At 43.1% G+C, this 72,089-nt stretch overlaps 3 protein-coding genes across 4 annotated transcripts; 1 reads left to right on the top strand and 2 right to left on the bottom strand.

Annotated features, from left to right (window-relative positions):
* Nucleotides 1-27,816: 27,816 nt before the first annotated feature.
* Nucleotides 27,817-30,585, bottom strand: LOC139372666 (trophoblast glycoprotein-like). The gene is made up of 2 exons (XM_071112447.1): nucleotides 29,806-30,585; nucleotides 27,817-29,251 (listed from the first exon to the last, which is right to left on the bottom strand). Exons 1-2 carry the CDS (start codon nucleotides 30,066-30,068, stop codon nucleotides 28,363-28,365), a joined length of 1,152 nt encoding a protein of 383 aa, XP_070968548.1. The 5' UTR covers nucleotides 30,069-30,585; the 3' UTR covers nucleotides 27,817-28,362.
* Nucleotides 30,586-34,527: 3,942 nt separating this feature from the next.
* Nucleotides 34,528-52,736, bottom strand: LOC139373568 (transmembrane protein 222-like). Of its 2 annotated transcripts, XM_071114231.1 has the most exons (7): nucleotides 52,603-52,722; nucleotides 48,099-48,183; nucleotides 43,957-43,988; nucleotides 42,526-42,622; nucleotides 41,149-41,279; nucleotides 40,221-40,320; nucleotides 34,528-38,875 (listed from the first exon to the last, which is right to left on the bottom strand). In XM_071114231.1, the coding sequence occupies exons 1-6, from the start codon at nucleotides 52,716-52,718 to the stop codon at nucleotides 40,233-40,235; spliced, it is 549 nt and encodes a 182-aa protein (XP_070970332.1). In that variant the 5' UTR covers nucleotides 52,719-52,722; the 3' UTR covers nucleotides 34,528-38,875; nucleotides 40,221-40,232. The 2 variants fall into 2 exon arrangements, with proteins under 2 accessions (XP_070970332.1, XP_070970333.1); XM_071114232.1 differs by having other exon boundaries at nucleotides 34,528-40,320; nucleotides 52,603-52,736.
* Nucleotides 52,737-66,668: 13,932 nt separating this feature from the next.
* LOC139373567 (membrane progestin receptor alpha-B-like) lies at nucleotides 66,669-71,705 on the top strand. Its single transcript, XM_071114230.1, has 3 exons — nucleotides 66,669-66,893; nucleotides 68,526-68,780; nucleotides 69,335-71,705. The coding sequence occupies exons 1-3, from the start codon at nucleotides 66,886-66,888 to the stop codon at nucleotides 70,251-70,253; spliced, it is 1,182 nt and encodes a 393-aa protein (XP_070970331.1). The 5' UTR covers nucleotides 66,669-66,885; the 3' UTR covers nucleotides 70,254-71,705.
* Nucleotides 71,706-72,089: the final 384 nt, after the last annotated feature.

Genomic DNA, 72,089 nt, shown 5'->3' with positions numbered 1-72,089 from the left:
GTTTTCAAGCAGATTTAAGTCAAAACTGTAACTTAGCCACTCTTCGTCTTCTTGGTAAGTACCTCCAGTGTAGATGTGGCCTTGTGTTTTAGGTTATTGTCCTGGTAAAAGGTAAATTCATCTCCCAGTGTCTGGTAGAAAGCAGATTAAACCAGTTTTCAACTAGGATTTTGCCTGTGCTTAGCTCCATTCTGTTTATTTTTTATCCTGAAAAATTCCCCAGTCCTTAACGATCACAAGCATACCCATAACCAATGTTCCCTCAAATTTCTTCCGGCACTGAGCAAATTTCCGGTCAGCTGAGAGCAAACTTGAACATTGTTAATATTTGGGGGAACTTCCAGCGAGTGTTTACTGTGAACACTGAGGCTGTACCCGCTTTAAGTTACAGTTTTCACAGTGGCCAAGTAGGCTACTGTGGCTATTTGATCCAAATGTAGGCATACCAGAGTGGCCTACCTTCAAAAACAATGGAGTAAATGCATCCCCTAGCATTTTAACATAGAAATAGCTGTTCTATCAGTCAGCCTACAGTAGCAGCCAATGTTTGGTGTTCAATGTAGGCCTACATTCTATGAGACTTTTGAAAACAAAACATGCAGGGCTTTACATTAACCTGTTTATCCAAATGTCCTTCAGAGAAGGAGGTGACTGAAAATGCTGTTGTGAAAAAAAACACTTTACAAAATAAAATGCATTATCATTCTCAAACCATTATTACATATAATCATACAAATGATGCTACCCTCTGCCAATTAGCTACTTAGGTTATTCAAGCCTGTCTCAAAATACAACACTGCCTCTTTAAGACAAAAAAAAGCTCTTTACCTGACTTTCTTTTCTAAGATGTCTGGAAATGTACACCTTTTGTGCTCTTGTAGGAAGCAATCCCTCCCCTATTGCTGACTACAAATGATCTATAACTGGCCAATAACTTACTAGTAAAGGATATGAACAAAACGTGCACATGTGGCTACATGCAGCTCTCGCATGGATCTCAAAACAATCGCATCTACTCATGACCCCTCATGCAGTCCACTTCAAAGTAAATGGAACAGATCTATATATGGCAATGGTCTATTTGCATATAGGCATACTGCAGCTCTGATTGTTTATGCCGCACCGGTCTGTGTAGAGTAGGGGCAGAGTAGTGCTGCCAATGCATTAGAATCCTACTCCGATGCATTCTGTCTACAACAACATCTCTTGCATATTTCGTTTTGTTTCGGTATGTTACATTGAAAGTAGCTAATATTGCGTTGATTCAATCACAATTGCCACAGTAAATGGAAACGTTGACTTTGTTAACAAGAAAAATAGAAGAGTAGTGACTAACCTTTTCTGAGTCAAGATCACTTTCTCAATTAAAATGCAAGCCGAGATCTACGGCTCAGATTTGTTTTAGCATGACTTAAAAAACATAAGCCTATACAACATGAACCAATTAAAACAGTACTGTAGCAATGAGGTTTGTGCAGTAAGCTAAAGGCCCAATACATTATCACTGCGTATTAGCTTTGCTTGAATTGCCCTGCATGGCAGTCCTGGGGATCTGCTTGGCAGTCTAGCGGCTACTGCACGCCTGCAGTTTAGAGGGACCGTTGTCCATAACATGTTGCAGCCACCACCGTGCTTGAAAATATGGAGAGTGGTATTAATTAATGTGTTGTATTGGATTTGCCCCAAACATAACACATTGTATTCAGGTTAAAAAGTTGATTGCTTTGTCACATTTTTCGCAGTATTACTTTAGCGCCTTATTGCAAACAGGATGCGTGTTTCAAATATTTTTTTCTGTACAGCTTTCCTTCTTTTCACTTTGTGTAATGGTTTTCTTCCTGGGAAGGAGAGGAGGACCAAAATGCAGCGTGGTTATTTATGAACATCTTTAATGAAAGATGAAAACATGAACACTATACAAAATAAGAAACCGTGGAAAAACCGAACCAGTCCTAACTGGTGCAAAACACAGAGACAGGAACAATCCCCCACAAAATACCTAAAGAATATGGCTGCCTAAATATGGTTCCCAATCAGAGACAACGATAAACACCTGCCTCTGATTGAGAACCACTCCAGGCAACCATAGACTTACCTAGAACACTCAACTGAACACAACCCCATAGACTACAAAACCCCTAGACAAAACAAGACACAAAAATCACCCATGTCACACCCTGGCCTAACCAACATAATAAAGAAAACACAGAATACTAAGGCCAGGGCGTGACACTTTGTAATTTAGTTTAGTACTGTATTGTGGAGTAACTACGATGTTGTTGATCCATCCTCAGTTTTCTCCTGTCGCCGCCATTAAACTCTGTAACTGCTTTAAAGTCACCATTGGTCTCATGGTGAAATCCCTGAGCGGTTTCCTTCCTCTCCGGCAACTGAGTTAGGAAGGACACCTGTGTTGTTGTAGTGACTGGGTGTATTGATACACCATCCAAAGTGTAATTAATAACTTCACCATGCTCAAAGGGATAGCTAATATCTTTTCTTTTTACCCATCTACCAATACAGCAAGTGCCCTTATTTGTGAGTTGAAAGTATGTTTGAAATTCACTGTCCATGTATAGTTGAAGTCGGAAGTTAGGCTTAGGAAAATACATTTATCCTTACATTTAATTCAAGTAAAATTCCCTGTCTTAGGGCAGGTAGGATCACCACTTTATTTTAAGAACATGAAATGTCAGAATAATAGTAGAGCGATGACACGGCTGTTCAAAGGAGAGGACCAAGGTGCAGAGTGGTGAGCATACATTTTCTTTTAATCAAAATGATGCCAAACAAAACGTTAAACACTACAAACACAAACCATGAAGCTCAAAAAACAAAGTGCTCTAAGCAGAGTCAACCTCCCACAAACACAGAAGGGAAAAAGGGTACCTAAGTATGGTTCCCAATCAGAGACAACGATAGACAGCTGTCCCTGATTGAGAACCATACCCGGCGAACCACAAAGAAATAGAAAACATAGAACACAAAACATAGAATGCCCACCCCAACTCACACCCTGACCAAACCAAAATAGAGACAAAAAGGATCTCTAAGGTCAGGGTGTGACAAGATAATGATTTATTTCAACTCTTATTTCTTTCATCACATTCCCAGTGGGTCAGAAGTTTACATACACTCAATTAGTATTTGGTAGCACTGCCTTTAAATTGTTTAACTTGGGTCAAACATTTTGGGTAGCCTTCCACAAGCTTCCCACAATAAGTTGGGTGAATTTTGGCCCATTCCTCCTGACAGAGCCGGTGTAACTGAGTCAGGTTTGTAGGCCTCCTTGCTCGCACATGCCTTTTTAGTTCTGTCCACAAATGTTCTATGGGATTGAGGTCAGGGCTTTGTGATGGCCACTCCAATACCTTGACTTTGTTGTCCTTAAGCCATTTTGCCACAACTTTGGAAGTATGCTTGGGGTCATTGTCCATTTGGAAGACCCATTTGCGACCAAGCTTTAACTTCCTGACTGACTGGAAGCAACATCTGGAGATGTTGCTTCAGTATTGTGGACAATTTTTTGTGGACGTCTACAATTTATTTCTGAAGTCTTGACTGATTTCTTTTAAATTTCCCATGATGTCAAGCAAATAGGCACTGAGTTTGAGTAGGCCTTGAAATGCCTCCACAGGTACACCTCCAATTGACTCAAATTATGTCAGTTAGTCTATCAGAAGCTTCTAAAGCCATGACATCATTTTCTGTAATTCTCCAAACTGTTTAAAGGCACAGTCAACTTAGTGTATGTAAACTTCTGACCCACTGGAATGTGATACAGCGAATTATAAGTGAAATAATGAAAAATAATAATAATTCAAAAAATGACTTGTGTCATGCACAAAGTAGATGTCCTAACCGACTTGCCAAAACTATAGTTTGTTAAACAAGAAATTTGTTTTAATGACTCCAACCTAAGTGTATGTAAACTTCCGGCTTCAACTGTAACTTATTATGTGACTTGTTAATCACATTTTTTTACTCCTGAACTCATTTAGGCTTGCCATAACAAAGGGGTTAGGGTTTCACCTTTTCATTTTTAATTAATTTGTAAAAGTTTCGAAAAAACATAATTCAATTCAGGCTGTATGAATACTTTCTGAAGGTACATTGTCTGTGCTGCGAGAGGCAGGATTTCTTCCTCTAGATGATGAATTGTATAATGGCTTAGCGCTGGATTGCTCAGATCAATCGTTGGCTTGATTGTGTTTTAGCTCCAAACGACCAATTCATCTTCAGACTGTGTTCCTCCTTCCTGGAAAATGCCACATTTAAAAAGAGAAACCATGTTTCTTAGGGAGAACAAACGGGAACCAATCCTCCTCCTCCACCATAATGCTATCATTTTCAATCCTTCCATAGCAACACAATAGAAAGGATATGATCAGATCAAATGACACCAGACTCGACGGTCATGGTACGTAGGACAGAGAGCAAAAAGCCTGGTATGAATTGCAATGGCAGATCCTCTAGTCTGTAAGGAAACTGGCAGAGATGAAGAGAGACGGATGGCCGTGTGTGCGTGCATCAGTCCATGCTTGTGTGTGTGTGAGAGAGTTAGGAGGACAGAGAGGGAAAAACTGACTGTCTAAATAATAACTAGAACAGAACAGAACTTCTTACAAGCCACATGGACAGACAGGGGCCGTCACACAAATACACACGCGCGTACAAACACACACACACACGGACAGACACACATACACAGACGGACAGACACACACACACAGACGGACAGACACACACACTTAGCTGGGAGAGGGCTATGCCCACAACAGAGCCTGAAGCTGGTCACAGCTGTGCTATGCTACAGAGGCCGTGAGGAGAAGGGCTGGAGAAGGATTTATAAGAGTCTGCAGAAATGGTGGTGCATTTACAGTTGTTGTCACTTCTCAGATCGATGGTGATGTGTTTGTGACAACTTCAGAGGGAAGCCACATTAGCGTGGTTGCAGTATTTTACTTGACTCTTTCTCTCTCATTCAAATGACTGTTTTTGTTTTTACCAAATGCCTTTGTTTCTACTTCTATGAGAGCTCAATCCCCTAGTCAAACAATTTGTAGTGGATGGAAGTCTTGTGATACAAGAGGTGTTCAATCAATTTTGGGTAGATAGCACTATTATTATTACTCGTACTGACAGTTATGGCTGCTTCACCTGACAGTTGTCGCTGCTACACTGGCTCTGATGCTTGTCGGATGTGGCAGACTACAAAGGGAAACCCAGCCGCGAGCTGCCCAGTGACGCAAGCCTATGAGACGAGCTAAATGCCATTTATGCACGTTTCGAGGCAAGCAACATTGAAGCATGCATGAAAGCACCAGCTCTTCCGGATGACTGTGTGATCACACTCTCTGTAGCTGATGTGAGCAAAACCTTTAAACAGGTCAACATTCACAAATCCGCAGGGCCAGACGGATTACCAGGGCATGTACTCAAAGCATGCGCTGACCAACTGGCAAGTGTCTTCACTTACATTTTCAACTTCTCCCTGACAGAGTCTGTAATACCTACATGTTTCAAGCAGACCACCATAGTCCCTGTGCCCAAGAAAGTGAAGGTATCTTGCATAAATGATTACCGCCCCGTTGCACTCACGTCGGTAGCTTTGAAAGGCTGGTCATGGTTCACATCAACACCATCATGCCGGAAACCCTCGGCACACTCCAATTCGTATACCGCCCCAACAGATCCACAGATGACGCAATCTCACTCGCACTCCACACTGCCCTTTACCACCTGGACAAAAGGAACACCTGTGTGGGAATGCTGTTCATTGACTACAGCTCAGCGTTCAACACCACAGTGCCCACAAAGCTCATTAGTAAGCTAAGGACCCGATGACTTAACAGCTTCTAACCTCAAGCCATAAGACTGATGAACAATTAATCGCCTGGACCACCTGGACAATTTACATTGACAGGAGGTCTGAACACTTCAGGAACAACCAGAGCTTGTGTGTGTGCGTGCCTGTGCGTGCCTGTGCGTGCCTGTATAAGATTTTGTTTACACAGCCACCCTCACAACCCAAATTTGATTTTCTTTCTATATTAGTGTCCACACTCGGTTTTACATGTGACCAATATCAGATTTGCGCATTAACTAACACTGAAGAAGCACACAGTTGAAATTCTCATTTCCTGTCACAATTCCTTTACATTTTGGGGTGGTTGTCATGGTAATGACAGGTCATGTGCAAAAAAAACTATTTCAGAGCAAAAAAATCTGATTTGAGCATCCAGACAGAAGTTGCATATGGAGGGTCGGGTTTGTATCAGGATTCAGATCCACATATGGATGTGGTATAAATCTGAAGTTAAACAATCAGATTCCATGTGTTTTTTGTTGTTGTTGCTGTTTACACATTAGCGATAGATATCAGATATGCAAATAATTGGCAAAAAATGTGAATTGTTCTGCCTGTGTGTATGCAGCCTTTGTGTGTGCTGATACAGCAGGCCCTTCTGAAAGTGATGAGTGGGAGGCTGCCCTGCTTTAATGGGTATATTGCTTCAGCTGTACCAACTTCTCTCCCACCTCTCCCTGCTCTTCCAACCTCTGGCAAACACTACTAGCTGCCATTGATCAAGTGAGCACCAGAACAATAGACGGGTCAAACCCTCGGTGTTCTCTAGCTGTCTATTGTCTCAGAACTGACATGCTGGACAGGAGACACTAGTGTGCATGGTCCAAGATCTGTTTGTATGTATAGCCAACTCCTATTATTGTTGCACCAGGCTATATAGATACAGATACGGCTGGGTAAATATGATATGTCCATGGAGGGATGGTTAAATGGGTAGAGGGAGGAGGAGAGCCTGCTCTTCAATTTTAATCAATTGGTGGAACTATGGCCGTGGACATACTGTGATATATATGAGAGCCACCAAATTAACCAAAGTAAATTACGGGAATCTTACAGTAACATATTGTATGTTATTGGTATGATGATTCTAACTGATTGTGGTTCCGTCGAGGTGCTGGTCACGTAAGGGGGGGGGGGGGGGGGGGGGGTGATGGACTTCTTTTGCCGTTCGCTACAAAGGTGTCAGACTTGGTCCACTTCTGGGAGACAGAGAGAGAGAGAGAGAGAGAGAGACAGAGAGAGAGAGAGAGAGACAGAGACAGAGAGACAGAGAGAGTGCCCACCTTTGCCCGAATTCTAAAGGACATCGCTCTCAAACGTATCCCCAACACTTCACACAGGAGCAACAGATCAATAGACACCCCATCCAGACCAGCGAGACACCCTCCCAGATCTGCAGGACCCCCCCCTGGACCTACACATAGAGGACCCACGCCAAGAGGAATTACATCCAGACCACAGTACACCCAGACACATCCACACCCCCACCCCAACCAATCAACACCCCCCCACGTCAACCATGCCCACACCCCATTTAGGCCCCCTCAGATCAGACCTATGCCACTCCTGCCCACCCCATGCACCACACCCCCGCAAAGAGGGCCTCAACATGGAAGCCACACATGCGCCCAGGTAGTGAGCGGGCAAACAGTCCCAACCCCCACTCTCACACACGCCCAAGCCAATGGGATGTACCAGATGCTCAGCAGGCTCTGCTCACACTTACTGCCCTGAGGCCAAACCACGACCAACAACATTGGACACTCTATGGAACAAAAAGCCTTCACTATATTATCCTGGAATATCCAAGGCCTGAGGTCATCTGCCTTTGGCCTAAAGAGCAGAAACCCGGACTTCACCAAAGAAATCGGTAAATCGGTAATACAGACATTGTCATCCTGCAAGAAACCTGATATAGAGGAGACTGACCCAATGGTTGCCCTCTAGGTTACAGTCCCATCCACCAAACTACCAGGTGTGAAACAGGGAAGGGACTCAGGGGGTATGCTAATTTGGTATAGAGCAGACCTAACTCACTCCATTAAATTAATCAAAACAGGAACATTTTACATTTGGCTAGAAATTCAAAAGGAAATTATCCTAACAGAGAAAAATGTCCTCCTGTGTGCTACCTATATCCCCCCACTAGAATCCCCATATTTTAATGAAGACAGCTTCTCCATCCTGGAGGGGGAAATCAATCATTTCCAGGCCCAGGGACATGTACTAGTCTGTGGCGACCTAAATGCCAGAACCGGACAAGAACCTGACACCCTCAGCACACAGGGGGAAAAACACCTGCCTGGAGGTGACAGCATTCCCTCCCACATATGCCCCCCTAGGCACAACTATGACAACATAACCAACAAAAACGGGTCACAACTCCTGCAGCTCTGTCGCACGCTGGGTATGTACATACTTAACGGTAGGCTTCGAGGGGACTCCTATGGTAGGTACACCTATAGCTCATCTCTTGGCAGTAGTACTGTAGACTACTTTATCACTGACCTCAACCCAGAGTCTCTCAGAGCGTTCACAGTCAGCCCACTGACACCCCTATCAGACCACAGCAAAATCACAGTCTACTTAAACAGAGCAATAATCAATCATGAGGCATCAAAGCCAAAGGAACTGAGTAACATTAAGAAATGCTATAGATGGAAGGAATGCAGTTTGGAAACATACCAAAAAACAATTAGGCAACAACAAATTCAATCCCTTTTAGACAATTTCCTGGGTAAAACGTTCCGCTGTAATAGTGAAGGTGTAAACTTGGCAGTAGAAAATCTTAACAGTATATTTGACCTCTCAGCTTCCCTATCAAATCTAAAAATCTCAAATAGAAAACCGAAGAAAATTAACAATAATGACAAATGGTTTGATGAAGAATGCAAAAATCTAAGAAAGAAATTGAGAAACCTGTCCAACCAAAAACATAGAGACCCGGAAAACCGGAGTCTACGCCTTCACTATGGTGAATCACTAAAACAATACAGAAATACACTACGGAAAAAGAAGGAACAGCATGTCAGAAATCAGCTCAATGCAATTGAAGAATCCATAGACTCTAACCACTTCTGGGAAAATTGGAAAACACTAAACAAACAACAACAAGAAGAATTATCTATCCAAAATGGAGATGTATGGGTAAACCACTTCTCCAATCTTTTTGGCTCTATAACAAAGAATAAAGAGCAAAAACATATACATGATCAAATACAGATCTTAGAATCATCTATTAAAGATTACCAGAACCCACTGGATTCTCCAATTACATTGAATGAGTTACAGGACAAAATAAAAACCCTCCAACCCAAAAAGGCCTGTGGTGTTGATGGTATCCTCAATGAAATGATCAAATATACAGACAACAAATTCCAATTGGCTATACTAAAACACTTTAACATCATACTTAGCTCTGGCATCTTCCCCAATATTTAGAACCAAGGACTGATCACCCCAATCCACAAAAGTGGAGACAAATTTGACCCCAATAACTACCGTGGAATATGTGTCAACAGTAACCTTGGGAAAATCCTCTGCATTATTATTAACAGCAGACTCGTACATTTCCTCAATGAAAACAATGTACTGAGCAAATGTCAAATTGGCTTTTTACCAAATTACCGTACAACAGACCATGTATTCACCCTGCACACCCTAATTGACAACCAAACAAACCAAAACAAAGGCAAAGTCTTCTCATGCTTTGATGATTTCAAAAAAGCCTTCGACTCAATCTGGCATGAGGGTCTGCTATACAAACTGATGGAAAGTGGTGTTGGGGGTAAAACATACGACATTATAAAATCCATGTACACAAACAACAAGTTGCGGTTAAAATTGGCAAAAAACACACACATTTCTTCACACAGGGTCGTGGGGTTAGACAGGGATATAGCTTAAGCCCCACCCTCTTCAACATATATATAAACGAATTGGCGCGGGCACTAGAAAAGTCTGCAGCACACGGCCTCCCCCTGCTAGAATCCGAAGTCAAATGTCTGCTGTTTGCCGATGATCTGGTGCTTCTGTCACCAACCAAGGAGGGCCTACAGCAGCACCTAGATCTTATGCACAGATTCTGTCAGACCTGGGCCCTGACAGTAAATCTCAGTAAGACCAAAATAATGGTGTTCCAAAAAAGGTCCAGTCACCAGGACCACAAATACAAATTCCATCTAGACACTGTTGCCCTAGAGCACACAAAAAAACCATACATACCTTGGCCTAAACATCAGCGCCACAGGTAACTTCCACAAAGCTGTGAACGATCTGAGAGACAAGGGAAGAAGGGCATTCTATGCCATCAAAAGAAACATAAATTTCAACATACCAATTAGGATTTGGCAAAAAATACTTGAATCAGTCATAGAGCCCATTGCCCTTTATGGTTGTGAGGTCTGGGGTCCGCTCACCAACCAAGACTTCACAAAATGGGACAAACACCAAATTGAGAATCTGCACGCAGAATTCTGCAAAAATATCCTCCGTGTACAACGTAGAACACCAAATAATGCATGCAGAGCAGAATTAGGCCGATACCCACTAATTATCAAAATCCAGAAAAGAGCCGTTAAATTCTACAACCACCTAAAAGGAAGTGATTCACAAACCTTCCATAACAAAGCCATCACCTACAGAGACATGAACCTGGAGAAGAGTCCCTTAAGCAAGCTGGTCCTGGGGCTCTGTTCACAAACACAAACACACCCTACAGAGCCCCAGGACAACAGCACAATTAGACCCAACCAAATCATGAGAAAACAAAAAGATAATTACTTGACACATTGGAAAGAATTAACAAAAAAACAGAGCAAACTAGAATGCTATTTGGCCCTAAACAGAGAGTACACAGCAGCAGAATACCTGACCACTGTGACTGACCCAAAATTAAGGAAAGCTTTGACTATGTACAGACTCAGTGAGCATAGCCTTGCTATTGAGAAAGGCCGCCGTAGGCAGACATGGCTCTCAAGAGAAGACAGGCTATGTGCTCACTGCCCACAAAATGAGGTGGAAACTGAGCTGCACTTCCTAACCTCCTGCCCAATGTATGACCATATTAGAGAGACATATTTCCCTCAGATTACACAGATCCACAAAGAATTCGAAAACAAATCCACATTTGAAAAACTCCCATATCTACTGGGTGAAATTCCACAGTGTGCCATCACAGCAGCAAGATTTGTGACCTGTTGCCACAAGAAAAGGGCAACCAGTGAAGAACACACACCATTGTAAATACAACCCATATTTATGCTTATTTATTTTATCTTGTGTCCTTTAACCATTTGTACATTGTTAAAACACTGTATATATATATATATAATATGACATTTGTAATGTCTTTACTGTTTTGAAACCTCTGTATGTGTAATGTTTACTGTTAATTTTTGTTGTTTTTCACTTTATATATTCACTTTGTATGTTGTCTACCTCACTTGCTTTGGCAATTTTAACACATGTTTCCCATGCCAATAAAGCCCTTGAATTGAATTGAATTGAGAGAGAGAGACAGAGAGAGAGAGAGACAGAGAGAGCGAGACAGAGAGACAGAGAGAGAAAACTCTTTAACATCATCCTTAGCTCTGGCATCTTCCCCAATATTTGGAACCAAGGACTGATCACCCCAATCCACAAAAGTGGAGACAAATTTGACCCCAATAACTACCGTGGAATATGCGTCAACAGTAACCTTGGGAAAATCCTCTGCATTATCATTAACAGCAGACTCTTACATTTCCTCAATGAAAACAATGTACTGAGCAAATGTCAAATTGGCTTTTTACCAAATTACCGTACAACAGACCATGTATTCACCCTGCACACCCTAATTGACAACCAAACAAACCAAAACAAAGGCAAAGTCTTCTAATGCTTTGTTGATTTCAAAAAAGCCTTCGACTCAATTTGGCATGAGGGACTGCTATACAAACTGATGGAAAGTGGTGTTGGGGGTAAAACATACGACATTATAAAATCCATGTACACAAACAACAAGTGTGCGGTTAAAATTGGCAAAAAACACACACATTTCTTCACACAGGGTCGTGGGGTTAGACAGGGACGTAGCTTAAGCCCCACCCTCTTCAACATAAATATAAACGAATTGGCGCGGACACTAGAAAAGTCTGCAGCACCCGGCCTCACCCTACTAGAATCCGAAGTCAAATGTCTGCTGTTTGTTGATGATCTGGTGCTTCTGTCACCAACCAAGAAGGGCCTACAGCAGCACCTAGATCTTATGCACAGATTCTGTCAGACCTGGGCCCTGACAGTAAATCTCAGTAAGACCAAAATAATGGTGTTCCAAAAAAGGTCCAGTCACCAGGACCACAAATACAAATTCCATCTAGACACTGTTGCCCTAGAGCACACAAAAAACTATACATACCTTGGCCTAAACATCAGCGCCACAGGTAACTTCCACAAAGCTGTGAACGATCTGAGAGACAAGGCAAGAAGGGCATTCTATGCCATCAAAAGAAACATAAATTTCAACATACCAATTAGGATTTGGCTAAAAATACTTGAATCAGTCATAGAGCCCATTGCCCTTTATGGTTGTGAGGTCTGGGGTCCGCTCACCAACCAAGACTTCACAAAATGGGACAAACCCCAAATTGAGACTTTGCACGCAGAATTCTGCAAAAATATCCTCCGTGTACAACGTAGAACACCAAATAATGCATGCAGAGCAGAATTAGGCCGATACAAACTAATTATCAAAATCCAGAAAAGAGCCGTTAAATTCTATAACCACCTAAAAGGAAGCGATTCCCAAACCTTCCACAACAAAGCCATCACCTACAGAGACATGAACCTGGAGAAGAGTCCCCTAAGCAATCTGGTCCTGGGGCTCTGTTCACAAACACAAACACACCCTACAGAGCCCCAGGACAGCAACACAATTAGACCCAACCAAATCATGAGAAAACAAAAAGATAATTACTTGACACATTGGAAAGAATTAACAAAAAAACAGAGCAAACTAGAATGCTATTTGGCCCTACACGGAGAGTACACAGCGGCAGAATACCTGACCACTGTGACTGACCCAAAATTAAGGAAAGCTTTGACTATGTACAGACTCAGTGAGCATAGCCTTGCTATTGAGAAAGGTCGCCGTAGGCAGACATGGCTCTCAAGAGAAGACAGGCTATGTGCTCACTGCCCACAAAATGAGGTGGAAACTGAGCTGCACTTCCTAACCTCCTGCCCAATGTATGACCATATTAGAGAGACATATTTCCCTCAGATTACACAGATCCACAAAGAATTCGAAAACAAATCCAATTTTGAAAAACTCCCATATCTACTGGGTGAAATTCCACAGTGTGCCATCACAGCCGCAATATTTGTGACCTATTGCCACGAGAAAAGGGCAACCAGTGAAGAACACACACCATTGTAAATACAGTGCCTTGCGAAAGTATTCGGCCCCCTTGAACTTTGCGACCTTTTGCCACATTTCAGGCTTCAAACATAAAGATATAAAACTGTATTTTTTTGTGAAGAATCAACAACAAGTGGGACACAATCATGAAGTGGAACGACATTTATTGGATATTTCAAACTTTTTTAACAAATCAAAAACTGAAAAATTGGGCGTTCAAAATTATTCAGCTCCTTTACTTTCAGTGCAGCAAACTCTCTCCAGAAGTTCAGTGAGGATCTCTGAATGATCCAGTGTTGACCTAAATGACTAATGATGATAAATACAATCCACCTGTGTGTAATCAAGTCTCCGTATAAATGCACCTGCACTGTGATAGTCTCAGAGGTCCGTTAAAAGCACAGAGAGCATCATGAAGAACAAGGAACACACCAGGCAGGTCCGAGATACTGCTGTGAAGAAGTTTAAAGCCGGATTTGGATACAAAAAGATTTCCCAAGCTTTAAACATCCCAAGGAGCACTGTGCAAGCGATAATATTGAAATGGAAGGAGTATCAGACCACTGCAAATCTACCAAGACCTGGCCGTACCTCTAAACTTTCAGCTCATACAAGGAGAAGACTGATCAGAGATGCAGCCAAGAGGCCCATGATCACTCTGGATGAACTGCAGAGATCTACAGCTGAGGTGGGAGACTCTGTCCATAGGACAACAATCAGTCGTATATTGCACAAATTTGGCCTTTATGGAAGAGTGGCAAGAAGAAAGCCATTTCTTAAAGATATCCATAAAAAGTGTAGTTTAAAGTTTGCCACAAGCCACCTGGGAGACACACCAAACATGTGGAAGAAGGTGCTCTGGTCAGATGAAACCAAAATTGAACTTTTTGGCAACAATGCAAAACGTTATGTTTGGCGTAAAAGCAACACAGCTGAACACACCATCCCCACTGTCAAACATGGTGGTGGCAGCATCATGGTTTGGGCCTGCTTTTCTTCAGCAGGGACAAGGAAGATGGTTAAAATTGATGGGAAGATGGATTAAGCCAAATACAGGACCATTCTGGAAGAAAACCTGATGGAGTCTGCAAAAGACCTGAGACTGGGACGGAGATTTGTCTTCCAACAAGACAATGATCCAAAACATAAAGCAAAATCTACAATGGAATGGTTCAAAAATAAACATATCCAGGTGTTAGAATGGCCAAGTCAAAGTCCAGACCTGAATCCAATCGAGAACCTGTAATTTGAAATATCCAATAAATGTCGTTCCACTTCATGATTGTGTCCCACTTGTTGTTGATTCTTCACAAAAAAATACAGTTTTATATCTTTATGTTTGAAGCCTGAAATGTGGCAAAAGGTCGCAAAGTTCAAGGGGGCCTCATACTTTCGCAAGGCACTGTACAACCCATATTTATGCTTATTTATTTTATCTTGTGTCCTTTACCATATGTACATTGTTAAAACACTGTATATATATATATATATATATATATATATATATATATATATATATATAATATGACATTTGTAATGTCTTTATTGTTTTGAAACTTCTGTATGTGTAATGTTTACTGTTAATTTTTATTGTTTATTTCACTTTATATATTCACTTTATGTATTATCTACCTCACTTGCTTTGGCAATGTGACATGTTTCCCATGCCAATAAAGCCCTTGAATTGAATTGAATTGAATTGAGAGAGAGACGAAGAGACAGAGAGAGAGAGAGACAGAGACAGAGACAGAGAGACAGAGAGAGAGAAAGAGAGTCAGAGAGAGAGAAAGAGAGAGACAGAGACAGAGAAAGACGAAGAGACAGAGACAGAGCGACAGAGAGAGAGACAGAGACAGAGAGAGAGAGAGAGAATGAGAGACGGAGAGAGACGGAGAGAGACAGAGAGAGAGAGAGACAGAGAGAGACAGACAGAGAGACAGAGAGACAGAGAGACAGAGAGAGAAAGAAAGAGAGAATGCCAGACAGAGAGAGGGCCAGAAAGAGAGAGAAAGACAAAGACAGTCGCTCCTCCTTCTCCAGAGCTCCGTCTGTCTGTTTGCCATACCATAGCCTGCGGCCAAGTGGATGCCATTTTGTCTTTGTCATCATGCCGCTGACTGTTGTGGTCTTTTTTTTACATGTTCAATTTCTCACAGATGTGGGATTCACTTTTAAGCTATATTCTCTATCATGGTGATTAAACCCAGTGAATGGCGCCAAGATGTTCCCCAAATGAAAGGGCTCATATAAATGGCTAATTGCCTGAGAGGAAGGTTTTCAAAAGTAACTTAGAACCATCAAAATACTTCCCCCCTTCTTTCTCTCTCTATTTAATAGCCAAACTGCATAGCAGAGATTTGTGAATATAATAAAATAGGAAAGTTGCCTCTTCAAAAGCTGCCCAGTGGTCTTGCAAAACTTTTGTACCATTCAAGAAGTAAAAAAAAACAGTTTGTTGCTGGAATAGGAAAATAATAAATGAAAATTCAATTATAAACCAGGGATTGTCTCTCTGAAGCAGGAACTGTCCATGTGGGAGAGAGAGACAGCAGTTTTTGATTGCCACATTCAGTGTTGTAATTGTGGCAACCATCTCTATGTGGGGGATGTAAACATGATTTTTCATCATCATACAACACAAAACAATTTGTTTAATTTGTATATTGGTTATAACTAGCTAGCCTGTGTTCCTCTGGTGCAGAGGATGACATTGAGAGAGACAGGGTGTCATGTTCTGACCTTTATTTCCTTTGTTTTGTCTTTATTTAGTATGATCAGGGCGTGAGTTGGGGTGGGCAGTCTATGTGTGTTTTTCTATGTTGGGGTTTTGAGTTCAGCGTAGTATGGTTGTCAATCAGAGGCAGGTGTCGTTAGTTGTCTCTGATTGAGAATCATACTTAGGTAGCCTGGGTTCCCCTTTTGAGTGGTGGGGTGTTTGTTGCCACATGGTACTGTTTCGGTCATGTTTATTGTTTTGTATTTTCATAATGTTCAGTTTATATCTTAAAATAAACGTTAAGAACACTTATGACGCTGTGCATTGGTCCTCCAATCCTTCTCGCTTCTCCTCCTCAGAAGAGCAGGAGGAGGAATGGTGTTACACAGGGCCAGTTTATATTAAATATATTTCTCTCTTTCTCTCCATCTCTCTTCTCTCTCTCTCGCGCACACTCTCTAGCTATCTAACACTCTGTAGCTATCTCACACTCTGTAGCTATCTCACACTCTCTGTAGCTATCTCACACTCTCTGTAGCTATCTAACACTCTCTCTAGCTATCTAACACTCTCTATAGCTATCTAACACTCTCTCTAGCTATCTAACACTCTAGCCATCTAACACTCTCTCTAGCTATCTAACACTCTCTCTAGCTATCTAACACTCTCTAGCCATCTAACACTCTCTCTAGCTATCTAACACTCTCTCTAGCTATCTAACTCTCTCTAGCTATCTAACTCTCTCTAACTATCTAACACTCTCTAGCCATCTACCACACTCTCTAGCCATCTACCACACTCTCTAGCCATCTACCACACTCTCTAGCCATCTACCACACTCTCTAGCCATCTACCACACTCTCTAGCCATCTAACACTCGCTCTGGTTATCTAACACTAGCTATCTTAACTCTCTCTAGCTATCTTAACTCTCTCTAGCTATCTTAACTCTCTCTAGCTATCTAACACTCGCTAGCCATCTAACTCTCTCTAGCCATCTAACACTCGCTCTGGTTATCTAACACTAGCTATCTTAACTCTCTCTAGCCATCTAACACTCTCTAGCCATCTAACACTCTCTAGCTATCTAACACTCTCTAGCTATGTCACACTCTGTAGCTATCTAACACTCTCTCTAGCTATCTAACACTCTCTAGCCATCTAACACTTTCTCTAGCTATTGAACACTCTCTAGGCATCTAACACTCTCTAGGCATCTAACACTCTCTAGCTATCTTAACTCTCTCTAGCTATCTAACACTCTCTCTAGCTATCTAACACTCTCTAGCTATCTTAACTCTCTCTAGCCATCTAACACTCTCTAGCCATCTAACACACTCTAGCTATCTCACACTCTCTAGCTATCTAACTCTCTCTAGCTATCTTAACTCTCTCTAGCTATCTTAACTCTCTCTAGCTATCTTAACTCTCTCTAGCTATCTTAACTCTCTCTAGCTATCTAACACTCTCTAGCTATCTAACACTCGCTAGCCATCTACCACTCTCTAGCCATCTAACTCTCTCTAGCCATCTAACACTCGCTCTGGTTATCTAACACTAGCTATCTTAACTCTCTCTAGCCATCTAACACTCTCTAGCTATCTCAAACTCTCTAGCTATCTAACACTCTGTAGCTATCTAACACTCTGTAGCTATCTAACACTCTCTAGCCATCTACCACTCTCTCTAGCCATCTAACTCTCTCTAGCCATCTAACACTCTCTCTAGCTATCTAACACTCTCTCTAGCTATCTAACACTCTCTAGCTATCTTAACTCTCTCTAGCTATCTAACACTCTCTCTAGCTATCTAACACTCTCAAGCTATCTTAACTCTCTCTAGCTATCTAACACTCTCTAGCTATCTAACACTCGCTAGCCATCTACCACTCTCTAGCCATCTAACTCTCTCTAGCCATCTAACACTCGCTCTGGTTATCTAAAACTAGCTATCTTAACTCTCTCTAGCCATCTAACACTCTCTAGCCATCTAACACTCTCTAGCTATCTCACACTCTCTAGCTATCTAACACTCTCTCTAGCTATCTAACACTCTCTCTAGCTATCTAACACTCTCTAGCCATCTAACACTTTCTCTAGCTATCGAACACTCTATAGGCATCTAACACTCTCTAGGCATCTAACACTCTGTAGCTATCTAACACTCTGTAGCTATCTAACACTCTGTAGCTATCTAACACTCTGTAGCTATCTAACACTCTGTAGCTATCTAACACTCTCTAGCCATCTACCACTCTCTAGCCATCTACCACTCTCTAGCCATCTACCACTCTCTCTAGCCATCTAACACTCTCTCTAGCTATCTAACACTCTCTCTAGCTATCTAACACTCTGTAGCTATCTAACACTCTCTGTAGCTATCTCACACTCTCTGTAGCTATCTCACACTCTCTGTAGCTATCTCACACTCTCTGTAGCTATCTCACACTCTCTGTAGCTATCTAACACTCTCTCTAGCTATCTAACACTCTCTCTAGCTATCTAACACTCTCTAGCTATCTAACACTCTCTAGCCATCTAACACTCTCTCTAGCTATCTAACACTCTCTCTAGCTATCTAACTCTCTCTAGCTATCTACCACACTCTCTAGCCATCTACCACACTCTCTAGCCATCTACCACACTCTCTAGCCATCTACCAGACTCTCTAGCCATCTACCACACTCTCTAGCCATCTACCACACTCTCTAGCCATCTACCACACTCTCTAGCCATCTAACACTCGCTCTGGTTATCTAACACTAGCTATCTTAACTCTCTCTAGCTATCTTAACTCTCTCTAGCTATCTTAACTCTCTCTAGCTATCTAACACTCGCTAGCCATCTAACTCTCTCTAGCAATCTAACACTCGCTCTGGTTATCTAACACTAGCTATCTTAACTCTCTCTAGCCATCTAACACTCTCTCTAGCTATCTAACACTCTCTCTAGCTATCTAACACTCTCTAGCCATCTAACACTCTCTCTAGCTATCTAACACTCTCTCTAGCTATCTAACTCTCTCTAGCTATCTAACACTCTCTAGCCATCTACCACACTCTCTAGCCATCTACCACACTCTCTAGCCATCTACCACACTCTCTAGCCATCTACCACACTCTCTAGCCATCTACCACACTCTCTAGCCATCTACCACACTCTCTAGCCATCTACCACACTCTCTAGCCATCTAACACTCGCTCTGGTTATCTAACACTAGCTATCTTAACTCTCTCTAGCTATCTTAACTCTCTCTAGCTATCTAACACTCGCTAGCCATCTAACTCTCTCTAGCCATCTAACACTCGCTCTGGTTATCTAACACTAGCTATCTTAACTCTCTCTAGCCATCTAACACTCTCTAGCCATCTAACACTCTCTAGCTATCTCACACTCTGTAGCTATCTAACACTCTCTCTAGCTATCTAACACTCTCTAGCCATCTAACACTTTCTCTAGCTATTGAACACTCTCTAGGCATCTAACACTCTCTAGGCATCTAACTCTCTCTAGCTATCTTAACTCTCTCTAGCTATCTTAACTCTCTCTAGCTATCTAACACTCGCTAGCCATCTAACTCTCTCTAGCAATCTAACACTCGCTCTGGTTATCTAACACTAGCTATCTTAACTCTCTCTAGCCATCTAACACTCTCTCTAGCTATCTAACACTCTCTCTAGCTATCTAACACTCTCTCTAGCTATCTAACACTCTCTCTAGCTATCTAACACTCTCTCTAGCTATCTAACTCTCTCTAGCTATCTAACACTCTCTAGCCATCTACCACACTCTCTAGCCATCTACCACACTCTCTAGCCATCTACCACACTCTCTAGCCATCTACCACACTCTCTAGCCATCTACCACACTCTCTAGCCATCTACCACACTCTCTAGCCATCTACCACACTCTCTAGCCATCTAACACTCGCTCTGGTTATCTAACACTAGCTATCTTAACTCTCTCTAGCTATCTTAACTCTCTCTAGCTATCTTAACTCTCTCTAGCTATCTAACACTCGCTAGCCATCTAACTCTCTCTAGCCATCTAACTCTCTCTAGCCATCTAACACTCGCTCTGGTTATCTAACACTAGCTATCTTAACTCTCTCTAGCCATCTAACACTCTCTAGCCATCTAACACTCTCTAGCTATCTCACACTCTGTAGCTATCTAACACTCTCTCTAGCTATCTAACACTCTCTAGCCATCTAACACTTTCTCTAGCTATTGAACACTCTCTAGAAATCTAACACTCTCTAGGCATCTAACACTCTCTAGCTATCTTAACTCTCTCTAGCTATCTAACACTCTCTCTAGCTATCTAACACTCTCTAGCTATCTTAACTCTCTCTAGCCATCTAACACTCTCTAGCCATCTAACACACTCTAGCTATCTCACACTCTCTCTAGCTATCTAACTCTCTCTAGCTATCTTAACTATCTCTAGCTATCTTAACTCTCTCTAGCTATCTTAACTCTTTCTAGCTATCTTAACTCTCTATAGCTATCTAACACTCTCTAGCTATCTAACACTCGCTAGCCATCTACCACTCTCTAGCCATCTAACACTCGCTCTGGTTATCTAACACTAGCTATCTTAACTCTCTCTAGCCATCTAACACTCTCTAGCTATCTCACACTCTCTAGCTATCTAACACTCTGTAGCTATCTAACACTCTGTAGCTATCTAACACTCTGTAGCTATCTAACAATCTCTAGCCATCTACCACTCTCTCTAGCCATCTAACTCTCTCTAGCCATCTAACACTCTCTCTAGCTATCTAACACTCTCTAGCTATCTTAACTCTCTCTAGCTATCTAACACTCTCTCTAGCTATCTAACACTCTCTAGCTATCTTAACTCTCTCTAGCTATCTAACACTCTCTAGCTATCTAACACTCGCTAGCCATCTACCACTCTCTAGCCATCTAACTCTCTCTAGCCATCTAACACTCGCTCTGGTTATCTAAAACTAGCTATCTTAACTCTCTCTAGCCATCTAACACTCTCTAGCCATCTAACACTCTCTAGCTATCTCACACTCTCTAGCTATCTAACACTCTCTCTAGCTATCTAACACTCTCTCTAGCTATCTAACACTCTCTCTAGCTATCTAACACTCTCTAGCCATCTAACACTTTCTCTAGCTATCGAACACTCTCTAGGCATCTAACACTCTCTAGGCATCTAACACTCTCTAGGCATCTAACACTCTCTAGCCATCTACCACTCTCTCTAGCCATCTACCACACTCTCTAGCCATCTACCACACTCTCTAGCCATCTACCACACTCTCTAGCCATCTAACACTCGCTCTGGTTATCTAACACTAGCTATCTTAACTCTCTCTAGCTATCTTAACTCTCTCTAGCTATCTTAACTCTCTCTAGCTATCTAACACTCGCTAGCCATCTAACTCTCTCTAGCCATCTAACACTCGCTCTGGTTATCTAACACTAGCTATCTTAACTCTCTCTAGCCATCTAACACTCTCTAGCCATCTAACACTCTCTAGCTATCTCACACTCTGTAGCTATCTAACACTCTCTCTAGCTATCTAACACTCTCTAGCCATCTAACACTTTCTCTAGCTATTGAACACTCTCTAGAAATCTAACACTCTCTAGGCATCTAACACTCTCTAGCTATCTTAACTCTCTCTAGCTATCTAACACTCTCTCTAGCTATCTAACACTCTCTAGCTATCTTAACTCTCTCTAGCCATCTAACACTCTCTAGCCATCTAACACACTCTAGCTATCTCACACTCTCTCTAGCTATCTAACTCTCTCTAGCTATCTTAACTCTCTCTAGCTATCTTAACTCTCTCTAGCTATCTTAACTCTTTCTAGCTATCTTAACTCTCTATAGCTATCTAACACTCTCTAGCTATCTAACACTCGCTAGCCATCTACCACTCTCTAGCCATCTAACACTCGCTCTGGTTATCTAACACTAGCTATCTTAACTCTCTCTAGCCATCTAACACTCTCTAGCTATCTCACACTCTCTAGCTATCTAACACTCTGTAGCTATCTAACACTCTGTAGCTATCTAACACTCTGTAGCTATCTAACACTCTCTAGCCATCTACCACTCTCTCTAGCCATCTAACTCTCTCTAGCCATCTAACACTCTCTCTAGCTATCTAACACTCTCTAGCTATCTTAACTCTCTCTAGCTATCTAACACTCTCTCTAGCTATCTAACACTCTCTAGCTATCTTAACTCTCTCTAGCTATCTAACACTCTCTAGCTATCTAACACTCGCTAGCCATCTACCACTCTCTAGCCATCTAACTCTCTCTAGCCATCTAACACTCGCTCTGGTTATCTAAAACTAGCTATCTTAACTCTCTCTAGCCATCTAACACTCTCTAGCCATCTAACACTCTCTAGCTATCTCACACTCTCTAGCTATCTAACACTCTCTCTAGCTATCTAACACTCTCTCTAGCTATCTAACACTCTCTCTAGCTATCTAACACTCTCTAGCCATCTAACACTTTCTCTAGCTATCGAACACTCTCTAGGCATCTAACACTCTCTAGGCATCTAACACTCTCTAGGCATCTAACACTCTCTAGCCATCTACCACTCTCTCTAGCCATCTAACACTCTCTCTAGCTATCTAACACTCTCTCTAGCTATCTAACAATCTCTCTAGCTATCTAACACTCTCTCTAGCTATCTAACACTCTGTAGCTATCTAACACTCTCTGTAGCTATCTCACACTCTCTGTAGCTATCTCACACTCTCTGTAGCTATCTCACACTCTCTGTAGCTATCTAACACTCTCTCTAGCTATCTAACACTCTCTCTAGCTATCTAACACTCTCTAGCTATCTAACACTCTCTAGCCATCTAACACTCTCTCTAGCTATCTAACACTCTCTCTAGCTATCTAACACTCTCTCTAGCTATCTAACACTCTCTCTAGCTATCTAACACTCTCTCTAGCTATCTAACACTCTCTCTAGCCATCTACCACACTCTCTAGCCATCTACCACACTCTCTAGCCATCTACCACACTCTCTAGCCATCTACCACACTCTCTAGCCATCTACCACACTCTCTAGCCATCTAACACTCGCTCTGGTTATCTAACACTAGCTATCTTAACTCTCTCTAGCTATCTTAACTCTCTCTAGCTATCTTAACTCTCTCTAGCTATCTAACACTCGCTAGCCATCTAACTCTCTCTAGCAATCTAACACTTGATCTGGTTATCTAACACTAGCTATCTTAACTCTCTCTAGCCATCTAACACTCTCTAGCCATCTAACACTCTCTAGCTATCTCACACTCTCTAGCCATCTAACACTTTCTCTAGCTATTGAACACTCTCTAGGCATCTAACACTCTCTAGGCATCTAACACTCTCTAGCTATTTTAACTCTCTCTAGCTATCTAACACTCTCTCTAGCTATCTAACACTCTCTAGCTATCTTAACTCTCTCTAGCTATCTAACACTCTCTCTAGCTATCTAACACTCTCTAGCTATCTTAACTCTCTCTAGCTATCTAACACTCTCTAGCTATCTTAACTCTCTCTAGCTATCTAACACTCTCTCTAGCTATCTAACACTCTCTAGCTATCTTAACTCTCTCTAGCTATCTAACACTCTCTCTAGCTATCTAACACTCTCTCTAGCTATCTAACACTCTCTAGCTATCTTAACTCTCTCTAGCTATCTAACACTCTCTCTAGCTATCTAACACTCTCTAGCCGTCTAACACTCTCTAGCCGTCTAACACTCTCTAGCCGTCTAACACTCTCTAGTCGTCTAACACTCTCTAGCCGTCTAACACTCTGTAGCCGTCTAACACTCTGTAGCTATCTAACACTCTCTAGCCGTCTAACACTCTGTAGCTATCTAACACTCTCTAGCCATCTAACACTCTGTAGCTATCTAACACTCTCTAGCTATCTAACACTCTCTAGCTATCTAACACTCTCTAGCTATCTAACACTCTCTAGCTATCTAACACTCTGTAGCTATCTAACACTCTCTAGCTATCTAACACTCTGTAGCTATCTAACACTCTCTAGCCATCTAACACTCTCTAGCTATCTGACACTCTCTAGCCGTCTAACACTCTGTAGCTGTCTAACTCTCTCTAGCCGTCTAACACTCTCTAGCTATCTAACACTCTCTGTAGCTATCTAACACTCTCTAGCTATCTAACACTCTCTCTAGCCGTCTAACACTCTCTAGCCGTCTAACACTCTGTAGCTATCTAACACTCTCTCTGCTCTTCCTTCCCTGCCGTGACAACCTTGCAGCCCAACCTATTGAAAACTGACACCATTCATTTTTCAGACCTCATAAGTATGTTAATCGAACCCAGTCACAAGATCCACCCAATAATAACCTGAGGAGTAAGTAATGACCAGCAGTCACCAATCTCTTCAGTCCTTCTATTTTTGTCCCAAATTGCACCCTATTCGCTTTATAGTGCACATACGAAATTAAACCTCATGTTCTGCTCGTCGTGACACATTGCATAAAGGCAAAAGGAAATAGGCCCACTTCTGATGGATTTCCTTCCCAGTGGCCGTTAATAAGAATGACGACACGATAATGGCTGCTGCATCAGATTGACAAATTTAGACTGTGTCCAAAATGGCACCCTATTCCCTATATAGTGCACTGTCCCTCGTCAAATGTAATGCACTATGTAGGGAATAGGCATCAAAAGTAGTGTACTGTAGGGAATAGGGTGCCACTTCAGACACACCCTTGTCATGATGAGGGGAGGAGCTAGCTACTATCACGTCACAAGGCATCTTAGCCTCTCTCTCTCTGTCTCTCTCTCTCTCTCTGGCCAGCAGAACAATGCAATTAGTGGTGGAGCTTTGCTTGTAGTTAGGTCTTTCTCTGTGACACGTCCTACATCACCACGGCCACATAGGGATTGAGTCAGCTTTTCTGCAAGAGGATAATGAGGAACAATACGGTGATGGGGGCCGGTTGAGTCAGAGTAATGAGAGAGTCAAACTCTGTTCAATTCAACCACAGCAGAGTAGAGCACCTTCCTGTTTTATGAAGTTATTGTGTCTGTTTGAAATGATACCCTAAATCCCTACATAATGCACTACATTTAACCAGGGCTATGGTCAAAAGTAGTACACTATATAGAAAATAGGGTGCATTTCAGACCAAGCCATTGAGTTTTGTTCTATTCTCTCTACCAGCAGCAAACCACCGCAAAACCAAGCTGACACATAGGCCTTTATTCAAATATACATATAAAAACGAAAAACCTCATTCAAATATGCTATTAGAATTTCAAGTTTGGTTGAAAGGATTCTACACAATGTCCAGGCTTTATATTCAACTAAAAAAACATGCAATAAAAATGTTTAACTTCAAATGGAGACATAAATAAGTAATGTATTCTTTGTTGCTATGTTCTCCCTCTCTAGTTTTCACACACCAGACTAAACATTAGCCTGGTACCAATTACCAAGGTTAGGTTTCTCACTGTGACTTTAGACATCATGACAGAAACATCACATATGAAAGAGAACCTCCTTCATATGTACGCCCAACACATCCCATTTAGGTCAACTATCACTTCTCAAATTGGTTAAAAAAAAAACAGATAACAGCAGAGGAATGAATTATAATTGAAGTGTATAACAAATACTTTAACCTGGGTGGTTTGAGCCCTGAATTTTGATTGGCTGAAAGCCATGGTATATCAGACCGTATACCACGGGTATGACAAAACATTTTGTTTTACTGCTCTATTTATGTTGGTAACAAGTTTATAATAGCAATAAGGCTCCTCGGGGGTTTGTGCTATATGGCCAATATACCACAGCTAATTTATATTTGTTGCGTTGTGCCTAAGCTGAGGTATATTGGCCATATACCACACCTCCACTGGCCTTATTGCTTAAGTATATTTCTGTTGAAGGAAGGCAACAACAGAAGGAAGGCAACAACAGTTCCTTCACTGCACTCGGCGTCTGAATGAAACTGCTGCTGCCTGCTCTGTTGCTGGCATTCCAGGCTCATCTGTATCCTATCACTGAAAAGTCCCCTGAACAGAAACAGCTTCAGCTCCACCCAGGCTTTCCTTCCTTTAGGGAACGGCTGTTGTCTTCGAGGAGGGATCGCTTTTGGCTCAGCCACATGCATCCCCAGCCCCAGCCTCAGCCCTATAGCCTCAGCCCTATAGCCCCAGCCTCAGTCCTATAGCCCCTGTTTCAGCCCTATAGCCCCAGCCTCAGACCTATATCCCCTGCTTCAGTCCTATAGCCCCAGCCCTATAGCCTCAGCCCTATAGCCCCAGACTCAGACCTATATCCCCTGCTTCAGTCCTATAGCCCCAGCCCTATAGCCTCAACCCTATAGCCCCAGACTCAGACCTATATCCCCTGCTTCAGTCCTATAGCCCCAGCCCTATAGCCCCAGCCTCAGCACTGTAGCCCCAGCCTCAGCCCTATAGCCCCAGCCTCAGCCCTATAGCCCCAGCACTATAGCCTCAGCCCTATAGCCCCAGCCTCAGACCTATATCCCCTGCTTCAGTCCTATAGCCCCAGCCCTATAGCCCCAGCCCTATAGCCCCAGCTATAGCCTCAGCCCTATAGCCTCAGAGCCCCAACCCTATAGCCTCAGCCCTATAGCCCCAGCCCTTTAGCCTCAGTCCCTCAGTCCTATAGCCCCAGCACTATAGCCTCAGCCCTATAGCCCCAGCCTCATAGCCCCAGCCCTCTAGCCCCAGCCCTATAGCCTCAGCCCTATAGCCCGTCTCAGCCCCGGCCCTATAGCCTCAGCCCTATAGCCCCAGCCATATAGTCCCAGCCCTATAGCCCCTGCCTCAGCCCTATAGCCCCAGCATCAGCCCTATAGCCCCTGCCTCAGCCCTATAGCCCCAGCATCAGCCCTATAGCCCCTGCCTCAGCCCTATAGCCCCAGCATCAGCCCTATTGCTCCAGCCCTAGCTCTATAGCCCCTGCCTCATAGCCCCAGCCCTCTAGCCCCAGCCCTATAGCCTCAGCCCTATAGCCCGTCTCAGCCCCGGCCCTATAGCCTCAGCCCTATAGCCCCAGCCATATAGTCCCAGCCCTATAGCCCCTGCCTCAGCCCTATAGCCCCAGCATCAGCCCTATAGCCCCTGCCTCAGCCCTATAGCCCCAGCATCAGCCCTATAGCCCCTGCCTCAGCCCTATAGCCCCAGCATCAGCCCTATTGCTCCAGCCCTAGCTCTATAGCCCCTGCCTCAGCCCTATAGCCCCAGGCTCGTCCTGGTTCTCATCATCTTGAAAATAAAACTAGAGATCTTAAAACAAAGCACATTTTCATGAAAGAGGGTCTGGAGATTTCCGTTGCTGTAGGACTGTGGCTGTGCAGTGTGAACAATCCTCCTTTTTCCACTCATCTCCGTGAAAATTGAGAGAGAGAGAGAGTTGATTTTAGGAGAGCTAAGAGGAGAGGTTCTCCTTCCTTTGGAATGCTATGGAGACTAATCTGCTGGGATTCCATTCAGGCACCCTGGGGCAGAGGGACAGAAGACCAAAGAACTGCTCCTCAGTCCTGGGGTGAGCTGGCCCTCAAAGCTCAATGAGAGATTGTCTGTGTCCCAATGGTACCCTATTCCTTTTATAAGTGCACTACTTTTGACCAGGGCCCATACAGGAAATATGGTGCAATTTCAGACACAGCCATTTTGCCCAAGTTTCACAGGGGTTGGTGTCACACAACCTGCATCTTATGGGCTGATTAACTTGGCTTTACTTGAGCTTGGTAGAGATAGTATATACATTTACAAGATCTCTCCTCAAAGAACAACATTCAAGTAAAGTCATAGCAGGTGAAATGTATAAGATCAGTCTTCAGTTTTATTACTTCAGCTTCATGAATTAAGTATATTCATCCATATCCGTTCTCAGTTCCAAGAACCAAAACATACATGAATGATATTGTCCAATTGTCGTTTCACTCCTTCACGTGACACTTCACTCGAGGACAGACAGAGAAGCACCTCTTTTAAGAGGGGAAAATCTATGTAGAAGAACAGTCGGTCCGTCCCCAATCCATACACCAGTTCTCTTTCACAGCCCACGCCCCTTTATCGGTTAGCCAGGGGTTATCCCTAGTCTCAGACCATGTGTGGACTGGAAGGGAGGACTGGTTGAGAAGGACTACAGATCAGACAGACGGTGCATGCTTTCGTCATGGACACAGCTACTGGGAAAACAATAGCAATGCCCAGTTATATACTTACTGTATGTTTATATTTACAGACAATTCATATGTACAGTTTCTACATTATCTTCCCTATAAATGCAATAGAAAAAAAGTCCAATGTTTTCAATTATGAAAGAAGGATCATGGAAGCCCCTTGAGTGTCTTGATATCATCAAATGTCTGCCGTGGTGGAGACCTGTGAGAGCCTGGGGTCGGTGTCGTGCTCGTAGCGGTAGTGGTATCCCTCCAACACCTCTGTGCACGCTTCCCGCATGTCATTGATCCTCTTCTTGATGCCCTGCCGGTTGAGGTAGAGGACCAAGAGGAAGACGAGTCCCACGAAGCCCAGGACGATCCCTAGGAACACATAGGAAGTCTGGAGGGCCAGGTCCGCCCCTTCATCCACCCTGTGGCACCCCAGCGCCACCCTGTCCCCGCCCACCCCAGCCTGTCCAGCCACCCCAGCCGCCAGCCTCAGCAGAGAGATGTTCCTCATGTCTGGGGGGAAGGCACACACCAGGCTCTCTGCGTCCCCCACATGTCCCTGGGAGGAGTTGAGCCAGGCAGCGAAGGGCTCCATGCCACAGATACAGGTCCAGGGGTTCTCCCCTAGAATGAGTCTCGCCCCGGGACACAGCGAGTCCAGCTCAGCCAGGCCCTCCTCCTGGACGGTCCGCAGAGCATTGAAGGTCAGATCCAGCTGCTCCAGAGAGTCCAGCCCAGAGAAGGTGCCATTGTAAAGGGCCACCAGGGAGTTGTTGGCCAGGATGAGCCTCCGCAGGCCCCCCAGGTAGGAGAAGGTGTGAGAGGGCAGGTAGATCAGGCTGTTCCCTGACAGGTCCAGGGTCCGGATCTCTCCCAGGGTGGACCAGCGAAGAGACATAGCCAGGTCCATGACAGAGGAGTGGTTGTAGAGAGCTCGGCTGAGGTTGAGCTCCCTGAGGGTGTGGCCCGGGACAGTGAAGGCCTCTGGGTTGATGACAGTCAGCTGGTTGGAGCTCAGGTCCAGAGAGCGGAGGGAACGCAGTCCGGAAAACGTCTGAGACTCTATCTCTGTTATCCTGCAGGGAGGGAGGGACAGTGGGAGCAGAGGATGTATAGTCATTGCTGTTATTATAGACCATGAGTAACACAATTTTTTTTTTTTTTTTTTTACCTTTATTTAGCCAGGCAAGTCAGTTAAGAACAAATTCTTATTTTCAATGACGGCCTGGGAACAGTGGGTTAACTGCCTGTTCAGGGGCAGAACGACAGATTTGTACCTTGTCAGCTCGGGGGTTTGAACTCGCAACCTTCCGGTTACTAGTCCAACGCTCTAACCACTAGGCTACCCTGCCTACACAATAGTAGGCACATGGTTGATTCAAGACTACCCAACACAACAGGACACTACTCATCAAATGTTTCATGCTAAGACACATTCAAAAGTGTGAGAAAATATAAATATAAACAAATATATATATAGACAAACTCTATGACTTGTTTGCTATAATAACACATTGATATTTCAAATTATGAGGGAAATATACACTTGGGAAAGTGAGTCTAATAAAAGTAGGCCAAACTACAAAAGTATTTTTTTTGGAGGGGGGGGGGGGGACAATGTTTATCTTACCTGTTGTTACTCAGTGACAACGTGGTTAAATTGTCCAGCCCTTTGAACGATTCCGGTCCAATTCTGCTGATCTGATTTCCCGTTATAAACAGATTCCTCGTGTACCCTGGTATCCCGGACGGGACACTCCGCAAGTATTTGGAAACACACTTGACCGTGTGCGCGGCTTCTGAGCATTCGCACCGGACAGGGCATCCGGATGCGCGCCCAGAGATTGAACAGAGCAACGCAAACAAAACAATTAGTGGGGCCAAATCCGGCATTTTTTACAAATATGCTATGCTAGTTTTTGTACATTCAAAACAAAAAAAACTCTACTGAGCGACACTCACGGAAATTGACTTGATTGCCATTTCAAACGAAGAACAAACTCGCCCCTATTGCCTACTTTTCTAAGCGCGACAAAAGTTATGCATATGCTTTAGGCTACAGAGCACTGTAGCTCACCAGCTATATACACACCAGCTATATACACATATATGTATCCTACTGCCGATGAGAGTGAAACGTGGAGAGAGTCCTGTCGTACACTGTTCAGATTGTCCTCAGCATCTCCTTGATCGGTTCTGTATTACAAGTCCTGGCTGGATGTTCAACTTTTTAGCATTTCGGAAGCCCACGTGTGACTGAGAGGCAGTGTCTGATTTCTATGGCAAAAAGGGATCTCGCTGTCGGGGTTGTTTGATCCCAGCGGATGCAAGCGGGGCGCAGCTCCACTCAAACAATGACATTAAAGCACCATCGCGTCATAGGCTACAATCACCAGGGAGGGGCTTTCCAGCTTTCCACTCAGCCTGTCCAGAGCCTTTCTGCTCTCCCACTCTAACAAGAAGGGTGAAATTACTACCCGCAATTGGGGCGTTCCTGCATATGGTCACTCCCCTCCACTCAAACAGGAGTAATACAGGCCTAGTTCACTAATTTTGTCGGGAAATAAAAATATTCCAAAAATATAGTTATAATATGATTGTGATTTATCAAGGGGTGCTGCAGCACCAGTATTCCACCGGTATGTTATAATATGATTGTGATTTATCAGGGGGTGCTGCAGCACCAGTATTCCACCGGTATGTTATAATATGATTGTGATTTATCAGGGGGTGCTGCAGCACCAGTATTCCACCGGTATGTTATAATATGATTGTGATTTATCGGGGGTGCCGCAGCACCAGTATTCCACCGGTATGTTATAATATGATTGTGATTTATCGGGGGTGCCGCAGCACCAGTATTCCACCGGTATGTTATAATATGATTGTGATTTATCGGGGGTGCCGCAGCACCAGTATTCATGGGGGGTGCCGCAGCACCAGTATTCCACCGGTATGTTATAATATGATTGTGATTTATCAGGGGGTGCCGCAGCACCAGTATTCCACCGGTATGTTATAATATGATTGTGATTTATCAGAGGGTGCCTCGGCACCAGTATTCCACCGGTATGTTATAATATGATTGTGATTTATCAGGGGGTGCCGCAGCACCAGTATTCCACCGGTATGTTATAATATGATTGTGATTTATCAGGGGGTGCCGCAGCACCAGTATTCCACCGGTATGTTATAATATGATTGTGATTTGTCAGGGGGTGCCGCAGCACCAGTATTCCATTGGTATGTTATAATATGATTGTGATTTATCAGGGGGTGCCGCAGCACCAGTATTCCACCGGTATGTTGTACTGGATGCGCAAAGTGGCCAGAATTAGTCATACACACGAAGATGGAGAACTGACACATTCCCAGATCCTTGTGTCATGACACTTGATTTGAACTATTGTGGTGCACTGAATAAGCACTCATGGGGTCCACTTCAACAACGTTTAAAAGTTAAAGTTCTTAATTTAATGTAGTGAGCCATCAGGTTGAATACATCTCAATACTCAAAGTCATTGATATTATAACAATGTTATAACAATGAAGAACACAGGCTGTGTCTATAAAAAATTATAATTCACAAGCGAAAAGTTCATGTATCCAAATCAATAAAGACGGACGCACCTTCAAGCACTTGCAGATCAAAATGTGTGCTACAGAAAATGCGGATAGAACTGTGTCGATAGATGTCGTTCCCATAGCAACGATTAAAACATTCCCAAACCAGAAACCGTGGATTGATGGCAGCATTCGCGTGAAACTGGAAGCCCGAACCACTGCTTTTAATCAGGGCAAGGTGACCGGAAACATGACCGATTACAAACAGTGTAACTATTCCCTCCGCAAGGCAATCAAACAAGCTAAGCGTCAGTATAGAGACAAAGTAGAATCTCAATTCAACGGCTCAGACAAGAGGCATGTGGCAGGGTCTACAGTCAATCACGGATTACAAAAAGAAAACCGGCCCGTCACGGACCAGGATGTCTTGCTCCCAGGCAGACTAAATAACTTTTTTTGCCCGCTTTGAGGACAATGCAGTGCCACTGACACTGCCCGCAACTAAAACATGCCGACTCTCCTTCACTGCAGCCGACGTGAGGAAAACATTTAAACGTGTCAACCCTCGCAAGGCTGCAGGCCCAGACGGCATCCCCAGCCGTCAGAGCATGTGCAGACCAGCTGGCTGGTGTGTTTACCGACATATTCAAATCAATCCCTATCCCAGTCTGTTGTTCCCACATGCTTCAAAAGGGCCACCATTGTTCCTGTTCCCAAAAAAAGCTAAGGTAACTGAGCTAAACGACTACCGCCCAGTAGCACTCACTTCCGTCATCATGAAGTGCTTTGAGAGACTAGTCAAGGACCATATCACCTCCACCCTACCTGACACCCTAGACGCACTCCAATTTGCTTACCGCCCAAATAGGTCCACAGACGATGCAATCTCAACCACACTGCACACTGCCCTAACCCATCTGGACAAGAGGAATACCTATGTGAGAATGCTGTTCATCGACTACAGCTCGGCATTTAACACCATAGTGCCCTCCAAGCTCGTCATCAAGCTCGAGACCCTGGGTCTCGACCCCGCCCTGTGCAACTGGGTACTGGACTTCCTGACGGGCCGCCCCCAGGTGGTGAGGGTAGGCAACAACATTTCCACCCCGCTGATCCTCAACACTGGGGCCCCACAAGGGTGCGTTCTGAGCCCTCTCCTGTACTCCCTGTTCACCCACGACTGCGTGGCCACGCACGCCTCCAACTCAATCATCAAGTTTGCGGACGACACAACAGTGGTAGGCTTGATTACCAACAACGACGAGACGGCCTACAGGGAGGAGGTGAGGGCCCTCGGAGTGTGGTGTCAGGAAAATAACCTCACACTCAACGTCAACAAAACTAAGGAGATGATTGTGGACTTCAGGAAACAGCAGAGGGAACAGCAGAGGGAACACCTCGGCGTACACATCACAGACAAACTGAATTGGTCCACCCACACAGACAGCATCGTGAAGAAGGCGCAGCAGCGCCCCTTCAACCTCAGGAGGCTGAAGAAATTCGGCTTGTCACCAAAAGCACTCACAAACTTCTACAGATGCACAATCGAGAGCATCCTGTCGGGCTGTATCACCGCCTGGTACGGCAACTGCTCCACCCACAACCGTAAGGCTCTCCAGAGGGTAGTGAGGTCTGCACAACGCATCACCGGGGGCAAACTACCTGCCCTCCAGGACACCTACACCACCCGATGTCACAGGAAGGCCATAAAGATCATCAACGACAACAACCACCCGAGCCACTGCCTGTTCACCCCGCTATCATCCAGAAGGCGAGGTCAGTACAGGTGCATCAAAGCTGGGACCGAGAGACTGAAAAACAGCTTCTATCTCAAGGCCATCAGACTGTTAAACAGCCACCACTAACAATGAGTGGCTGCTGCCAACACACTGACTCAACTCCAGCCACTTTAATAATGGGAATTGATGGGAAATGATGTAAAATATATCACTAGCCACTTTAAACAATGCTACCTAATATAATGTTTACATACCCTACATTATTAATCTCATATGTATATGCTGTACTCTATATCATCTACTGCATCTTTATGTAATACATGTATCACTAGCCACTTTAACTATGCCACTTTGTTTACATACTCATCTCATATGTATATACTGCACTCAATACCATCTACTGTATCTTGCCTATGCCGCTCTGTACCATCACTCATTCATATATCTTTATGTACATATTCTTTATCCCCTTACACTTGTGTCTATAAGGTAGTAGTTTTGGAATTGTTAGCTAGATTACTTGTTGATTATTACTGCATTGTCGGAACTAGAAGCACAAGCATTTCGCTACACTCGCATTAACATCTGCTAACCATGTGTATGTGACAAATAAAATTTGATTTGAGGTAGAAGTGCCCTCCTCTCTCACTGTGATATTAGATCAACACTGCTTTTTAGACGGAGGGGGAGCGGAGCCTCTGTCTGTCCACCCCTCCTCCCCCAATGCTCTCTACAGAAAAAGAGGGAGAGAAAGAGCATCGAGGGTGTTTGCAGAATGATGACAAATGGTAATTGAATCCGAGGTTGCCCTTTTCACAGCCAAGTGTTTACTCAGAAATATGATACGAATGGTTGGATCAGTGGTGAAATTCACTTGAAATTGAGCTTTTAATTAATTAGCCTTTTCTCCTTGACACAAATGAGGCTAACTATAATGTTGAGCACATGTAGTACTAAACCTATGCTGTACGAGTAGGCATAAGTAATATGATCCAATACTAGCATAATGTATGCATTATTTCTTTAGAAATTAAATCACCAACAAATAGTTACAATAATAAATGTCTTTATTGGTATTATAGTTACATGTTATTTAAATACAATCATAGTTCACTCAGTCCCTTGCAGATTATTTAATGGGAAAACTGAACTCTAATCTTCAAGGGATTAAAATAACAAAATAAGGGTATTGGTGTTTATAACTTTATATGATTATTGGCCCTCAGTCATAATAGCATCCCAACTGTCTTTTGTTAGCAAGACAATGTGAGAAACCACAGGTGTCCACATTCCACAACCCAGCTTCTGGTTACAACCAGGGGGAAAGAACATCTAATATGAATTCAACTACTCTGAAGAGTGTTACTGATTCTAGAACATAACAGAATGAGAAAATGAGGGGTTCCATTGCCCAAAAACACGTCTGGCTCCTCTGTTTTCCATTAGTTAAATAAAAATAAAATACAAATTATAGGTTTTCAAATGGAATCAAGGCTACAATTTATATCCAATCGTGCCTCTAAATTCAAAAAAGACTTGCTTCAGTCAACCTCTAGTGTTATGAGAATGATCATCTATCATAGACATTGTCCAAGGATGCTACTAACAATAAAAAAAGGCCACCTAGCCTGGTCCCAGACCTGTTTGTTCTGGATAGACAACTCCTATGGCCATTGGCATGCCAGCACTAGTAGATCTGGGACCAGGCTTGGACATACCATACAAAATGGTTGATGTAGTACACACAAACAGAGCCACTTTAGGCCCTTTGCACCATTTTCAAAACTACTGACTGGAATTATACACAAGTTTGAGAGTGCATCTTTAACTACAAGCCCCACTGTTTGTTCACAAGAAGCAGAGCTATTCTCCTGCATCTCAGATGATGTTCATCACTCACCGACAATATCAGTCATCGACTTCGGGAAGGAGGGACAACCCTTCTGCTGTTTAGTTTTAATCTACCTTTCTATTATATGGCACCTACACTCTTAGGAAAAAAACCTAAAAGGGTTATTTGGCTGTCCCCATAAGATAAGCCTTTGAAGAACCATTTTTGGTCCCAGGTAGAAACCCTTTGAGTTCCATGTAAGACCCTTTTCACAGAGGGTTCTAAGTGGAACCAGAAAGAGTTCAGCCTGGAACCAAAACGGGTTCTACTACGGGGAAAGCTGAAGAACCCTTTTTGAACCCTTTTTCTGGGAAAGTTTGGTAAACAGAGTTAACTATGGATAATTTAAAAGGTCTAATAAAGTCTAGTGTATTATATACAATACTTACAGTTGAAGTCGTAAGTTCACAAACACTTAGGTTGGAGTCATTAAAACTCGCTTTTCAACCACTCCACAAATTTCTTGTTAACAAACTACAGTTTTGGCAAGTCGGTTAGGACATCCACTTAGTGCATGACAAGTAATTTCTCCAACAATTGTTTACAGACAGATTATTTAACTTATAATTCACTGTATCACAAGTCCATTGGGTCAGAGGTTTACGTACACTAAATTGACTGTGCCTTTAAACAGCTTGGAAAATTCCAGAAAATTATGTCATGGCTTTAGAAGCTTCTGATAGGCTAATTGACATAATTTGAGTCAATTGGAGGTGTACCTGAGGATGTATTTCAAGGCCTACTCTAACTCAGTGCCTCTTTGCTTGACATCATGGGAAAATCAAAAGAAATCAGTCAAGACCTCAGAAAATAAATTGTAGACCTCCACAATTCTGGTTCATCCTTGGGAGCAATTTCCAAACGCCTAAAGGTACCATGTTCATCTGTACAAACAATAGTACGCAAGTATAAACACCATGGGACCATGCAGCCGTCATACCGCTCAGGAAGGAGACGCATTCTGTCACCTAAAGATGAACGTACTTTGGTGTGAAATGTGCAAATCAATCCCAGAACAACAGCAAAGGACCCTGTGAAGATGCTGGAGGAAACAGGTACAAAAGTATCTATATCCACAGTAAAACAAGTCCTATATCGACATAACCTGAAAGGCTGCTCAGCAAGGAAGAAAAAGCCAAACTACGGTTTGCAACTGCACATGGGGACAAAGACCATACTTTTTGGATAAATGTCCTCTGATCTGATGAAACAAAAATAGAACTGTTTGGACATAATGACCATCGTTATGTTTAGAGGAAAAAGGGGGAGGCTTGCAAGTCGAAGAACAACATCCCAACCGTGAAACACGGAGGTGGCAGCATCATGTTGTGGGGGTGCTTTGCTGCAGGAGAGACTGGTGCACTTCAAATTAGATAGCATTATGAGGAGGGAAATGATGTGGATATATTGAAGCAACATCTCAAGACATCAGTCAGGAAGTTAAAGCTTGGTCGCAAATGGGTCTTCCAAATGGACAATGACCCCAAGCATACTTCCAAAGTTGTGGCAAAATGGCTTAAGGACAACAAAGTCAAGGTATTGGAGTGGCCATCACAAAGCCCTGACCTCAATCCTATTGAAAATGTGTGGGCAGAACTGAAAAGGCGTGTGCGAGCGAGGAGGCCTACACACCTGACTCAGTTACACCAGCTCTGTCAGGAGGAATGGGCCAAAATTCACCCAACTTATTGTGGGAAGCTTGTGGAAGGCTACCAGAAACGTTTGACACAAGTTTAAATTGTTTAAGGCAATGCTACCAAATACTAATTGAGTGTATGTAAACTTCTGACCCACTTGGAATGTGATTAAAGAAATAAAAGCTGAAATAAATCCTTCTCTCTACTATTATTCTGACATTTCACATTCTTAAAATAAAGTGGTGATCCTAACTGACCTAAAACAGGGAATTCTTTCTCAGATTAAATGTCAGAAATTGTGAACAACTGAGTTTAAATGTATTTGGCTAAGGTGTATGTAAACTTCCCACTTCAACTGTATATCAAACATACTGTCATTGACAATTTACATCATTTTAGAAAACCCTTTGTGGTAATAAGTAAGTGTATCCAAATGTATTGTTATAAGTAGTCATCTGCTACGATATTCAGTTATCAGCAATTCCCCAAAAAGCCACAGGATTCAAGAAAATATTTATGTCCACAGAGACATAGAACATGCAGCCAGGACATGCACACTCACACATCCACTGACAGACACACTCACTCATGCATTCAGGCACAAACTTGCTTCATAGCAGAACAGTGATGAGTTTTGATATAATATAGTATGGTATGGTATTGCATGTAGAAAATTAAGGGAACTAAGGAGGATAGTTCATTTACAATATAAATATAAATTAAAACAGGATATTTGAGATTATACAATGTTACTTAAGACATCACTTGGTCTAATATTTGCGCATGAACATGAAAGGAAAAATATGAGAAAGAAGCCATGGTACCTCTAGGCATAAGCACACCAAAGGAGTGTAAATACCCTAGAAACAATTGGTATCTTGGCATAAAATCGCCAAACAGCTACAGAAATAGTGTAAAACTTCCTTGACTGTGAATGTCATGGAAAACAAAAGAAGGATCTTTAAAAACCTACACCAATATATACGTTGTTTTTTTTTTTTTACATACAATGTGGGGTTATTGCAGTAGTAGATCAACATCGATCACATTTGCTGGAATTTTAAAGAATGAAGTCCGACAGGAGAGAAAGCAGGAATGTGAAAAGGGCTGCATGGCGATGCATTGACATTTCACAATGTCCTTCTAATCTCATCTGAGACAGCAGGAGTGGCACTCTGGCACAGGAGAGGAGACCCCAGGATATTAAGCCAAAGACTTGACTGCATTTCACACTATCGTGCCGACCCAAACCAAGCTGTGCTGGCTCAGACCTTTTTCCTTTCAGCGCGGTTACACATTATGCTGGATGCGTAACCAAGCCAGCTCAGTACATCGGTTCAGTCCAGCTCGGTAGTGTGACAAGGATATTGGTGTGTTCAACCTGGAGGACCCAGCAGGCTACCTGCTGCTTCTGGCAGCTCCATGGCTAAAGAGAGAAAGCTCAAGGCTCAGCGCTTTGTGGTTTCACTCCAAACAATGAGGGGATTTGAACCTGCCACCGCAGAAGGAAGCCATGGCAATGGATTTTGTGTGCCAACCATCATCTAGGAATAGCCAGTGTTTGAAAGTAGGATACTACATACAAAATCAATATAGATGGTATAGTCTAAAAATGTAGTTTGATATAAATTGAGCCATTTATGTACATACACATTATCCAGGAAGACCCATGATAGAAGACCATTGATTTCAGGCACCAACTATATGAATTCATTTAATTCTTTGAAGAACCCAGTCAGAGCTAGGAGTCAGAGGTACTTATTTCTTCTAGGGCACATGTTGATGTTGGAGTTTGAGTGTTCAGGATCAGAAAGCGGTGATCCCTCTCCTGTAGGGACTGGGAAGATCTCCATTTAGCACACTCACATCCTAGAACACAGAACACAAATGAACTCTGCAGCATTCCAGAACATCATGCATTCCATTCCCATCTGCAGGTGGAGTCCAGAGTTATGAGTCCAGGGTTCCACAGAGGTTACCATGGCCACTGTACGAAGTATCCAAATAATCCAACACACTTAATGAGATTATCTGAAATCTATAATCTGTAATCCCGTTTTGAAAAGAGCCACCATTAAAATGGGTCTAAACATACAAATGTCAATGGGTTAAGAAAAATACAAATATTTAAATAAGATGCAGACAGAAGCAGTTCAACTGTGCTCATTGATATCACACAAGATGAGGCATCACTTGCTAATAGCAGCGTTTTGAGAGTTGTTATCCTGGATACAGTCCACAGTAGTAGATAGGTAAAATTCATTGAAACAACAAACACACTCTTGGTGAATCACAGGTTATTAAAAGTTGCAGTAATAGGAACTGTATCAAACCAAGCGTACCATGCCAACGCAATAACACATTCCTTGAAAGGCATTAAAGTGAAATATCAAGATGGAGTATTTGATTTATATCAGAGTATGGGAAGCACTGAGTCAGTGGATCATCATCATAGTCCCATGTCATTCAAATGGATGGTGGGTGTTGGTTTCATCATGGCAGAGAGAGAAAGGCAAGGATGCTGCTGTCCCTGTGGGAGACAAGACTACTACCCCTGAAAGAAAGAACAACCCCTACCCCCTCCACCACTACCATCGCTACTGTAATCTACAGAGCCGGCAACATCCTCCTCCACATTCCTAGGTAATGGATGGTTATGATGGTCTATAACCATATACTAGGCCTTCATTGAAAATCAAAACATTTGAAAATTGCATAAACATTTATGGACTTGGGATGTTTGTGGAGGGCATTCAAATATTTAAAAGTAAGCTACCGTCCATCAAGAACAATTACTCTCAACCCCAAAATAAACAAACAACTAAAATTGCCATCCAAATGTATTCCAGCTTCAGTAGGGCCACACCACCAGTGAAAGCCAGGTTGCCTGGTCCTACAAACAAACAGGCTTTGTGCTTAGTTGAGTGGAGGATGTTTTTGGCCTTCTCTTCATTGTCCTCTCATTGGTTTGTATGTTGCTGGGTTGTCACAGTTCCATGTCTTTTTCCCTCTCCACCCTCACAATCAGAGTTGAGTAGGTGTGACACCTCCCACCTCAACAGTCACTTTCAACCTGCAGAGGGTTCCCATTCCCTCCCTCCCTGTTTGCCCCCCCCCCCCCCCAATCTCCCTCGCCCACCTTCTGCAGGGAGTCCATCCCACTCCCCCCTCTGCTCCTTGCCCCCTGGCCACCCTGTAAGCTGTGTCCTCCCACCTGGTTGGCTGGTCACTGCAGGTTAATGGTCAGAGCCACAGTTAGGATGACACCCAGCAACATGAGGAAGGGAAGCCAGGTCTTCAGGAACCCTGCACAGCTGGAAAGGGGATACAGAGATGGAGGGAGAGAGAGAGAGAGAGAGAGAGAGAGAGAGAGAGAGGGCAAAGAGAGAGAGAGAGAGAGAGGGAGGGCAAAGAGAGAGAGAGAGAGAGGGAGGGCAGAGAGAGAGAGAGGGCAGAGAGAGAGAGAGAGAGAGAGAGAGAGAGAGAGAGAGCAAAGAGAGAGCAAAGAGAGACAGACAGACAGAGCAAAGAGAGAGAGACAGAGAGAGAGAGAGAGAGAGAGAGAGAGATGCATTGGCTTTCTGGAACAACAAATATAGCAGAAGACGTAAGCGATCATATGAGGTCTGAGGAGTGACTGAGTGAAAATCTAATTCTTCACCTAATTTCCCCTATAGTCTTGACAGCACACGCCTGAGATTGCACGCACATAATTAATTACAGAGGCTCAAGTGGTTGCCATGACAACCTCTTCAGATCCAGCCAGGCCAGGGTCATGTGACACGTCTGTCCAACCAACCCACCCACATAGCTACGCTCCAATGTCCATGCTAGGATGAGTACCAATCAAATTGCCTGGATACATGGGTTCACTCTAGGTAGTATGCTAGTGGGAAGACTCCTGCCGCTACCACCCTCACTCTGTCTGTCCCTCAGATTTATTCTCTATTTTCAGAGGAAATTCAGTGACATATCTATCAGCCCCTGGGACCCAGAGTACAGAGCATACACATAACAATATCCAGCCCTACCCCACAGGCCCTAAAAAAGTTAAGTCACAGTGCTGTAAATCTTAACAACATCAATGCAAATGCAGTCTGGAGGAGTTTCTTTTAACCTTTTCTGCAGCAGTATCTCAGTACCTGACATGTTTTCCGTGGACTAGGGAGAGCAGACAGAGGTTGATCATGTTCCACGAGGTTTTGTTCTCATAGCGCATCAGGTTCAGAGCCATGGCCACATGGGAGTGACAGTTGTCACAGCAGAGGTTGTGCTGTGGAGGGGGGGAGAGGTACAATCAACATTTGTATGGTCAATGGTATATGGTACACTATATACACAAATGTATGTGGACACTTCTTCTAATTAGTTGATTCGGCTATTTCAGCCAAACCCGCTGCTGACGTGTATAAAATCAAGCACACAGCCATGCAATCTCCATTGACAAACATTAGCAGTAGAATGACCTTACTGAAGAGCTCATTGACTTTCAATATGGCACCGTCATAGGATGCCACCTTTCAAAAGTCAGTTTGTCAAATTTCTGCCGTGCTAGAGCTGCACCAGTCAACTGTAAGTGCTGTTATTGTGAAGTGGAAATGTCTAGGAGCAACAACGGCTCAGCTGCGAAGTGGTAAGCCACACAAGCTCACAGAACAGGACCGCCAAGTGCTGAAGCAAATAGCGCGTAACAAATTGTGTCCTAAGTTGCAACACTCACTACCGAGTTCAAAACTTTCTCTGGAAGCAACATCAGCACAATAACTGTTCGTCAAAACTTAATGAAATGGGCTTCCATGGCCGAGCAGCTGTCTAAGTCTAAGATCACCATGAGCAATGCCAAGCGTCGGCTGGAGTGGTGTAAAGCTCACCGCCACAAAGTTTAGAGCAGTGGAAACGTGTTCTCTGGAGTGATGAATCACGCTTCACCATCTGGAAGTCCGACGGACTAATTTGGGTTTGGCAGATGCAAGGAGAAAGCTAACTGCCAGTTTGGTGGAGGAGGAATAATGGTCTGGGGCTATTTTTCATGGTTCGGGCCCCTTAGTTCCAGTGAAGGGAAATCTTAACGCTATAGCATACAATGACATTCTAGACGATTCTGTGCTTCCAACTTTGTGGCAACAGTTTGGGGAAGGCACTTTCCTGTTTCAGCATGACAATCCCCCAGTGCACAAAGCAAGGCTCATACAGAAATGGTTGTCGAGATTGGTGTGGAAGAACTTGACTGGGCTGCAGAGCACTGACCTCAACTCCATCGAACACCTTTGGGATGAATTTTAATGACCGACTGCGAGCCAGGCCTAATCGCCCAACATCAGTCCCCACAGCAATCTAGTTGAAGTTGTGTCCAACTCCATATTAATGCCCATGATTTTGGAATGAGATGTTCAACGAGCAGGTGTCCACATACTTTTGGTCATGTAGTGTACCTAGAATCCCAACAGATCCCCCTCATTCTGAATTTGGATTCAAACCGATGACCTTCCGGTTGGAACCTTCCGCCAACAATTCCTTACCATTCTGTTTTTGTATTCCTCTGAGGCGTCTTGCACTGCTGTGTCCCAGGCGTTGGAGCCACTAGCATACACCCTGGCTACGTCCAGCATCCAGTATCTTCAAATACACAGAGAATCTATCAGAACCTGAAGCTACTACTACTCTGTAGCCTGGTTGGTCCCAGATCTGTTTGTGCTGTCTTGAGTTGGGTATACAGCACAAATAGATCTGGGACCAAGCTAACTGCTCTGCACAAGTTCTTTCATTCAAGATACAGTGGGGTACGAAATCATTCACACCCTTGATAAAGATGAGCAATAATGACTGCATAAAATAATGAAAATACTAATTTACATTGAATGCGCAAACATTTTTGAATTTATATTACTTTATACGAATACAATTGCCCAGAGAAAGACATTTTGTTCAACAAGTAATATATATTTTTTCCACACATAAAAAATTATTGACACCCCTAAAGATTCTTATGAATAAAGTAGTCAACAAATCTAGAATGAATGAAATCCTGAATTAATCGTGAATAATGATTAGTGAGCAAGTTACAGAGGGTCAAAGATCAGAACCCCAAGACATGCTAACCTCTCACCATCACCAAGAACATGTTTTGGGGTGGCAGGTAGCCTAGTGGTTAGAGCGTTGGAACAGTAAACGAAAAGGTTGCTAGATCAAATCCCTGAGCTGACAAGGTAAAAATCTGTCGTTCTGCCCCTGAACAAGGCAGTTAACCCTCTGTCCCAAGGCCGTCATTGTAATAAAAAAACATTTTCTTAACTGACTTGCCTAGTTAAATAAAAGGTTAAATTAAAATAAAAATAAATTGGGGCCCTCTGTAACTTGCTCACTCATCATTACTTATGATTCATTCAGGATTATCTGTAATCATGGAAGCATCCACATTAATGTAGAAGTGTTTAGAAACATATATTCTCATTTACAAATAAAGTGACTCCAAAAATCACACAATACATTATTTACCAGTAATTTCTACTGGGCAAGAAATAATCAGAAACACAACCAAAATGAGCTGCAAATGCAGCCAAAAAGTTTGTAGAGTCACAAGCTTGATGTATTCATTGCATTCTAGGAATATGGGACTTTTGACTACTTTTTTATAAGAATCTTTAGGGGTGTCAATCATTTTGACACCTACATTTTTGAGGAAAAAGTGTATGTTTTACTTGTTAAACAAAATATTTCTCTGAGCAATTGTACTAGCATAAAAAAAAGTCGATTTTCACAGAATTCATATTTTATACAGTCATTATTGCTCATCTTCATCAAAGGTGTCAATAATTTGGGACCCGACTGCATGTTGAGAAAAGATGCTGAGATTTTAATATCCCTCTACTGATTAGACCATGAAGAAGACAATAAACATTTCAGTCATCAGGATAAGACTAAACACACCCCAGAACATTTAGTTTACTTACTTTGTTGGTCTCCCAAAGGCCATGTTGTCTTCCTGCAATAAATCACAAAGAAAATAACATGCAATATAATTGGTAATGCATTCATAATATCAAACCTAATGAGTGACAATGTCTTATCACCCTGAAGCTCACTTTTTGGGGTCTCTGAATTTTCTGAAATTCAGCAGATATCAACAACAAACCATATAAGGTGTTGAAGTGCTACAGGAAGCAGATAGATAAAGACTACCCAGCAGGTGTCAGCCTGGCACTGGTGTGTGTGTGTGTGTGTGTGAAGGTGTCAGCATGCTTCAGTTTTGTTTTAGAGTTAATTTCATGCAATTCTACACATTTTGCTATAGGGTGGAGAGAAATGTTTGCAATATGATATCGGAGTGAAAGTTACTAACAAAATCAACGGCCCCCCCCTTGCGTAACTCGACCATGATTACTGCAAGTTTAGATAGCTGGCTAGACTAACTTACCAATCTAAAATTGCTAGCTGACATGGCTAATTGAATGACTGTCAGTGACTGACATGGCAAGAGAAAAACTGCTGATTCACAATCAAATATCCAAATTGCACCTTGTGTATTGTACTATTCTAACCACCCAAGCCGTAGACTGTTCTCTCTGCTTCAGCACGGCAAGCAGTACTAACAGGCTCCTGAACAGCTTCTATCCCCATGCCATAAGACTGCTAAATAGCTAACACGGACTATCAGAGTTGACCTTTGTATCTTATTCTTGCACTGTCTCTATGCACACTCACAGGGCCCTACACACTATGCACACTGATACTCCAACACACATACAAACGCCATCAGTTGCTCATACACACATAAAATGCTAATACATTTCTGCTGACTATACACGCATCTAATCATCAAATACGCTGCTGCTACTCTGTTTATCATAAATCCTGATACCTAGTCACCTTAGCTCTATACATATCTACCTCTATCGATCCAGTATCCCTGCATATGGTAAATATGGTACTGGAACTGACACTGTATATAGTATGCTGTTTCTGTTCTACCTTGTTATTTTTTGTATTACAGTTGTTATTAATGACTGCATTGTTGGGGTTAGAGCTTGCAAGAAAGCAGTGACTTGATGTACATGGAGAATACTGTAAGGATGGCCAATGTTCTGAATTCTGTCGCTGTATATTTCAAAAGTGCTGAACAAAGTCATATTGACTACGTCCCTTCCAAGCTCGCTCATTAATGTCTTAATGGAAATTACGGATAGCCTCTTATCCACTCGTCGTCCCCTTATGCCATAGTTTGTACATCTCAATTGCCAGTGGAAACCACATTAGTTTAAGCAAGTCAGCCATATCAGCTGTTTTTTTTAAGGCAGTAAAGGAGGTTGAATTAACTTTTCACTGCCAGACAAGGCTCCGCTGATAGCCAGGTGTAGCGGTGGTAAGGATTCACTCCATGGTGCTGAAAAGAAAACTCTTTATCCAGACAGCTTTATGTAAGCCCTAACAGTTTGTGGGCACAGTTTGTCACCGTTGTCGTGCAATTAATGTATTATTTAGTGCCGAGTTGTATAGAGGCTTTGCTGGCATGCATCCCAATTTTTGGGGTGGGAACTTTGCCCCACCAAGATGTACAGGTGAAGTCAGAAGTTTACATACACCTTAGGCAACTATATTTAAACACAGTTTTTCACAATTCCTGACATTTAATCCAAGTAAAAATTCCCTGTCTAAGGTCAGTTAGGATCACCACTTGCTTTTAAGAATGTGAAATGTCAGAATAATAGTAGAGAGAATAATTTATGTCAGCTTTTATTTCTTTCATCACATTCCCAGTGGGTCAGAAGTTTACATACACTCAATTAATATTTGGTAGCATTGCCTTTAAAATTGTTTAACTTGGGTCAAACGTTTTGGGTAGCCTTCCACAAGCTTCCCACAACAAGCTCATCCCTCCTGACAGAGCTGGTGTAACTGAGTCAGGTTTGTAGGACTCCTTGCTCGCACACGCTTTTTCAGTTCTGCTCACACATTTTCTATGGGATTGAGGTCAGGGCTTTGTGATGGCCACTCCAATACCTTGACTTTGTTGTCCTTAAGCCATTTTGCCACAACTTTGGAAGTATGCTTGGGGTCATTGTCCACTTGGAAGACCCATTTGCGACCAAGCTTTAACTTCCTAACTGATTGATCTTGAGATGTTGCTTCAATATATGCACATCATTTCCCTCCCTCATGATGCCATTTATTTTGTGAAGTGCACCATGATGCTGCCACCCCCGTGCTACACGGTTGGGATGGTGTTCTTCGGCTTGCAAGCCTCCCCCTTCTTCCTCCAAACATAACAATGGTCATTATGGCCAAACAGTTCTATTTTTGTTTCATCAGACCAGAGGACATTTTCTTCAAAAAGTACGATCTTTGTCTATGTGCAGTTGCAAACCGTAGTCTGGCTTTTTTATGGAGGTTTTGGAGCAGTGGCTTCTTCCTTGCTGAGCGGCCTTTCAAGTTATGTCGATATAGGACTCGTTTTACTGTGGCTAGAGATACTTTTGTACCAGTTTGCTCCAGCATCTTCACATGGTCCTTTGCTGTTGTTCTGGGATTGATTTGCACTTTTCACGCCAAAGTATGTTCATCTCTAGGAGACAGAACGCGTCTCCATCCTGAGTGGTATGATAGCTGCGTGGTCCCATGGTGTTTATACTTGCATACTATTGTTTGTACAGATGAACGTGGTACTTTCAGGCATTTGGAAATGGCTCCCAAGGATGAACCAGACTTGTGGAGGTCTTCAAAGTTCTTGACTGATTTCTTTAGATTTTCCCATGATGTCAAGCAAAATGGGACTGAGTTTGAAGGTAGGCCTTGAAATACATGTACACCTCCGATAGGCTAATTGACATAATTTGAGTCAATCAGAAGCTTCTAAAGCCATGACATAATTTTCTGGAATTTTCCAAGCTGTTTAAAGGCACAGTCAACTTAGTGTATGTAAACTTCTGACCCACTGGAATTGTGATACAGTGAAATAATCTGTCTGGAAACAATTGTTAGAAAAATTACTTGTGTCATGCACAAAGTAGATGTCCTAACCGACTTGCCAAAACTATAGTTTGTTAACAAGAAATTTGTGGAGTGGTTGAAAAACGAGTTTTAATGTAAATTTCACCACTACAAGAAAGGCATTTCATTGTACTTGTGCATGTGACATGAAATCTTGAAACTGAAACTATTCTAACTCTCAACAGTAAACTGAGACCCCGACTGAGTTTTGTTTAGGGAAATTGATCCCCTACAAAAGGGGGGACGCGGCCGCCTGTGCCTTTCCCTGAGCTAGAACAAACATTTAGTCTCTAGTTCTTACAGTCCAGGGAAATCCTACTGTAGGGTGTATAGATAGTCTTTCTTATTCAATTTAGCAATCCCAAAGAATGGAGTTTATAGTTGGGGCCAACACAGGGTGCTTGTAGCAGTGTGCTAGTAGCAGTGTACTTGTTGGGGAGCTTCAGGGAGTTAACAGACCATATTGAACTCTTTATTGATCCCTGAGGGGACATGTATTTCCCTGACAAGTTCTTCCAGGAAGGCCAATGTAATAGTGAGCACACACACACACTGCTATTTAGACTCTTCTTCTCTTGAAACCTAGTCCCCAGTCCAGTCCCAAGGCAGCGCCCGCAGTAATACGTATGATATATATATATATCAATCACTGCAAGGAGCAGCACTTGACATACGACTTTAATATAAGGTTCTGCTTGCAGATCTAGTTATATAGATCTATAGTTCACTACCTCTACAGGCAGCCAATAGGTATTTCAATGTGGTTTAAAGCCAGCTCTTCCAATTTATATTTGCCTGTTCCCAAATCTGTTTGTGCTGTCTTGGCAACTCTTATAACAATACTTATACAAGTATTACAGACAAAGCTCAATATCCTGGAACAGAGAACTCCGGTTTCCCCCCAACCAAGATTAATCTACAGGAGTAGGCTTAATCTGGGTCTGGGAAATGGGCCCTAAATCTATGTACGTGTGTGTAGTGTGTCTAGGCCTATCAGGATTTCAGATGAATGATATGGGTCTATTTTATTCTGCCGCTTGAGAGAAAGAACAGAAAAAGAGGGTAGTAAAAAAACAGAGGAAAGGAGAGGAAGAACACAAGTACTCACAGAGACAAAGTAGGGCCCAGCAAAGTCCCGGATGATACCAGAAGAGGTGCAGATTCCCATGTGTCCAATGAATGGTAGCAGCCATCTGCAAGGGTGCAACTTTGGTTTTAGTAGTGGTGGGGACATAACCTGGGGGGGTGGGTCTAAAAGCTAATTTCTACACAATCCAATATGACAGCCCTTCTAGCCGTCTCTATTTAGAACAACGATATTGTGTTGCAACTTTAACCACTAGCCTAACAAATGAACAACTCTTTAAAAAATTAAGTAAAAAGACTTGATTGTCTTTATTGAGACATACTTTATATCAAATTTCAGCCAGACCGCCTAGCAAGCCTGAGCCGCCTGCACACCCAACCCCCACCAGTCTACTCAATAACTTAACTCTCCCAGCACAATTCCCCCCCCCCCCCCCAAGGTAAAGGCTTGGAAACAAAAGTAAACAAAAACATACAAAGAAAACACATACACATTAACACACAGAAACAGCACATCCTCCTTATAATTAATCTCATAGGCCTAATAATATTGTAGAGCTCTTTTTACTTGCACACAATATAGCTGGTTAGCCCCGTCCTGCCCCTAGGGGTCTAAGGCCCTGCAGCACCCCAACCCAACACACCCCACTCAGCTTTAGGATTTAAATGAAACATTAATTATTTGTTTCAGGTGTGTTAGACCAAGGCCAGGGTGACAACCCACAGTAAGGCAGACCCCCAGGGCCAGGACTGAGTAGCCCAGCAAGTAGGGATCGTCTAAATAGACATCTCCCCTGACATGGGCATGTTTTCAATAGAGAATCCTTTTGTCATATAGTATTCCATATAAGGCATCCAGACAATTATGAAGGTTGCCCAGTATACCGTTAATCTTGTAATAAATCAAATCTAGGGATACATAACTTGACATTTCTGCCATCCATTGTGACATTGTTGGAGGAAAACCAACCTTCCAAATAATAGCAATGCATTTCTTAGCCACTATAAATCCTAGGTTACAGTTTCCTCTGATAACAGTCTCCAGTATCAACATTTCCAAGCAAACAAAAACAAGGAGAAGGGAGAATCTGTAGACATGCTGAGACAAAAGAACATACACTTTGCCAGAATTCAGCCAGCCTTCCCAAGACCATAGCATCTGCAACTATGTTCCCTTTTGTGTTTTAAAACTCCAGCAGAGGAACAACACTTCTGAGTGCATATAATTCAGTTTCACTGGCATGTAGTACGTTCTATGGATGGTCTTAAACTGCAGTAATTCATGTCTGAGATTATATGAACATGATTCCACTTTGACATTATGGGCTATTTTGTGTAGGCCAATGACCAAAACATCTTCATTTAATCCATTTTAAAATGCAGGCCGTAACACAAAAACATGTGGAAAAAGTAAAGGGGTGTGAATTCTTTCTGAAGGCACTGTAGCTTAACTGATCAAATGACCAGACAGACAGGGCAGTGTATTATTCTCTTACACCTCGATCACACTGACAGTGTCATTGCATTTTGGTACACCAGAAGTACATTAATCTCCAATGGGACACTGCGGTTGCCTTGCAGCATTGCGTTGCAGAGGCTGTTGCAGTGTATTCTGTGTGGTGCATACGTTGGATTTATCTAACATATGCATCAAATTGTATGCTTGACTTGACAGAAATAGTAGCAAAAGGTGAATGTTATCCACCAAAAATGTGGGATTACAAAAGTTTGACAGCAGAATTCATTACACAACATTGATGCAATGACGACGTCGGTATGATCGCGGCATAACTGCATTGAGTTACAGCGATTGCATTTATTTTGACCAGGGCCCAAAGTAATGCACTACATAGGGAAAAGTGTGCCATTTGGGATGCAAAAACAACATTCTTTCCTCATACATCTGGCAGCCCACTAGAGCATCTCGCTGATTCATCGTCATATAATTGGTTTATACTAGAGGTCGACCGATTAATCGGAATGGCCGATTAATGAATGGCCGATTCATAACAATCGGAAATCTGTATTTTTGGGCGTCGATTTCAGATTTTATTTTTTTTATAAAACAATATATGTTTTATACCTTTTATTTAACTAGGCAAGTCAGTTAAGGACACATTCTTATTTTCAATGACAGCCTATGAACTGTGGGTTAACTGCCTTGTTCAGGGGCAGAGCGAGTTTCACCTTGTCAGCTCAGGGGTTTCAATCTTGCAACCGCACAGTTAACTAGTCCAACGCTCTAACCATTGCACTCCACGAGTGGCCTGCCTGTTACACGAATGCAGTAGAAGCCAAGGTAAATTGCTAGCTGGCATTAAACTTATCTTACAAAAAACAATCAATCATAATCACTAGTTATAACTACTAATCCAGTTTAGCAGGCAATATTAACCAGGTGAAATTGTGTAATTTCTCTTGCGTTCATTGCACGCAGAGTCAGGGTATATGCAACAGTTTGGGCTGCCTGGCTCATTGCGAACTAATTTGCCAGAATTTTACATAATTATGACATACATTGAAGGTTGTGCAATGTAACAAGAATATTTAGACTTAGGGATGCCACCCATTAGATAAAATACAGAACGGTTCCATATTTCACTGAAATAATAAACGTTTTGTTTTCGAAATTATCGTTTCCGGATTTGATCATATTAACGACCAAAGGCTCTTATTTCTGTGTGTTATTATGTTACAATTAAGTCTGATTTGATAGAGTAGTCTGACTGAGAAGCAGCAGGCCTGTAATCATTCATTCAAACAGCACTTTTGTGCGTTTTGCCAGCAGCTCTTCGCAAGCACAGCGCTGTTTATGACTTCAAGCCTATCAGCCTAATGGCTGGTGTAACCAATGTGAAATGGCTAGCTAGTTAACTGGGTGTGCGCTAATACTGTTTCAAACGTCACTCGCTTTTAGATTTGGAGTAGTTATTCCCCTTGCGCTGCAAGGGCCACGGCTTTTGTGGAGCGATGGGTAACGATGCTTCAAGTGTGGCTGTTGTCGATGTGTTCCTGGTTCGAGCCCAGGTAGGGGCGAGGAGGGGGACGGAAGCTATACTGTTACACTGGCAATACTATAGTGCCTATAAGAACATCCAATAGTGAAAGGTATATGAAATACAAATGGTATAGAGAGATATAGTCCTATAAATACTATATTAACTACAACCTAAAACCTCTTACCTTGGCATATTGAAGTCTCATGTTAAAAGGAACCACCAACTTTCATATGTCCTCATGTTCTGAGCAAGGAACTTAAACGTTAGCTTTTTTACATGGCACACATTTTTACATGGCACATATTACTTTTCTCCAACACTTTGTTTTTGCATTATTTAAACCAAATTGAACATGTTTCATTATTTATTTGAGGCTAAATTGATTTTATTTATGTTTTATATTAAGTTAAAATAAGTGTTAATTCAGTATTGTTGTAATTGTCATTATTACAAATAAAAAAATCTAATAAAAATCAGCCGATTAATCGGCATCGGCTTTTTTTGGTCCTCCAATAATCGGTATCGGCGTTGAAAAATCATAATCGGTCGTTCTCTAGTTTATACCAATGATACCATCATATTATGCATTCAAGAGATGCTCTTTTGCAATAGTGAAATGGTGCAGGAAAGAGGGGCAGGACACAGAGGAGGCATCCTAGATAATGTCTGGCCCAATAGAGAGTGCAGTGCAGTAGTGCCCACCTAAATACTAGGCAGAGAGATTTTATGTAGGGGGGAGTTGGTTGTTGGGGAGAAAGCGGGTGGTGAGGACTGTCTCAAATGGCACCCTATTGTCATTCGTGCACTAATTTTGACCAGAGACAAATGTAGTGCACTATAAAGGAAATAGTGTGCCATTAAGGACGCAACCTGTATCTGTCTCCTCCTTGATCCAAAAGACACTCCCTACAACACTACACCACAATCAGATTTAAATATAGCTAATAAAGTACATTTATGTTATGAAACAGCCAAACCATAGAAATGTGTTTTGGTAGTCTGATAAAAACGTCTAACATGCAAAATGTCGACAACCTGTCTGTGAGGATGATGTCACTTTAAACTACTGTAACAGCTTGTGGCTTTGTTACTATGTAGCGAGTTGCCTCGCTGAAACTGATAGATTGCGTCAAGCCACTTTGATACAAAGCCAGCTGGTTGGATTAATCATTAGGATACATTGCAGCCATTTCGCTAAAGTTATTGTAACCTAGTTTGCCTGTGTGCCTTTACGAAGCCAGCAAAGGCTAATTCGCCCCTGGGCTATGCTGTCAAGTGTCCCTGACTGTCAATGTCGGAAAAGAAAAGCCACCGTTTTAAATTTGACAAGCTTTGTCCTCGGAACATATCGGTATTAATACCCGACTGCGAGGGCTTAAACAGAGCTGATAAGCGAGCTGATAGCAACTGGCTAGCCAGCTAGCAAACGTTAGCCACGGAGCTGTCACCAATAACTCTCCCACACTGAATATGAATCACGCACTAAACACGACAAAGCAGACAAGCAAGTTTACTCCGGGAACTCACGATAGTACGGGGATAGGTGTCCACACGATACAGTAGGGGTAACGACTCGTATCGGGGTTTATTCTTTCAAAGGCTATGTGGTAATTCTTCATGGTGTCGATTTCGACATCCGCCATCACCAACTGTGAAAAATGAATTTCATTCGCCCAACTTCCTGGCAACCAGCTTCTCCACAGACAGAACAATGAGATTGGCCATCTAGCAATTATGACAAATGCCAGATGGACCATCTTTTTGTTGGCTGGGCTGGTGGAAAAAAAGGGAAACAGCCAGTGACCCATAGGCCTGTTAAGATTTTTTATTAAGATTTTTGTTATCATTTTTGCAATTTCTCTGTTATCATCATAATATATTTGAGTATTTTCAGGGCTCCCGAGTGGAGCAGCGGTCTAATGCACTGCATCTCAGTCCCTGGTTCGAATCCAGGTTCTATCACATCTGGCCATGATTGGGAGTCTCATAGGGGGGGTGTACAATTGGCTGGTTCTCCCTGGCTACCTGAACCTGCTGAGACCCCTGTCACCATCTGATCCTGCTCAGAATTGCCTTACATTTATACATTATATTAGGGGCGACAGGTAGCCTAGTGGATAGAGCGATGGGCCAGTAACTGAAAGGCTGCTGTATTGAATCCCTAAGCTGACAAGTCTGTTGTTCTGCCCCTGAACACGTTCATAAATGGCAAAAAATACATCATAGGGAATAAGGTTTTGAAGTGTCTGTCCTATATCTAAGAGATAAACTCAGCAAAAAAGAAATTTCCTCTCACTGTCAACTGCGTCTCATTTCAGCAAACTTAACATGTGTAAATATTTGTATGAACATAAGATTCAACAACTGAGACATAAACTGAACAAGTTCGACAGACATGTGACAGTATCAGTATCTGGTATGGCCACCAGCTGCATTAAGAACTGCAGTGCAGTCCTCATGGACTGCACCAAATTTGCCAATTCTTGCTGTGAGATGTTACCCCACTCTTCCACCAAGGCACCTGCAAGTTCCCTGACTTTTCTGGGGGGAATGGCCCTAGCCCTCACTTGTACGATCCAACAGGTCCCAGACATGCTCAATGGGATTGAGATCCGGGCTCCTCGCTGGCCATGGCAGAACACTGACATTCCTATCTTGCAGGAAATAATTTTTATTTTTATTTTACCTTTATTTAACTAGGCAAGTCAGTTAAGAACAAGCGATGGCGACGTTGTTGCCAGTGATGTCTGGTGAGGACCTGCCTTACAACAGGCCTACAATCCCTAAGTCCAACCTTTCTCAGCCTATTGCGAACAGTCTGAGCACTGATGGAGGGATTGTGCATTCCTGGTGTAACTCGGGCAGTTGTTGTTGCCATCCTGTACCTGTGTGATGTTAGGATGTACCGATCCTGTGCAGGTGTTGTTACACATGGTCTGCCACTGCGAGGACGATCAGCTGTCCGTCCTATCTCCCTGTAGCGCTGTCTTAGGCGTCTCACAGTACAGACATTGCAGTTTATTACCCTGGCCACATCTGCAGTCCTCATGCCTCCTTGCAGTGTGCCTAAGGCATGTTCACGCAGATGAGCAGGGACCCTGGGCATCTTTCTTTTGGTGTTTTTCAGAGTCAGTAGAAAGGCCTCTTTAGTGTCCTAAGTTTTCATAACTGTGACCTTAACCGTTGCACAGGTGCATGTTCATTAATTTTTTATGAGTCATTGAACAAGCATGGGAAACAGTGTTAAATCCCTTTGCAATGAAGATCTGTGAAGTTATTTCGATTTTTACGAATTATCTTTGAAAGACAGGGTCCTGAAAAAGGGACGTTTCTTTTTTTGCTCAGTTTCTAAGAAAGCTCAGGACATATTTTTGTTTTTTTTGGGACACAAAACAACCTTGTATGGGTTACCTTTGGGCTCCTGAGAGGCGCAGCGGTCTAAGGCACTGCATCTCAGTGCTAGAGGTGTCACTACAGATCCTGGTTTGATTCAAGGCTGTCTCACAACCAGCCATGACTGGGAATCCCAATTGGCCCAGTGTCGTACAGATTAGGGTTTGGCCGGGGTAGGCCTTCATTGTAAATAATTTGTTCTTAAGTCATAGCACAGATTCTCAATTGGATTGAGGTATAGGCTTTGACTAGGCCATTCCAAGACATTTAAATGTTTTTCCTTAAAAACCTCTTAAGGATGAGACCCTTTTTTCCAATTTTCACCTAAAATGACATACCCAAATCTAACTGCCTGTAGCTCAGGACCTGAAGCAAGGATACAGTGCCTTGCAAAAGTATTCATCCCCCTTGGCGTTTTTCCTATTTTGTTGCATTACAACCTGCATTTTAAATGGATTTAATTTGGATTTCATGTAATGGACATACACAAAATAGTCCAAATTGGTGAAGTGAAATGAAAAAAATAACTTGTTTCAAAAAATTCTCAAAAATAAAAAACAGAAAAGTGGTATGTGTTCACCCCCTTTACTATGAAGCCCCTAAACAAGATCTGGTGAAACCAATTACCTTCAGAAGTCACATAATTAGTTAAATAAAGTCATCTTGTGTGCAATCTAAGTGTTACATGATCTGTCACATGATCTCAGTAAAAATACATCTGTTCTGAAAGTCCCCCGAGTCTGCAACACCACTAAGCAAGAGGCACCGTCAAGCAAGCGGCACCATGAAGACCAAGGAGCTCTCCAAACAGGTCAGGGACAAAGTTGTGGAGAAGTACAGATCAGGGTTGGGTTAAAAAAATACCCAAAACTTTGAACATCCCACGGAGCACCATTATATCCATTATTAAAACATTGAAAGAATATGGCACCACAACAAACCTGCCAAGAGAGGGCCGCACACCAAAACTCATGGACCAGACTAGGAGGGCATTAATCAGAGAGGCAACAAAGATAACTCTGAACAACCTGCAAAGCTCCACAGCGTAGATTTGAATATCTGTCCATAGGACCACTTTAAGCCGCACACTCCACAGAGCTGGGCTTTACGGAAGAGTGGCCAGAAAAAAAGCCATTGCTTAAAGAAAAAAATAAGCAAACACGTTTGGTGTTTGCCAAAAGGCATGTGGGAAACTCCCCAAACATATGGTAGAAGGTACTCTGGTCAGATGAGACTAAAAAGGAGCTTTTTGACCATCAAGGAAAACCCTATGTCTGGCACAAACCCAACACCTCCCATCACCCTGAGAACACCATCAGCAGGGACTGGGAAACTGGTCAGAATTGAAGGAATGATGGATGGCGCTAAATACAGGGAAATTCTTGAAGGAAATCTGTTTCAGTCTTCCAGAGATTTGATACTGCGACAGAGGTTCACCATCCAGCAGGACAATGACCCTAATTATACTGCTAAAGCAACACTCGAGTGGTTTAATAAAGATTGCTGTACAGCAGTGGAACCCAAAAACATGAAGGAGCTGGAGAAGTTTTGCCTTGAAGAATGGGCAGAAATCCCAGTGGCTAGATGTGCCAAGCTTATAGAGACATACCCCAAGATACTTGCAGCTGTAATTGCTGCAAAGGTGGCTCTACAAGGTATTGACTTTTGTTGGGGGAGTGAATAGTTATGAACACTCAAGCTTTAAATTTTTTTGTCTTATTTTTTTGTTTGTTTCACAATAAAAAATATTTAGCATCTTCAAAGTGGTAGGCATGTTGTGTAAATCAAATGATACAACCCCCCCCAAAATCTATTTTAATTCCAGGTTGTAAGGCAACAAAATAGGAAAAATGCCAAGGGGGGAAATACTTTTGCAAGCCACTGTATGCATATTCTTGATACCATTTGAAAGGGAACAGTTAGAAGTTTGTGGAAATGTGAATTGAATGTACGAGACACAATAGATCTCGTGGATGATAATAGAAAGAAAAAAAAACATATTTTTTTGTACCTTCTTCTTTGAAATGCAAGCGTAAGGCCATAATGTATTATTCCAGCCCAGGCGGTGTATGTGCAAAGTTTTAGACTGATCCAATGAACCATTGCATTTCTTTTCAACATTTTGTATCAAGACTGCCCAAATGTGCCTAATTGGTTTATTAATGCATTTTCAAGTTCATAACTGCACTCTCCTCAAACAATAGCATGGTATTATTTCACTGTAATAGCTACTGTAAATTGGACAGTGCAGTTAGATTAATAAGATTTTAAGCTTTCTGCCAATATCAGATATGTCTATGATATGTCTCTGTTCTTGTTACCTACAACCTCAATTGCATTAGCCTACGTTAGCTCAACCGTCTTGCAGGGGAGGCGGGGGGCACCGTTAAAAGTTCATTTGGGAACTGTCTGTATTTTAATTGTTATAGCAATGTTTATTCACTCCTGAATCTCAGTCTCTTCAACCAGCGAATGGGTCTTAGTTTATGAGCTCTCTGGTGTCTGGTTACATTACATAGCCAAAGGCACAGGAGGTTGAAAAATCCTGTCTATTTCCCGCCTATTTCATTCGCTGAAATTCCGGTCACTTCTTGGCAGAGAGATATGCATACAGACAAAACATTACACAGTGATGTGGGCTGATGTGGCAAAAATCTAGTGCTGAAATTTTGGTCCCAATCCGCCCTATCACAATCAGACAGCCAGGAGAGAGAATGCTGAATATTCAGCCTCTAAAACCCAATTTTCTCTTTGTAATTATACTGAACAAAAAATGTAATGCAACATGCAACAAATTCAAATATTTTACTAATTTAGAGTTCACATTAGGAAATCAGTCAATTGAAATAAATTCATTAGGCCCGATTCTATGGATTTCACATGACTGGGAATACAGATATGCATCTATTGGTCACAGATACCTTTAAAAAAAGCAAGTAGAGGCATGGATCAGAAAACCAGTCAGTATCTGGTGTGACCACTATTTGCTTCATGCAGCGCCACATCCCCTGCGCATAGAGTTGATCAAGCTGTTGATTGTGGCCTGTGGAATGTTGTCCAACTCCTCTTCAATGACTGTGAGAAGTTGCTGGATATTGGCAGGAACTGGATCATGCTGTCGTACACGTCGATCAAGCGCATCCCAAACATGCTCAATGGGTGACATGTCTGGTGGGTATACAGACCATGGAAGAACTGGGACATTTTCAGCTTCCAGGAATTGTGTACAGATCCTTGCAGCATGGGTCCGTGCATTATCATGCTGAAACATGAGGTGATGGTGGTGGATGAATGGAATGATCTCAGGATCTCATCAGTATCTCTGTGCATTCAAATTGTCATCGATAAAATGCGATTGTGTTAGTCATCCGTACCTAATGCCTGCCAATATCATAACCCCACCATCACCATGGGCACTCTGTTCACCATGTTGACATCAGAAAACCACTCACCCACACGACAACATACACATGGTCTGTGGTTGTGAGGTCGGTTGGACCTACTACCAAATTCTCTAAAATTACGTTGGAGGCGGCTTATGGTAGAGAAATTACCATTTAATTCTCTGGCACCCTCAATACTTGAAACATCTGTGGCATTGTGTTGTGTGACAAAACTGCACATTTTAGAGTGGTCTTTTATTGCCCCCAGCATAAGGTGCACATGTGTAATAATTATGCTGTTTAATCAGCTTCTTGACATGCCACACCTGTCAGGTGGATGGATTATCTTGGCAAAGGAGAAATGCTCACAACAGGGATGTAAACAAATTTATGCAAATGGAACATTTCTGGGATCTAAACTTTGCATGTTGTGTTTATATTTTTGCTCATTGCCGAAATCAAGTGCCAGTGATGCACTTACTAGCATTTCCCTAAAGTTCAGCTAAATCATGGCTTTCAGGTGGTTTAGTAGGACTTCAAATACATCAACATTTGCTCTTTCTATATTACGCAAATAGTGTAGGCAAAGAGAGGAGAAGTACTCTGAGGTAGGGTGGGGGTGCAGGTTGAAGGCAGAAGCAGAGGCAGACGCAGCTGTTAAAGAAGCTATCTATCTATATCTGTGGCGATGCATAGGTGGAACTGGAAGCAGAGAGGAACCCATGGGACGTGGCTGGGTTCAGTGTACTCCATGCAGCCTTCTATTAGACATGACAGGTGATATACTGTGTGAAGGGCAAAACAAATTACTCAGCAAAAGCAGGCAGACGTTGAAAAATGAAGGAAGGAACAGCGGGCTGGTCCTAGCAGAACCAGGGGAATTCTCCAGCAAAATGCCACCTCAATATCCAGCGAGCACTGGTCCTCAACCATACTACCAATTAGGCCCCGTGATGTCGAGCCTAGCACCGGATGGAACTTCATGGCAGCTTGAGGTTCCTTTTCAAGTCAAAAGGTTTGAGATGTTTAATGTCAATGTGTGAACTTATCATCCTCCCAACCCTCCTATCTGTAATTACCTTTACATTTTTTTAATTCACCTTCATTTTGACTGAGAGTCAATGCCGAGACCAAAGTCTATTTTCCAGATGAGCCCTGTTTAGCTGGTTGGAGAAATATGTTTGGTGAGGTTCCATTTTAATACACTGTACAGCTTTAAAGATTCCCCTGAAATGGCCTTAAAGTCTTTCAGAAGGGGAGGAACAGGAAGGGATTATTAAAGAGAAGGCTAGGGGATGTGTTTTAAGCCCATAGAAGAAAGACAACGATTTGAGGGAGAATGTAGAGAAGAATCATTAAGGCTTTGGTGTTTACTTCACAATAGCCTCTTCAGCATATGTGTGCGTCTGTATAATGTGTGTGTGTGTCTGTGCATCTGTGCAGGAGTGCATGTGGAGTTAACTTATACAAATTCTCCATAGGCAACAAATCTCTCATCTCATCTGAAAACATCACTGTATTTTTTTTAAACTAGGCAAGTCAGTTAAGAACAAATTCTTATTTATAGTGAGCCTAGGAACAGTGGGTCTACAGCCTTGTTCAGGGTCAGAACAACAGGTTTTTTACTTTGTCAGGGATTTGATCTGTCGACATTTTAATTACTGGCCCAACACTCTAACCACTAGGCTACCTGCCACCCCACTGACATCAGATCCTGCAATATGTGAGTCCCTGCAACCAAATCTCATTCAACGTCCATAACTAAACCCACTCATCATTGGATTTGCTGTCTTTTGTCTCAGTTGGAGATATTGATTATGTGTTGGCCAATAAACGGCACATGGAGCTTTGAACCTTTATAAGACAGTGACTGAGGCTTTTGGCAATCACAATGAATCATTCAGTTTAGGTATCAGACACACAACCGCTGTTACCCAACCCCTAGTCTTGTCCACCAGCAAAGGCTTGTTGGCGATTAACGAGGTTACCTAGTTGACACCTATAGACATCACAAGGAAACCACAACCCATATTGTATATATCACACGGTGAAATAGGAAAATAGACAGTACAAAGCAATCCTTAGAGACCACAGTATCCTCACAGTTGGGTGAATGGAAGGTTCATTTCCTTCAGCTATTTGTTGTGTTTACACTGCAATTTGTATTTATTTATTTTATTTAACCTTCATTCAACTAGGAAAGTCAGTTAAGAACAAATTCTTATTTACAATGAATGCCTACTGGGGAACAGTGGGTTAACTGCCTTTTCAGGAGCAAAATGACAGATTTTCACTTTGTCAGCACAGGGATTTGATCTAGCACCCTTTTGATTAACAGCTCAACAGCTCAACACTCTAACCACTAGGCTACCTAAAGAGGTCATACAGTCTATGATGTATAACAACTGACAGACGTTTTGTGATGATGCTGTCAATACAGACCAGCTCAACGGTTTTGAACATCATCAATAATGAGGAATATTGACTGATAAGGTCCCAAAGGTTTTGTCATGAATGTGACTGCATGGATGGTAATGTCAGGAAGATGAATACATAGAGCAATATATTGCAAGGGGACCTAGCTAGATGTTCGTGGAAGTGAAGGTTAAAGTATAGAGTATTTCCATCTGAGAAGTAGATACACAATGGATAGCCATTACACTCACTCTGACTCAAACATCTTAGCTGACATTGTTGTTATTGATTGATTACCAGGTAAATAAATTGTTGACATGATATTCAAAAATAAGAAATAAGATGGCAAAACATTAAAAAAAGAAAAGATGAGTGTAAGAAATTAAAACAATGCAACAACAACAACAACAACAACAACAAAAAATGGGGGGGGTGCATTAAAAGGGGTCTGATCAAATTGATTGGATAGTTTTTAAAATGTCCACAGGCTGCTCTATTTTGCAACTCATGACAGCAAAGCACAACCCTGCAGAAGATGCTGGGAATATTGATGCTCAATAAAAGTTGAGTACATTGTGCACATCTGGATCATACATTTCTATAACATTGTATAGAGTCAAAGCTCCATTGTGATCTCACAACCAAGAAAATGAAGAGATACAAATATGTGGGCTCTGCGCTCCCTACATTTCTGTACATAATCTACATCAATGTGAAAGGAAACAGTGCCACACAGTGGATATATTTTAAATTATTTCACATTTGGCACAAAATACATGCAGCAATCTATTCTGAGGAATGGTTTTCCACACATAGGTTAAGACAACTCCTGGATTAAAAAGCTCAATGGAGAACCTGAATCTGTGAACCTGTCCCTAAAAGTTATGTAACTGTAGAATCAGTAGGGCAGGTTAGCGTTTGCGTCTGACCAGATGCAATTTCATTCTTTGGGTGTTTAAGATATTTTAACGCAATTCTTAAATACAAGGCTGAAAAACAACTGAAAAGCCCCAAGCAATTGCGAACCAGAAAAGCTTGAATGTCGGCTAACAGTGACCTACACCTGTTTGTTTTCTAGGTTGCTGACAGCTGACCATTAACAAATACCTTGAAAGCAGATGGAGGGTAAATTCTAGTAAAAACTCAGTCCACCTAACTTTATTAATAGGGTTTACCTATTTTTTTTAATGTTGTGATTTTATATAACTAGGCAAGTCAGTTAAGAACAAATTCTTATTTACAATGACGGCCTACCCCAGCCAAACCCGGACGGCGATGGGCCAATTGTGCACCGCCCTTTGGGACTCTCAATCACAGCCAAATGTGATACAGCCTGGATACAAACCAGGAACTGTAGGGACGCCTATTGCACTGAGATGCAGTGCCTTAGACCGCTGCGTCACTCAGGAACCCAAATAGGGGCATATTCACCCAAATTAGAAAAATACATTTTGGTTAAGGCTATCGTGTTCAAAACATCTTTAAGTGACTTTGTTGAGTTTTACAATCATTTTTTAGACCCTTGCAGATGATTTGGACATGATTTACAAAAAATGCTGATATCGGTCCAATGATGTTGACAACTGTGCCATACAGGTTGTAAAATAGTTGGGAAGAGATTTTTGATGTACCGATTCCACGGCACACGGTGTATGAGTTGATATATAAATCAACGCAAGATTCAAGACTTCGTGCTTTTCAGCAAAACATATTATGTAGAATTCTTGCCACCAACAAAATTTGGAATATTTGGGGCATAAAATCATCGAAGCTCTGCAGATTTTGTTGTGAGGATACAGTAGACCATTTATTTTGGTATTGCCCTCAGGTAGCCTGTTTCTGGTCTCAGTTTCAGGAATGGCTGAAAATGCAAAGCATTGATCTAAAATTGACCCTAGAAATAGTACTGTTAGGAGTTCTGGAGAGACCGGGTCAGTCAATACCTAATTTACTGATACTCTTAGTAAAAGTATTTATCTTCAACACGCAATCTGTAGATTCTATTCGATTAGATAGATTGAAATTGTACGTTAAACATCACAGCATAGTTGAAAGATACGTGTTGCGTAGAAATCCGAAGTGGGTGGCCAGCAGAGATAGATGGAATGGTCTGAGGGTTAGTATGTGGAATTGGAGACAAGTGGGAGTGGAGTTGCTGTGTGGGAGATAGAATGATGGTCAAAGATAAAAGTAAAATAAATTTAAAAAAATAAAAAAGTCCAAATAAAACATAATAAAAGTACATTTGAATGACACTAAGTGGCAGTGTTTTTGCAACTAATGCCGGTTTGCCTGAGGGTGATGCCGTGCAGGTGTTTGCACACATGGTTATACACACACTCTCATTCAAATAAACACATACAAGAACACACGCATACATGTAATAGTGCCAGACATGCACACAAACATATAAAGTAGGCATTGCTGTTATTTTAGTTGTCCTTGATGTCCTTTGTTTTAAATGTATTATTTTGTTTTATAATTTTTTTGCATTGTTGTTGGCTGTTTTCTTCTGTCTTTTCCTTTTTTCTCTTTAGTTTTCTTGGTTGTTGGTGCATTGGGGGGTTATTGGTGGAGGGGAATGGAATTTATTGTACTTTTAATTTTTCTTCCGTGGGGGGAGAGCTGTGGGAGGGGTCTAGAATGGTTGAGGTACAGCTATTGGGGAACTGTGGGGGGATCTTGGAGGGTTCAGGTTCAGGTTTTTTGGCCTGGTGGTAGATCGGTCAACGTGCCCTTGAGCAGGGCATTGACCCTGGATGTTTCTGTGTGTCGCTCTGAATGGGAATCTGTTGTCACGTTCTGACCTTAGTTCTGTTATTTTATCTTTGTTTTAGTATGGTCAGGAAGTGAGTTGGGTGGGCAGTCTGTTTGTTTTTCTATGTTTTCAAGCAGCGTGGTAACGGGCAGCAGCAGCAATCGCAGGACTCATGGACTTGGGAGGAGATTCTGGACGGCAAGGGACCATGGGCACAGACTGGAGAATATCGCCGCCCCAAGGCTGAGCTGGAGGCAGCGAAAGCCAAGAGGCGGTGGTGTGAGGAGGCAGCACGGCAGTGCGGCTGGAAGCCTGAGAGGCAGCCCCAAAAATGTATTGGGGGGGCACACGGTGAGTGTGGCTAAGGCAGGTAGGAGACCTGCGCCAACTTCCCGTGCTTACCGGAGAGAGAGAGGGACCGGGCAGGCACCTTGTTATGCCATGTGGCGCACGGTGTCCCCGTGCATGTGCATAGCCCGATGCGGTACATCCCAGCGCCTCGTATCGGCCGGGCTAGAGTGGGCATCGAGCCAGGTGCCATGAAGCCGGCTCAGCGCATCTGGTCTCCAATGCGTCTCCTCGGGCCGGTGTACATGGCACCAGCCTTACGCATGGTGTCCCCGGTTCACCAGCACAGCCCAGTGCGGGCACTCGCCGCACTGGCCTGGCTACGAGGAGCATTCAACCAGGTAAGGTTGGGCAGGATCGGTGCTCGAGACCTCCAGTGCGCCTTCACGGTCCGGTCTGTCCGGTGCCACCTCCAAGCACCAGCCCTCCGGTGGCAGCCCCCCGCACCAGGCTGTCTCTCTGTCTTCTCCCTACAGGTGCACCCGCCTGTCCAGCGCTACCAGAGACTTCCTCCTCTCCAGCGCTGCCAGAGTCTACCGTCTGTCCTGAGCTGCCAGAGTCTCCCGTCTGTCCTGAGCTGCCAGAGTCTCCCGTCTGTCTTGAGCTGCCAGAGTCTCCCGTCTGTCCTGAGCTGCCAGAGTCTCCCGTCTGTCCTGAGCTGCCAGAGTCTCCCGTCTGTCCTGAGCTGCCAGAGTCTCCCGTCTGTCCTGAGCTGCCAGAGTCTCCCGTCTGTCTTGAGCTGCCAGAGTCTCCCGTCTGTCCTGAGCTGCCAGAGTCTCCCGTCTGTCCTGAGCTGCCAGAGTCTCCCGTCTGTCCTGAGCTGCCAGAGTCTCCCGTCTGTCAGCCAGGAGCTGCCAGAGTCTCCGGTCTGTTAGCCAGGAGCTGCCAGAGTCTACCGTCTGTCAGCAAGGAGCTGCCAGAGTCTCCCGTCTGTCAGCCAGGAGCTAGCAGAGCCGCCTGTCACGCCGGCTATGCCGGAATCGCCGTTCACTCAGGTGCTGCCGGAATCTCCCGTCCGTCCGACGCTGCCGAAATCTCCCGTCCATTCGGGACCCGTGGCGAGGGTCCCCAGTCCGAGGTCGGCGGCGAGGGTCACCACTTTTAAGAGGCCACGGAGGCGAATAGAGAGGCGGAGAAGGACTATGGTGGAGTGGGGTCCACGTCCCGCGCCAGAGCCGCCACCGCGGACAGACACCCACCCAGACCCTCCCCTATAGGTTTAGGTTTTGCAGCTGGAGTCCGCACCTTTGGGGGGGGGGGGTACTGTCACATTCTGACCTTAGTTCTGTTATTTTATCTTTGTTTTAGTATGGTCAGGAAGCGAGTTGGGTGGGCAGTCTATGTGTGTTTTTCTATGTTGGTTTTTGAGTTCGGCCTAGTATGGTTCTCAATCAGAGGCAGCTGTCAATTGCTGTCCCTGATTGAGAATCATACTTAGGTAGCCTGGGTTTCACTTTTGGGTTGTGGGTGTTTGTCTTCCGTGTCAGTGTTTGTCGCCACACGGCACTGTTTCGTTCATTTTCACGTTTATTGTTTTGTATTTTGTAGTGTTCAGTTTGTTTTAAAATAAACATTATGGACACTTACCACACTGCGTTTTGGTCCTCTTATCCTTCTCGCTTCTCCTCCTCAGAAGAGGACGAGATCCCTTACATCTGTTGGATGACTGGTATGATGTAGTTGTTGAGCAGCTTCACTGCAAGTATATTGTATGTTTTGAATAAATATATATTTTTAAATTAAATAATAATCGGTCCAATGACTTAGGCTATGTGCCACAAATGATTAATGTTAGCATGTGGAAACAGTGACCGGGAAACTAAACCAAAGAATGGATTGCTGTCATACCTTGTCCATAGACTGCTTACAGGGTCAGGAAACTCACGTGTCATTTTTGAATTTGGGTGAACTATCCCTTCAATGCTATTTTGCATTTCGGGGTTTACCCACCTGTTCTGCTAGATGAGTGTTTTGGGGTATACATACCTACTTACCTACAGAGTTTAGACTTCACCACCCATGTTTTTACGACATCCCTCAAGGGATACTTCAGTATATTCTGGATACCATGAAGCAAAATAGTAAACCCTGGAACCCCAGGGAAAAAGGAAAACTCAACCAAATTCTAAGAACTCGCTTGGAGCTGCCAAAAACACTCCTTTTACCCTTTATCATAGATCAAAAATAGCCTAAAGTGGGTCTTTCATTAGAAGAAGAGAATACCCCCCTTCTCCACACCCAATGAGTAGGGTACTGCCAATGGGATACTGCCCAAATTGGCACTGTCAACATATTATATAATTGTCTGCACCCTTTGAAGGGAGCTTTCAAGCTACAAAGCAGACCTTTGTTGATCATCTGAAGCAGTTCATTCTTAGTTTGGTACATTGTATATGCTCTGGCATGGTTTCCAATCTGGTTTAATAGGCAGGCAATACTGAGTAATCAAATTACAGACACAAATTGGATAGGGCAGTTTTTTAAAAACTGATTGTGTACATCAAATTCGCTGATAATGCTAGATTATGAAATATTTCTAATTTAAAAGGAACTGAGACCCACATACTGTATAAGCCCCAAACATTTGAATAATGATGTCAATGCTATGCCATTGACATAGCTTCTCCCTGTCTGAAACCGGTTAAACACACAGGAAGGAAAGTTTTCCAAAGGAGATTGAGATTGTGCAATGCTTCGTTCCTTGATACCAAGTTCCGGACACATCCATGCAAAAGAATGTTCCTAATGCCGCCCACGTTCTGTTTGTTTTGTTGTTGTATTTGTAGCGTTTTATACCATTGGGACTTAAATGACATTTTACATGATTTAGACTCCATGTAGAAGCTTTTTAGCAGGCTAAAATCTAGGATACTTCGTTTTTGATGTATTGAAACTTCTTGGAGTTCTCTTTTTTTTCATATCCCAGTTTAATAGGGTGCGGTTTTTCAATGAAATATTGTTATTTATTCTCTCAGAATTCATCCCTTGATACTGTATCAACTCATTAATCAATTTCACCGTCATGTGAAACAACAGAGGGAAATCCAACGTTGACTAGAAACAGTTGCACGGTGACTAGTCCTAAAGGTATGAGGGACAGTTCGCAGTCGATGAGACATCCACGCCAAAGTTTCCTGTAGCCAAGGTAAATACCACATTTCTACTCTCTCTCTCTCTCTCTCTCTCTCTCTCTCTCTCTCTCTCTCTCTCTCTCCCCTCTGCTTGGAACGACCGCCTACTTACTTGCCATTGGACACCTCATGTTCATTTAAGACGCGCATCTGTTGCACTCCAGTATCTGAGTGGTTGGCAAGGCTGTCACCGGTCGGGGAGGCGTGACCGACCCATTACTGTCGGAGGGGGACATGGACGGACACAGTCGGACGATCATCACATCTGAAGGTGAAAGATCCCGCGGAGGGTCCTGCTGCGCTGAGTGTTCCGGAGCTGTCTGATGTAGGCTAATAAAGTACGCCTACAGTAGTAGCCTTGAAGAGGAAGAAGAACGCCCACATGCATTGGTATTTCCTCTCTATTCTTGTGCAATATTCTCTAACTTTTTACTTATCACGTGAAACAGTGTACGCAAAAAGAGCACAAGTATAGCCTATACAAAATTAAATTGAATGAATGTCAACATGTTTATTTGATGGGCTTGAAATAGGTTCTGGTTTTTGGAAGAGAGCAATGTCAGAAATGAATTTCGCACTGATTGCTCTGCCTGCCTCTCTCCACAGCCTTTGTCACTCAAATATGGGAGAGGCTGGAGGGAGAGATTTATACTGTAGATTTATGTGAGGTCTTGATTGAATTATTATTGTGTCAACGATATTTAGTCAGTGGGTGCCACCGTGTAAATTCCTCAGTCACATTAGCCATAGGCAAACACTTGACAGGGTTGACAATAGGAAATAGGTGTTGCTGAGATTTGACTGAATTTGCCTTGTTATCATGTAAGTATCCCGTTTTGAAGGTGTTGGAGCTACATTTCTGTTCATTCGCAACTCTGTTTTATCAGATGTGGGCATGTGGCCAATATCTAATAACAAAGTTGAAGTTACTGTGTAAACATGTCTGACAGTATGTCTGTATCTGAAAATGCATTCTTTCACCAGTTCAGGAAAGGAACATTTTATTACTTGATAAAAAACTTGCTTGCATCTTATGATCAGAAGAACATGGAGAGAGAGAGGAGAGAACAATGTTTGAGTTTTCACCCTGAGGAAGGCGAGTGTATTATGAATTCAAACTTGCGTTAGAAATGCATTTCAAGTGTGACTTGAATGTATACATTTGAATCAGATGTGTGTTTTGGTTATTAGACCCCCATTACATTGACATATTATTCATTTAGCAGACACTCTTATCCAGAGTGATTTACAGGAGCAATTAGGGTAAAGTTCATACACCACACTGCTTACAATGATATCCTTATCTTTTCATCTTCAAGGTTGAAGTGTTCATGTTCTCCCTCCCCATCCCCTATAGCACCGCTCCTTTCCCGCCTAGCACTGTTTAGAGTGAAAACTACAGAGAGAGGGACTGGATCAGACACGGAGCATTAGAAGTTCCGGGCAAGGTCCATAGACAGTATAGTAGCCTAATCTGCAAGGTTAACTGCAGATTAAGGCTAACTACTGCTAATAAATTGTCAGGTCTGCTGCAGGAGTCAGAACAGGTCTGGTGTAATCTGGCCTCCTGTCCCTGGGGCCTTGGTTGCCCAGCCAGGTAGGGCCAGCATGAAGGATGTCCTCTGATTGCCTGGTTAAACCAGACTGAACACGCACTCACCAGGCTAGTCCTCTCTTCTGAGGTGGCAGGAGTTTACAGGTAAACTGTGAAGGAGAGACGTACACTTGGACTGGAGACTCATTCTGAAGTAATTTGACTGCTGAAGCACATAGTGTGATGTGTTTCTATTTATTGAAGGAACTTGTCTTTTTAACCTGTGTGCCAGATGTGTTTGGGGAGTCCTCCAACAAAGGTGATGTTTTTACTACAAATAGTTTTACTTGCTCTGCAGTTTTAAAATAAATGAAGTAATTTTAAACCTCTTTTTATACCGAGTTATTGTTTTGAAGCCTTTTAGGTGTTAGGGTAGACCAGCTCTGAATGCTAAATGCTTTCCTAATGGTGCTCTCCTTCTTTTTCAGTTGCCAGTCTCCTGAAACTATCCAGCCAGCAACAACAACGGTCCCACCATCCATCAGACCATCCCTCATGGCAACGATTGTCATGGATAGGATTGGGCGTCTGTTCATCAACCTCCAGCAGGTAAGGGCGGTGCCCCAGATGCTGACAGAGGTCGCCCCCTCCATGCCCGGCACGCTACGGGACACCGAAGTTCCCGGGTTCTTCAGAGAGCGCTACATCCACGCCGGCTACCGACCGCTCCACCAGGGCTGGAGGTACTGTAACAGGATGTACTACAATACCCACAATGCCATGTAGAACATCCGGTTTTATTATAGTAAAGACGTCTCTGAAGCTAACATAATGGTGTCCCGTCTCTGAAGCTAACATAACGGTGTCCCGTCTCTGAAGCTAACATAACGGTGTCCCGTCTCTGAAGCTAACGTAACGGTGTCCCCTCGCTGAAGCTAACGTAACGGTGTCCCGTCGCTGAAGCTAACATAACGGTGTCCCGTCGCTGAAGCTAACATAACGGTGTCCCGTCTCTGAAGCTAACATAACGGTGTCCCGTCTCTGAAGCTAACATAACGGTGTCCCGTCTCTGAAGCTAACATAACGGTGTCCCGTCGCTGAAGCTAACATAATGGTGTCGCTGAAGCTAACATAACGGTGTCCCGTCTCTGAAGCTAACATAGCGGTGTCCCGTCTCTGAAGCTAACATACCGGTGTCCCGTCTCTGAAGCTAACATAACGGTGTCGCTGAAGCTAACATAAAGGTGTCCCGTCTCTGAAGCTAACATAACGGTGTCCCGTCTCCTTATCGATACAGGTACTACTTCCTTTCGCTGTTCCAGCGTCACAACGAGACCATCAACGTGTGGACCCACCTGCTGGGGTCTCTCCTTGTCCTGGTCAAGTTCCTCCAGCTGGCTGAGACGGTAGACTTCATCCATGATGCCCACGCCTGGCCCCTCCTCATCCTCCTCCTGTCCTCCCTGGCCTACATGGCCTGCAGCACTGTAGCCCACCTCCTGGCCGCCAAATCAGAGTTCTACCACTACTGCTTCTTCTTCCTGGATTATGTAGGAGTGGCTCAGTATCAGTATGGCAGCGCCGTGGCTCACTTCTACTATGCTGTGGAACCAGATTACCACCAGTGGGTCTCCTCGGTCTTCATGCCCACTGCCACCTTCCTCTGCTGCCTGTCCTGCCTGGGCTGCTGCTATGGGAAGTATCGCAACCACAGCCTACGGGTCTGGGTCCGGAAGGTGGGGCAGGTGGTTCCCTCGGCTATGGCCTATGCCTGGGATACTAGCCCGGTGTTCCACCGCCTCCTCCTCTGGCCCACGTCGCACAGTGATGACATCACTGCCGCGGCCAGTGGCGTAGTCGGCGACCCGGCTATATCCTTCCATGGGGGCCAGGTAGCCTTCTTCCTGTCCAGTGCGTTCTTCTTCACCAACCCCCTCCCAGAGCGTCTGTTCCCAGGCCACTGTGATTTCCTGGGGCAGGGCCACCAGCTGTTCCACGTCTTCCTGGTGATCTGTACCCTCTGTCAGATCCAGGCCTCTCACCTGGACTACGTGGGCCGACGGCCACTCTACACACAGCTACACGGAGAGAGAGGAGCAGCAGCCACTATCTATCTGTTTCAGTATGGAGCCACGCAGGTGGTCTGTGTCTGTATAGCAGTCTTCATGGCGAGGAAAGTAAAACGGTTGCTTGACTGCAGAGACAAGTCCAAATGAATTGGCTTGGAGACTATGCAAGAGGGTAGGAAAGTTAGAATCACTTCCCAGTGGGCAAAACCGGTTGAAATGGGTTGACGTTATTACAGCCAGAACCTTTTGCCCAGTTTTGCCCTCTGGTTTGGTACCAAAGTGATCAATGTGGCCTTGGTTGACTCGACACACACTGCCTTCCTTTGTTTTTGAAATGTACATTTATATGATAATATTATGTTTCTCTACAGCACCTGTGTCCTTGAGAGAGTGTTGTTTACCTTTTACATAATGGAAGTTGAGGAAGCCTATCACTAGCATGGTCACAGATCTGTGACCATAAGAGTTGGCAAGACTGCACAAACAGATCTGGAACCAGGCTAGCCTAGCACTGAACAAATCCTCAATGAGATGTAAGAATGTTGATAGCTTGCATAGTACTTTCTATATTTGCTATGATTGCTCACTGTAATCCTAGAATAGATCTGCTTAGTTGTTCTCTGTTTTTCAATTGGCATGGTGGTGTCAAATGATGTATGTAATGTACATTATCGTACACCTGTAAATTGTTGCGGAGGTTATGTTCCATCGCTACATTTTCCTTTTGATTGACCATGAGGGGAAAAGGGAAACGTGTTACCTCTCTTACCATGGCCTACCACTGCCAGGACACACTCTTCACTCAGTGCTGTGACGTAAACCAGAATAGAGACAAGCTCTGATTGGCTCTTTCTGGAAGATCACCATGGTGACCTATAACAAAACATCAGTTCAGCCAATGGGATTGAGTAAAGGTGTGAGGACAACTCCCTTTATACATTGCAACACACATAGCCAATCCCAATTGGGTCCCCATGCCTTCCCCTTTGCCATATTAAACATTATGTGTTTGCAGATCTGAAGGGTGATAGGTATTATGTGTAGTGTTGGAGCTTCCACCTGACAGACCTGCAATCGCAGGGATATCGCCAAGGAGAAGGGCTAGGGAGTGTATTGGGACCGGCTTTGTTCATGTTTACCCTTTGTCCATTACTCTCTGATTGTGCCATAGGGTGTTATCAGTGGAGGCTGCTGAGGGGAGGAGGGCTCATAATAATAGCGGGAGCAAATGGAATGGCATCAAACACATGGAAACCATGGAAACCATGTGTTTGATGTATCTGATACCATTCCACTGATTCCGCTCCAGCCATTACCACGAGCCCGTCCTCCCAATTAAAGTGCCACCAACCTCCTGTGGGAGGTATAGTTTCCCCTGACTGATGCCCAAAAAATACCTTCACAACAATGCAGTGTTATTATGACATGTCAGGAATCATAACAATTTGCAGGGCCTTCACATTTCAGAACTTTGTTCACTTTATGGCATTTGTAGAACAGCAATAAAAACTACTTGAAGCCCACACCATTTTCCTTTCATTATTACTGCAACCTCAAACTTCCTTCCCCCAGGTGAAATATTAAAGACATGCTCAGGTACTTTGGTGACTAGTATTTTTTTCAACCTCTGGTTTTGTGCTGGATGTGTCAAGGTGTAGTTCATACATGCATCTATCAGCAGAATTACTGTCTTACCTCAATTAGCCACAACATCCCTAGTTTGAAAGTGATTGGTAGCAAGATGCGCACACAGTAGAGAGAGAGAGCAATGATGTGGTGTACATAGCTGCACATTTGTGATGTAGTAGTCAATTTTCTGAGACTTTTGGTTTGTGAGTGCTACTTTCAGAACTACTGGCTACACCTACACTACTGGCTACACCTACACTACTGGCTACACCTACACTACTGGTCACACCTACACTACTGGTTACACCTACACTACTGGCTACACCTACACTACTGGCTACACCTACACTACTG

This window comes from Oncorhynchus clarkii, chromosome 18 (genome assembly GCF_045791955.1).
Source record: "Oncorhynchus clarkii lewisi isolate Uvic-CL-2024 chromosome 18, UVic_Ocla_1.0, whole genome shotgun sequence".
In the NCBI taxonomy this organism is placed as follows: domain Eukaryota; kingdom Metazoa; phylum Chordata; class Actinopteri; order Salmoniformes; family Salmonidae; genus Oncorhynchus; species Oncorhynchus clarkii.
This window is presented reverse-complemented; position numbering and strand designations above follow the sequence as displayed.

Coding starts and splice junctions, on each gene's coding strand:
- LOC139372666 (XM_071112447.1), bottom strand. CDS start 30,068: ATGCCGGATTTGGCCCCACTAATTGTTTTGTTTGCGTTGCTCTGTTCA. Junction 29,252..29,805: donor TTGTCACTGAGTAACAACAG/GTAAGATAAACA, acceptor CCCTCCCTGCAG/GATAACAGAGATAGAGTCTC.
- LOC139373568 (XM_071114232.1), bottom strand. CDS start 52,718: ATGGCGGATGTCGAAATCGACACCATGAAGAATTACCACATAGCCTTT. Junction 48,184..52,602: donor ACACCTATCCCCGTACTATC/GTGAGTTCCCGG, acceptor GCACCCTTGCAG/ATGGCTGCTACCATTCATTG. Junction 41,280..42,525: donor AGGAATACAAAAACAGAATG/GTAAGGAATTGT, acceptor CCCCCTCCACAG/CACAACCTCTGCTGTGACAA.
- LOC139373567 (XM_071114230.1), top strand. Junction 68,781..69,334: donor CCGCTCCACCAGGGCTGGAG/GTACTGTAACAG, acceptor TTATCGATACAG/GTACTACTTCCTTTCGCTGT.